The following is a 71,112-nucleotide window of genomic DNA, read 5'->3' as shown; positions in this document are numbered from 1 at the left end:
GTGATGGGAGTTTCAAAGTTGATGACTTTGCTGGGTAGCAAATTGATGAAATATGTAGCAGTCAAGAAGGCTTCATCCCAGAATTTTAGTGGCATAGTTGAGTTTGCTAGTAGAGCTAGTCCTACTTCAACAACATGGTGGCGATGCTTCCTTTCAGCGGAGCCATTCTGTTGATGTGCATGAGGGCATGCAACATGATGTGACACACCAAGTTCTTGGAAAAATAGATTGAGTTTCCTGTATTCACCTCCCCAATCGGTTTGCATGGCGATGATTTTAGTGTTTAGTTTGCGCTCAACAAGATTTTGAAAGTTCTTGAAAACTTGAAATACTTCGGATCGTTTCTTGAGAAGGTAGATCCAGGTAAACTTGCTATAGTCGTCTATGAAACTAACATAATATGAATGTCTACCAACGGAGGTGGGGGCTGGCCCCCACACATCTGACAACACAAGTTGCAAAGGTGTAGTGGAAATAATGGAAGATATGGGATATGGCAACTGATGACTTTGAGCTTGTTGACATGGATCACAAACAGACTCAATACTAGACTCATGAGAGTATGGAAGCTTATTCTTGCTAAGAACAAATTTAACAATAACTGACGAAGGATGACCTAGTCTACTATGCCACTTTGATGAGGAAGGCTCGATAGCAACAAAGGCTTGTTTATATGATGGAGTCGATGAAGATATGAGCGGGTAGAGACCTCCTACGCATTTGCCCCTAAGAAGGATTCTCCTCGAATCCAAGTCCTTTACCAAAAAGAAATATGGATAAAATTCAATGAGAACACGATTATCAAGGGTAAATCTATGAACAGAAAGGAGACTCTTTGATGTTGTGGGCACATATAGAACCTTCTTGAGATGCAAGTTTTTCATGGGGGTTTTAACAATTGAACTACCAACATGAGTTATTTCCATACCAGAACCACTTGCAGTGTGCACTTGGTCATGTCCTCGATACTTGTCTCTGACCGTTAGCTTGTCAAGCTCTCCTGTAATGTGATTGGTGCCACCGGAGTCTGCATACCAGTTTGTATCGATGCCGTAGGAGTCGATGACGACGTTTGCATCCTTTTCTTCATACTCATCTTCCTCATAGTGATCCCAACACTCACGGGCGCCCCCGCGGTGATGCTTGAGGCATATTTGGAACTCGGGATAGTCCCGGTGCAGTGGGCGTTGCTGCTGCTGTTCTTGGGGACGGCCGCCTCTCCTGTTGCCGCCACTTGAAGAAGAGGAGGGCGAGCGCCTCCCTCGGCCGCGGCCTCTGTTGCCGCGCCCGCGCCCTCGGCCACGAGGCTGGCCACGCCCCCTATACACCATGTTGGTGGAGGTGTTGAAGCCAGCTTCTGAGCCGTCGCCTAGCATCTCCACCCGTTGATCGAAGGCGGCGATCTGGGCGAAGAGTTCGTCGACGGTGATGGAGGTTTTGACGGCGCCAATCGCCGCCATGACCTGATCATAGTCCCGATCAAGACCAGCGAGGACATAGTCCACCATCTCTGGATCAGGGACAGGCCGGCCTGCTGCAGCAAGTTCACCCCCCAGATTTTTCATCCAGGCGATGTAGGAGGTGCTCGACATGGTGCCCTTCTTGGTGGTGATGATGGCAATTCTCAAGTTCATGATTCGAGATTGAGACTGCGAAGCAAACATGGTGATGATAGCAGTCCATAAATCAAAGGTATTTTCTTTACTCACAACATGGGCGAGGATTTCCTTTGACAACGAGTTCAGAAGATGGCTGAGAACTTGCTGATCTTTGGATAGCCATGGCGCGTACAGAGGGTTAGGCACCATGACCGTCGTCTTGTCCGACTGCTGCTGCTCCACCATCTTCGGGGGCGCTGTGTTGGTTCCATCCAGGAGGCCGGTGACCTGCGCTCCTCGCAGGCCCGCATCACCTGAGCCTTCCAGAGGAGAAAGTTCCCCTTGGTAAGCTTCTCGGCCGGTGGCGCTCCGAGGTTGAGGGAGACGGGGGCCGAGGACGACATGGCGATCTGTTTTTCGTGATCGATGGAGCTTTGGCTAGATAGATGGGAAGAGGATGGCTCTGTATACCATGTCAGATGGAAGCATTCCTACTCTCCGTAGAGAGCCGCGTGCGTTTATATTGATCGATGGAAGGAAGAGCCCCTTGTCGTGGCTTACACGAAACACCCGATCGCTAGGATGCAGGTTTGTTACAGAAGATAGAGATAGGAGTTGTTACGGGAGAGAGAGAGAAGATAAACAGTTGAGATTACAATATATCTCTAAGTCTAACACATGCATGCGGTGAAGTGACGTAGTCTATGTTGTTATAGGGCGTGTGGGCGGGTTTCGCTCCCACTACACGTGTGGGCGTTAACATTGTCCATGTTCATTGATAACCATACACGTTATAAAATTAAACGGATTTGGACGCACCATCAGTTTACAAGTGTCTAATTATATTACAGCCCGAAATGTCTGCAGTTTGCAATCCCTAATGTTCATTGGTTTCTTCAGGTGCAGCTCTTTGTCACAAAGGCAAAGCGTATCCTATATCACGAAATGTAAGAGCAGGTCAGGTCAAGAGTATATGACGCAATAACACAGTACATCACGTTAAGTCGACAAGGACTAATTATACAGGGTGATTTCAAGCTTATAGCAAATACAGGATGATTTCAAGCTCATAATGAAGCAATAGTATGATATCCAATATCATTCCAAGGTTTTTCCAGGCTCAACAAAAAAATCAAGGTCCCAGAGACAAGAGGGCAACGCTCCATTATTTTGTAAGAGTACATTCATCGAGAGCAATGGCCAAAATAGATGGGATTCATCGAGAGCACTATCAGCAAACAAATGCACTTTGTTTTCAACTCGGCGTCTTCACTTCTCAGCTGTGCAGCTCCTAACCATGATCAGATGTGCTCTTTAAAACCTAAAACAATCATAGTCAACAGATAAATACCCTATACTGTTGCTTCGGTACACCCCCTCTAAACACATTGACGGCTGAGGTCTCTCTATACCGCTTCATAATAAATGGTAAAATGGTCTTTTAACCCGCGCCGATACACAGCGTGCGTACATATACACGGCGCCCTTTTTCCTTTCTAATTGAACTCAAGACCTATTGGTCTAAGGAAAACACACTAACCAACTAGGACAACTTATTGCTTGTGCCTATTTTCTTCTTTTCTTTGTTTTCTTCTACTTCCGTTCACGGCTGGGCTGACCCATTGTTGAACCAGTCCTTCTACCACTCTTTCTTTTTCGTTTTTTCTGTTTTCTTTTTTATTTTTCGAAAAATGCTCACATTTACTAAAAAAAATCAAAATTTCAAAAAAATGTTCGATTTTCAAATTTTGTTGATAAAGTACAAATATTTGCATTTAGAAAAATCGTACGTACGTGTCAAAAAGTTGTTTGTGTCTTTCAAAATTGCTCAGAATGTCATAACACGAACATATTTTAAAAAGAGCAAACAAGATTTTGAACAAACATTTTTTTAAACAGTATGAATTTTGAAATTTCAAGAAAAAATCGGAAAATAAGAACAAATTTAGAAACAAATTTATTTTGAATTTCTGCGAACATTTTTTGTATTTGTGTAGATTTTTTTTCAATACGGGACTATTTTCTAAATTCCAAATATATTTTAAAAGCACAAACATTATTTGAAAATGCGGAATTGTTGAGATTACAAAAACATGGCATGGCGCCTTCGAATGCTGGTACTAGGCCCTAGAAAAAGTTTGGTCATTTGAACAATGTCGAAAAGAGGTACTCTGAGACAGAACCTTCCGCCCAACCCGAACGCCCTACCCGAACTTTTATCCATTTAAATTTGTGAATATTTTCTAGGATTTACAAACTTTGTTTTTAAATGTATGAACTTTTTTACATATCCAGGAACTCTTTTCAACTTTTAAAAATGTCTTATAATAGCCCGCAATTATTTTTAAAATTCATAAACATTCTTTTTCAAAATTGATGAACTTTTCTTAAATCGGCAAATGCTTGGCTGGCCCAACAGGAACCCGACGAAAGCGGTGCCGTCGCCCAGTTGGGCAAGGCCTGAGTGTACTTTTTCTATTCTATTTTTCCGTTTTTTCGTTTTTTTACCTTTTTAGCTAATTCTTTTTCTTTTTCATCTTTATTATTCATTTTAAAATCTTTCTAAAATTTTGAATTATTTTTTGAATACAATAAACTGTTATTGTTTTCAAATATGTTTTACAAATTATTAAAATATTTTGAAATTTCAAAAAATGTTCCCACTTTTGAGTTTTTTAAAAATTAATAAATATTTGTGTTTTAAAAATACTTATAAATTTTAAAAAAGTACGTGGTTTGGAATTTGTGTACAACATCAATATTTGGTAATTATTAAGAATTTTGGAAAAAGTGTTCATGTTTATAAAACTTCTATACATAGTTCAAAATTCTAAAAAAATTAACAAAAGCGTAATTTGGATATAAGAAAATGTTCATGTTGATTGATAATGACATAAATTGCTTTGAGGGAGTGACACATTAACATAGTGCCTTGTGCTACCGGCCTGCCCGAACCACCACCTTTGAACGTAATGTGCTTCTGCCTTGCATGAAATGACACCAAATTTTGCAAGCATGTGGGAATGCTCATGGCAGGCTTCCATGTTGTGTCACGTTCGGACACCGAACGCATGTTGTGTCACGTTCGGCAGTGTTTTACGTGTTTTTAATCGGAAAAACCTTTGAAAATGCATAAAATGGCAGAACACAATGAAATTTATCGTGGATGCTTTGCATGGTGATGCTAGTGTGTGGAAAAAATTTGCGTCCATTTTATTGATGCAAAAAAAAGTGCATCCAGACTTGCCCTACCGGGCAACCCGAACCACCACCTTTGAACATGGTGTGCTTCTTGCCATGTATGAAACGACATCAAATTTTGCCATCATGTGGGCATACTCATGGCAGGCCTCCATGCAAATTTTGAAGAAATTCGGACACCTAACACTTGCGTCACGTTTGGCTAGTGTTTTAGGGGTTTTCACTGGGAAATCCCTAGAGAATGCATAAAATTTCAGAAGTTAATGAATTTTATCATGGATGCTAGGCATGGTGATACTAGTGCGTGGAAAATTTTGGTACATTATATTGATGTAAGAATTTTTTTGAAAATGAAAAATAACAAAAAAGGAAAAAACAAAAACAAAAAGAATGAAAAAGAAACAAAACATGAACAATAAACCGTTTATGCATTTAATAGATGATCCAAAATTTATTTTCATTTGGTCCAATGCTGATTGATTTATTTTCATTTTTGTTTTTGTATTTAATAAATGCTTCAAAATTTTAAAAGTGTTCAGTTTTTTTATGTGAGCATGTTTCTGTTTAAATAAACATTTTTTTAAAAAAACAATAAACGAACACTTTTTCTATTTAATATATGTTCAAAAATTAATGATATTGATATGAGCATTTTTTCTATTCAAACAAATTTTTTTTTGACATATCTGTATAATTTTTTAAAATACGAATACTTGTACTTTATGAACAAAATTTTAAAAACGAAGATTTTTTTTGTAATTTTTAACAAAAAATTATAAAAGTGAGCATTTTTTGAAAAAAATAAAAATTAAAAAAGAAAAAAAAGAATAAAGAAGAAATAGTGATAAAAGGACCAGTTGAACAATGGGCTGGCCCAGCCGCGAACTGGAGTAGAAGAAAACAAAAAAAAGGAAGTTACAAGCATTAAGATGTCTTAGTTGGTTAGTGTTTATTCTCTTTAGAAAAAGAGGTCTTAAGTTCGATTCACGGGCGTCAATGCAAATTTTTGAAGTTTAATAAGAAGTAGCTACAGTTTGATGAAAGTGACCATACTGCCCTTATACGGTTTGTGGAGGGGGGGGGGGTCTACTGAAGCAGGCCGCAATACCCTATTCTTTCCAATAGAAAAAAACGGAGAATACGCATTTCAATTCACTTGGTGTCAACTACAAACATCTCATGTTCAATTCACTTAAGCACTATACATGATCAATTCGATAATTCCTGGCTGTATAGGAGTCTAGTCTACCAAGCAAGACCTCGATATTTTAATATGTTATTACTGGCACATAAAACTGGCATATGCTCCATTATTTTGTTAAGAGTACACACATTGAGAGCAGTGGAAAATAGTTATGTAGTATGTTCTAGGCACTATCGGCAAACAAATGCACTTCGTTTTTAACTCGGTGTCTTCACTTCTCAGTTGTAACAGCCATATATAGTTAACACTTAAAATATTCTTTCAATAAAGAGTGGATTTTATTGATTTATAATGTTGCATCAAGAGAATGCAATCACTATGAGCACACGTCTAGCCTATGCACGACTACGATGCACACAACTAACACCAGTGCGCACACACATATAAAGAAAATCACAACTCTTAAAACACCCATCTAAGCAAACTTAAGCATACAACAGCACCATCAACATAAACCACCACCGATAGCAGCACCCGAACTGTGAGAATAGTGCTTCAAAAATGATGCCTTTAGGAAGAAAACGACACACAAATATCGTCGTCGCCAAATCCACCCATGAAGGTTAGATCTTGGGTTTTCACTCGAAAGAAGAAATCCAAGGAAACTAAAAGAAATTCCTCCAACAAAGGTATGATGTATAACACCATGATTGCAAGGTTACAAAATATGCGGGTCACACCTAGAGTTTTCACTCCGGAGATCGAGACCTTGTGCTGAATAGCCCCACCAAACTTGAGTCATCCTATACTTTCACCCCCACTTTCAATGAAGAAGTCACTTTTGTAAGCTAGATCATCTCGCCTCAATAACCGTACACGTCCATAGTCCTGACATGGACATCACCACGCAACCGGACATACTGTGTATACGAGGAGCAAATCTGAGCATGTCACCATAGTTAATAGATAAATACCCCATCCTTTTCAATAAGAAAGAACACAGAATAACCATTTCAATTCACTTGGTGCAAACTACAAACATCTAATGTTCAATTCACTTAATAGCTATACATGATCAATTTTTGGTTTGAGCCTTGGACTAGTGGCAACTACAAACATCTTATGATTAATTTGCTTAATGCCAAGTCCTAGTTTAGGTATTCAGGAACTCCAGGTCAAAATTGATGCCTTACATATTAAATGGCTATTCAAGCAACTTACTAACGGTTGTGTTTGACAAACTCTACTGCGCAACAAGTATCTAGGCCAAAAACTGATATCCTAGGTATATTGAAAGCCTGGTGACTTGCATTATGGGTTGGTCTGATGGCGGTAAAGAAACATCTTTTTCGCTTCAAATCTTTCGTTGATAAAGGGCTACTCTGAGATACGTTTTCTGGGAGGACAAGTGGCTAGGAAACACTACTCTTCGGGAATAATATCCAACACGGTACCTCATAGTATGAGATAAGAATGATACTCTTGTGCACGTTCTCAGCTCTTCCGCGCCTAATGTATCATTTAGGAGGGATTTGATTGGCACGCGCCTTGTGTCATGGCAACATCTACAATCCCGTTTGGATTTGATTAGCTTGGCACAAGGGTGGGAAGTGTTTCGCTGCAATCTAGCTACATCTGGATCCTTCACATTTGACTCTATGTATCATACTCCCTCCTTCCATGTATATAGGGCTTAATGCGTCTTTCGAGGTAGCCTTTGACCAATAATATAATTATTAGTATATGAGGTGTATGATATAAAAATCACATCATTAGAAACTTCTTTCATGTATGAATTCGATGGTATGCTTTGTGTAACATGCATGTCATATATCATTGTGTTAACCCATGGTCAAAGATAATCTTGGAAAATGTATTAGGCCCTATATAAATGGAAGGAGGGAGTACAAGATTCCAGCGGAAAATAATTAACTGATACAGAAATCAAAGATGCCATTGAAAGGTAAGGTTTTCATGTTGTATTTTCAGAGAGGAGTTGTGCTAGGCAATCTCGCTAGACGCAACTGGCAAGGAAGAAAGAAGTTTAGCTTTTGAACTCATGTTGAGACAATCAAAGACCTCTTCTTTCAATGCAAGTTTGTGTGTTCTACATGGTCCGTCATCCAAATAGCGTACATTTTTTATCCACGACAAGAGTTACCAATATATATGGTCAGTGGCTTCACAGAATACCAAATACGATTAGTACGCTAATTTGTGTGAGAGTGTCTGCCTTACTATGGTCGTTTGTCTATGTAGAAATGATTGTGTTTTAATGGCAAAATCTCTTCTCCGATGTAGGTTATCTATTGTTGTACGCACTGACTTGCATGTGGTCTATGCTGCAACGAAAGGAGTACCAATTGATGTTCAGGGCGGTGTGTATGCGGTTGGAGCGGGTGGCCAGGGAGGTTTTTACCCAACATGAGTGGCAGCATAATCTTTGGATCGGTCCACTTGTTCGTCGACATAGATATAGTTTTGGTCTCATATACCTTTATTGTTGCCATTTTCATTTTTCTACACTTTGTCAAACGGTTCTATTTTTGGTTGTGTGCATCTTAGACGGTTCTATTCGGGGTTGTGTGCATCTTAGCTATACAAAGACTAGGTGTCACTAATACATCTCCAATGTATCTATAATTTTTGATTATTTCATGTTGTTATATTATCATTCTTGAATGTTTTACATTCATTTTATAGCAACTTTATCTCATTTTTTGGGACTAATGTATTGACATAGTGCCAACTGCCAGTTGTTGTTTTTTCCTTATTTTTTACTTCACAGAATATGAAAGAACATGCGGTGCCCCCATGTTTGGTTTTGGTAATTGATGACAATCTCTATGGACTAATGGTTGTCTTGAGTTATATTTGAAGGATTTTTCTATAGGCTTTTCTTGAAGTCTATGTGTTGATTTCAAGGAGTTTATGAGTTGACCAAGGTGCTATTAAGGAATTATCCAAAGATTGGTCATGTGAGTGTTGAGCTTATTGCAAGCATGTCTTGAAGAAGAAGATTGTGTGATCATTCATATTTACCTTCAAGACATCATCCAAATGAAGAGAGTTGGAAAGATTCAAGGTTGATCAAGACTAAGTCAAGAGTGGATCAAGTGATCCCATGGTATGGTAAGCTTTGTCCATTGCACTTTGTTTACTAACCCATGGTCTATGTGAGAGTTCTATGTGGGGTTAGGTACGTGTCCATGGGCTTGCGTCCAGAGGAAGATATCATACAACCCATGGAAAGGATGACATCAAGTGCTGAACGTCATCAAGATTGTCGTGTGCAAGTTCAAGTGGAGCATCACGAAGAGATCAAGTGCTTGATTCTTTTCATCCATTATGGTGTCAATGGACTTGTGAAGATGTGTCGAAGAGTGGCTCACCCATAATGGACTATGGGGGGGCAATCATCTAGTCTTCATCGAGCCAACGCAATTAAGAAAGGTGGTCCATCTTGAGGGAGTCAAGATCGTCATCATCTAGCTCAAGTGGACCATGTGCAAGGCAAAGGTTTGCCCTTGATAGGTTTTCTATTTTACCGGTCTCGTGGTGGTAGTAGGGAGACCGGGTTATATGATCGTTTGTCGTACTATCAAGGGGGGCTCTCAAGTTGGTAGCTTAATCGTATCGTTAGTAGAGAGCTCAAACCCTTGCATCCTTGCATCATGTTTCTTGGTTCTTGTTTGATTCTCTTTGTGAGTCTTAGAGCTTATGGTCATCTTGATGACAAGCTTGACTTCATCGAAAACGGAGTTCACATGCATCTTCTATGATGTTTTCGGTGTTGGAGGTTTTACCGGTCTTATCCAAGGAAGGGTTCTCACCATTTTCCTTTGGGCCTTTTCTCATTTGCTTCTTATTGGTATTTCTTTCCATATTGTGTTAGCCCTTGTTGCTAGCTTTCCAACAAACTTGGTTTCGTTGAATTCGGAGTCCATTTGCAAAAGTTGTGGTTGTTTTGGTAAAGGCTGCAGCGGTACTACCGCGACTAGAGCGGATGTAATTTTTTACTACCGCTCCAGAGCAGTACTACCGCGGCTCCTGAGCGGTAGTACCACTTCAGAGCAGTACTACCGCGGCTCCTAAGCGGTAGTACCGCTCCGGACCAAAATCTCGTGTTTTGCTCAGCGGAAGTAGGCACATAAGTAATTTTTTTTTAGTACCGCTACCATTTGCGGTAGTACCGTGAGGTCCAGCGGTAGTACCGTGAGGACGAGCGGTACTACCGCTCCGACGGTTCTTCTGGCCTTTTTGCCTCCTCGCTGTTGTGTTTCGAAGGGGTACTACCGCCCTAGCGGTAGTACCGCTCCTTGGAGCGGTAGTACCGCTCTGTGCGGGCTGTGAGCATAACGGTTGGATTCGGGAGCTCCTATAAAAGGGGGTCTTCTTCCCCATTCAACCTTATCCTTTGAGCTCGTGTTCTTCCCCCATTGTTGACCTTTTTCGAGCTTGCTAACTCTCAGTCCCTCCATGGATTCTTGCTAGTTTTTGAGGGAAAAGAGAGAGGAGATCTAGATCCACATTTCCACCAATCACTTTCTCCTCTATGTGAGGGGAACCCCTTGGATCTAGTTCTTAGAGTTCTTTGTGTTCTTCTTCTTGTTCTTCCTCTCATTTTCCTCCCTAGCATTAGTTGCTTCGGTGGGATTTGAGAGAGAAGGACTTGGGCACTTCGTGTGCCCTTGCCATTGCATTTGGTGCATCGGTTTGAGTTCTCCACGGTGATACGTGGAAGTTCCAAGTTGAGAAGCTTATTACTCTTGGGTGCTTGGTGCCCTTGAGCTTGTTCCTCTTGGGTGCTTGGGGCCCTAGACGGTTGGTGGTGTTCGGAGCTCAATCATTGTGGTGTAAAGCTCCAGGCAAGCGTCGGGGTCTCCAATTAGGTTGTGGAGATCGCCCCGAGCAATTTGACGGGTACCGGTGACCGCCCCCAAGGGTTGCCATCTGTACGGGTTCGGTGACCGCCCTCAAGGGTCCCTTAGTGGAATCACGGCATCTTGCATTGTGCGAGGGCGTGAGGAGATTACGGTGGCCCTAGTGGCTTCTTGGGGAGCATTGTGCCTCCACACCGCTCCAAACGGAGATTAGCATCCGCAAGGGTGTGAACTTTGGGATACATCGTCGTCTCCGCGTGCCTCGTCGTCTCCGCGTGCCTCGGTTATCTCTTACCCGAGCCCTTTACTTATGCACTTTACTTTGTGATAGCCATATTGTTTCTTGTCATATATCTTGCTATCACTTAGTTGTTTATCTTGCTTAGCATAAGTTGTTGGTGCACATAGGTGAGCCTAGTTGTTGTAGGTTTTGTGCTTGACAAATTAACCGCTGGGTTTATTCCGCATTTGTTCAAGCCTAAACCATAATTATTTTAAAAGCACCTATTCACCCCCCCCCCTCTAGGCGACATCCACGATCTTTCAATTGGTATCAGAGCCTCGTCTCTCTTTGTTGGGCTTAACCGCCTAGAGAGTAAAGATGTCGACTAGGGGTTTAGGATTCTCTGACACTCTTAGTTTCGATGGCACAAATTTTGATGTTTGGGTAATTCGCATGCTTAATCTATTTAGGGTCATGGACCCAAATTTAGAGCGAATTGTAGATATGGGTTTTTCTCCTCCAAAGGATCCCCAAAGATTATCTTTAGAGGATGAGAAAAACTCTTATCTCAATGCTCAAGCTTCTAATGTGCTTTTTGATGCTTTGAGCAATGTAGTTATATTTCAACTCATGTCGTTCTGAGATGCTCATGAGTTGTGGACGAAGCTTCAAGATAAATATGGTGTGTCCAAGATTTGTGGGGATGATTGTTCTCCCTCCACCTCCGGTCGTATAGTCTTCTCAATTTCTTCTACTTCACCTACATGTGGTTTGCCACAAGGTAATGATATGGTGAGTAGTGTTGGTCATTGCAATGATGATAGTATGCTTACTGTGGATGATCCTTCATCACTATATTATTGCAATGCTCCTTCTTTGGGATTTAACACTTCGAGCACTCCAAATGTTTCACATGCTTGTGTTGATAGTCCTTGCATATCATGTAGAAATTGCTTGACTAAACCTCATGATGATATGCTTGCTATGTCTTGTTGCCATGATAAAAATGCATCTATTTCCTCGAATTGTTGTGCTAACAATGTAGAGGAAACCCAACACTCCATGGAACAAGATGTGGTGTTTAATGGTGCCTCAAGGGATCCTACACCATCATCTATTGCTTTTTGCCTTATGGCTAAGGCGTCAAAGGTATCTCCTACTTTGTACCCCAATATGTCTCTTGATGATGATGTTGATGCTAATGATGACGAGGATAATGATGAAGAGAATGATAATGTTGCCTCCTTAAAATCTAAGGGGGAAATGATTTTTAAAGCTCTTCATAAAAATAGAATTGCTCGTTCCAACTTCATGGAAATAACATCCATTGCCATTGATGGCAAGAAATACATTGAGGAGTTGGAATCTCATCTAGAGGAGCATGAGGTCACCATTGAGAAAATGGAAGCTCATGGGCGTGATTACGCAAATGAGATCGCGGAGCTATCTCAAGCTCTTGAACATGAACAAACCACGTCCGAATCTCTTGAGGAGACTTTTTCTCTAGAATTATCTAGAGTGAGGGAATCTCATGATAGAACTCTTGAGGTGGCCAATGATTTCAAAACTAAAAATGCTAAGCTTGAAATTGCTCATGCTAGACTCCTTGAGGACTTTGAGAACCTCGAAAATGGCTCAAGGGTCATCAAGGGTGAGCTCATCAAACTCACCGAGTCTCATGCTCAACTTGAAGCTTCTTATTTAAAAGAGCTTGCTAAGTTGCCCCCTCCTATTATCGTTAATGATGATGCTGGTGCTACTAACTCTATTACTTGTGAAGCATCCATTTTGAAGGAGAATGTTGAGCTACGAGCTCAACTTGAGTTGCTATCTAGCAATTATGGGAAATTGGAAGAAAGCCATGAAAAGCTCTCAAGCTCTCATGACGATCTTCTAGTATCCCATAATGTGCTAAAGATAGCTCATGAGGCCATGATTGCTAAGGTAACATCTAGTGAGCCTCATGTTGATACTAGCACCACTTCTAGTCAAAATACTATATTGCCATGTGATAGTCCTTGTAATTCATCTACTCGCAATGTTGGTACATCTTGTGATGAATTGCTTTCCTTGTCTTGTTGCTCTAACAATGAAGCTTATACTTCCTCTAGTACTTGTGTTGTGACTAACCATGTAGAGGAAATAAAAGAGCTCAAGGCCCAAGTCACTTCTTTGAAGAAAGACTTGGAAAAGAGTCATGAAGGGAAATCCACACTAAACAATTTCTTGAGTGTGCAAAAATCCCCCAATGACAAAGGTGGACTTGGATTCAACTCCAATAAGAAGAAGAAGAAGTCCAAGAGCAACAAGAAGAAGGGCCAAAAACAAGTCAAGAATTCGGCCAAGATTATTTGCTTCAAGTGCAAAATTAAAGGGCATCATGTTAGATATTGCCCATTGAAGAAGAATGCCATTGGTAACAAGCAACAAGGGAAGAGGCCACAAGTTCAATCTCATGCTCAACCTCAAGTTGAAGAAAGGCCACTTCCCAAGAAGACTCAAGTTAATGCCTCTCTTGTTGAGAAATCAAGTGAGAAGAAAATGAAGAGTAGACGTTGCTACTTATGTCGTGAGAAAGGTCACCTCGCTTCTTCATGCACTAGTGGTAACTTATCCAACCCAATTATTATTGATGATATCTATTCTCTTGGGAAGGATAAGGTTGGCAATGTGTTTGCCAAGTTTGTTGGTACTCAAAGTGGTGTCAAGAAAAGAACCATTTGGGTTGCCAAGCCTATTGTGACTAACCTCTTAGGACCCAACTTGGTTGGGGACCAACAAGCTCAAACTTGATCAATAGGTGTTGATGGAGGTCATTGGAGACTTGGCTACATTATGAAGAATTAAGGGGACTTCATCATTCCTTTTGTCTCAAGCCAAGTCAATTGGATTATCAAGTTTCTATCTTATATCCAATGTCCCTCCTTGCGGTAACTTGTACTTTAATTGGTTACATTGAAAGTTACTTGCCCCTATGCATGTTTTGGTTTTGTTCCTTCCATGTGTTTGTATATGTTGTGCTTCCAACTTGCTTATCTTGAGCAATCAAGTATGTGTGTGTTGGTTTGCACATCATGTATGTGTGTGTCATGCATTGAGCCTTTTGTATCTTGTCTATTTCTTAGTTGACTCTTATGAGAGATTAATGGAATATCCCATTATGGGGGAGTGATGTGCTTTGTACACCTCACAATCCTATAAATGTGTGTACATGAGGAATACCATCTAGTATTGATATTACAAGATTATCTAGTCGCTATGTGGTATGTCTTCTCATGAGAAATTCAAATTCTTAATAGTCCATTAATTATCTCTTGTTGGATCCTTTTAATTGCCTCTTGTCTATCTTTAATTGGTATCACATTATGGGGGAGTAATATGCTATGTGTGTATTACTAGCCTAGAAAATGTGTACATTTGAGATATTGTCACCTAGAATTGATATTGTAAATTATCTTGTTCCTAGGTGGCATGATAGCTCTACAAGTTGCAATTTGCTTGTGTTTGGTGTGAAGATGATGTCGGATATCCTTGCTATCTACCACCGGGAATTATTTCCAAATACTTCTTGTCTTTTGACAAATTGGTACTCACTTATGTGTGGTAGAATTTATTGATCATCTTTACATTGGCTTTTATTTTTATTTTTCCTTCTCTCTTGCCAAGGTTTGTGTCAACTCCCGTTGTCTTCCCTACCACTTGTGGATCTTGTTTATTTCTCGTTCTTGTCTAGTGCTTTCTAGATATAGTGAAAGTGGTGATCCCACCTTGTGCATTTTGTATTCAAATGCAAATCCTATATAATGCACAACTCGTGGGGGAGCTATCCTATTTTTCTTTAGAACACTCTTCTTGCGATCCTTATCAAGTGTGTGTTGGTGGAAGGCAAGCCGTTTTCATTTTGGTACTTTGTGCCATCATGAAACTTTGTTGAGAGCTTGGTTTGTTTGGAACCATTCTCTCTTTTGGGAGTTTGATATCTTTTATTTTGAGTGTATCAATGGATATCTCATTCCTTGATGTATATTTTATGGATATCCTCCAAGTGATGTTTATTCATTTGGTATCCTTTTCACTTGGCATTTCTTTGTCTTTTGGTTTCGGGTTTTGAAGTCTTGAGCATGCATGTTTTCTTCATGTATTTCTTTTGGCATGCTTTCTTTCTTTGACTCAATATATGGGAGAAACTCCACCTAATCTCAATTTGGATGAGATGTGCATGATATATGGGAGAAACTCCATCATGATTTTGTCTACCTAGAACCTTATACACTTGAGAGAAATTACATCTCTAGTTGACATCCTTTCTTTCACGTCCACCTTGTCTTTCTTATGTCATTTCTTTGGTGGCTCCGTGAAAGCTTTTGCCTTGAGTGCGTGTCCTCTATCATTGCATCTTGATGCACTCTTGTGTGGTGAAGATTATTTTCCTCTTGCTTATCTGTACGAGGTTTTTGCCATCTGAATTGGTACCCCTCGTCTTGATGAGCCTCTCCTCGTCCATCTTCACCACGGGTTGTCACAAGCATAGGCTCTCTATTTTCTTATTAGTAAGCTTGTGAACCCATTTGCTAGTTGTGTGTGAGAATGAAAGGCTTTGCACCGTGTATCTCATTCATTCGAGACTACGTTGATGCTTATGCTCATCCGTATATTAGTCTTCTCATGTGCTTTGCCATGACTCACACACATCATTTTGGTTGAGCCTATTCTTAAGTTGCCTCTTTTACAATGTTGCTCAACCATGTGCTTGTTGCAAGAGCTAGGCTTAGTCTCCTATATGCTCACTTGCACCTGTTGTTAGTTTCTATTGACTTTGGGGGAGCTATGATCCTATTTTGTGCACTTTGTATCCTAATACAAAAATTCTTGATGTGCACACATCATGGGGAGCTTCTCTAGTTTCTTTAGAACACTCCTCTGCTCATATCATAATATCTTTATTCATGTGGCACGTAGGTTCATTGGTCTAGTTGGTTCAATTGGTATCTTTTGATAGCTTGCTTCAATTGGTATCTTTTGATTGCTTGATTGCTTGTTTCTCTCTTTGTTATGTCTTTGTGGCATATCATTCTTTTGCAATCTTGGTGCCTCAATATAGTTGCTCTTCCTCCAAGTATTACCTTTGGATATGTGTATGGCATTCCACTCTCTTGTTGAGAAATACACAACTTTTGGAGGAACACCTTTTATATTGGTCTTCTTAGCTTTTCGCCCATTTTGGCAATCGATGCCAACGGGGAGAAGTTTCAGAGAGTTTTGTGGAGAAGTTTAGAGAGTTATCTCCTCTTGCTTTGGTTTTGTTTCTTAGCATTTGCATCTTATACGCATGCACTATTGGTTGTTGCATTGCATAGTGAAGCATAATTCCTTATATAAACTCTCTTGAAAGTGATTGTCATCAATTACCAAAATGGGTGAGATTGAAAGAACATGTGGTGCCCCCATGTTTGGTTTTGGTAATTGATGACAATCTCTATGGACTAATGGTTGTCTTGAGTTATATTTGAAGGATTTGTCTATAGGCTTTTCTTGAAGTCCATGTGTTGGTTTCAAGGAGTTTATGACTTGACCAAGGTGCTATTAAGGAATTATCCAAAGATTGGTCATGTGAGTGTTGAGCTTATTGCAAGCATGTCTTGAAGAAGAAGATTGTGTGGTCATTCATATTTACCTTCAAGACATCATCCAAATGAAGAGAGTTGGAAAGATTCAAGGTTGATCAAGACTAAGTCAAGAGTGGATCAAGTGATCCCATGGTATGGTAAGCTTTGTCCATTGCACTTTGTGTACTAACCCATGGTCTATGTGAGAGTTCTATGTGGGGTTAGGTACGTGTCCATGGGCTTGCGTCCAGAGGAAGATATCATACAACCCATGGAAAGGATGACATCAAGTGGTGATCGTCATCAAGATTTCCGTGTGCAAGTTCAAGTGGAGCATCACGAAGAGATCAAGTGCTTGATTCTTTCCATCCATTATGGTGTCAATGGACTTGTGAAGATGTGCCGAAGAGTGGCTCACCCATAGTGGACTATGGGGGAGAAATCATCTAGTCTTCATCGAGCCAACGCAATCAAGAAAGTGTTGGGGAACGTAGTAATTTCAAAAAAATTCCTACGCACACGCAAGATCATGGTGATGGCATAGCAACGAGAGGGGAGAGTGTTGTCCACGTACCACGAAGGTAGATGTAGAGGTAGCGTGCCGACTGCGATCACATCGACTTTGGAACCATTTCCCACGTGCATCGTCACCTCATCCTTGGCCAGTGCTCGCTTATTCTGTAGTCCCTATTTCGAGTTGCAAATGTTAGCAACAGAACCAGTATCAAATACCCAGGTGCTACTGCGAGCTCTAGTAAGGTACACATCAATAACATGTATATCACATATACCTTTGTTCACCTTGCCATCCTTCTTATCCGCCAAATACTTGGGGCAGTTCCGCTTCCAGTGTCCAGTCTGCTTGCAGTAGAAGCACTCAGTTTCAGGCTTAGGTCCAGACTTGGGTTTCTTCTCTTGAGCAGCAACTTGCTTGTTGTTCTTCTTGAAGTTCCCCTTCTTCTTCCCTTTGCCCTTTTTCTTGAAACTAGTGGTCTTGTTAACCATCAACACTTGATGCTCCTTCTTGATTTCTACTTCCGCAGCTTTTAGCATTGCGAAGAGCTCGGGAATTGTCTTGTTCATCCCTTGCATATTATAGTTCATCACGAAGCTCTTGTATCTTGGTGGCAGTGATTGGAGAATTCTGTCAATGACACTATCATCAGGAAGATTAACTACCAGTTGAATCAAGTGATTATTATACCCAGACATTTTGAGTATGTGTTCACTGACAGAACTATTCTCCTCCATCTTGTAGCTATAGAACTTATTGGAGACTTCATATCTCTCAATCCGGGCATTTGCTTGAAATATTAACTTCAACTCCTGGAACATCTCATATGCTCCATGACGTTCAAAACGTCGTTGAAGACCCGGTTCTAAGCCGTAAAGCATGGCTGAAGCATAGGGAACATCTTTTATTTTCTCTCTATCTTCTGCTGTGGTCGGGCATTGAGTTTGACTCAACTTCACACCTTGTAGTACGGGCAAGAACCCTTTCTTTGCCTGATCCATTTTGAACTTTTTCAAAATTTTATCAAGGTATGTGCTTTGTGAAAGTCCTATTAAGCGTCTTGATCTATCTCTATAGATCTTGATGCCCAATATGTAAGCAGCTTCACCGAGGTCTTTCATTGAAAAACTTTTATTCAAGTATCCCTTTATGCTATCCAGAAATTCTATATCATTTCCAATTAATAATATGTCATCTACATATAATATCAGAAATGCTATAGAGCTCCCACTCACTTTCTTGTAAATACAGGCTTCTCCAAAAGTCTGTATAAAACCATATGCTTTGATCACACTATCAACGCGTTTATTCCAACTCCGAGATGCTTGCACCAGTCCATAAATGGAACGCTGGAGCTTGCACACTTTGTTAGCACCTTTTGGATCAACAAAACCTTCTGGCTGCATCATATACAACTCTTCTTCCAGAAATCCATTCAAGAATGCAGTTTTGACATCCATTTGCCAAATTTCATAATTATGAAATGCAGCAATCGCTAAGATGATTCGGACAGACTTAAGCGTCGCTACAGGTGAGAAAGTCTCATCGTAGTCAACCCCTTGAACTTGTCGAAAACCTTTTGCAACAAGTCGAGCTTTATAGACAATTACATTACCATCAGCGTCAGTCTTCTTCTTAAAGATCCATTTATTCTCAATGGCTTGCCGATCATCGGGCAAGTCAACCAAAGTCCATACTTTGTTTTCATACATGGATCCCATCTCAGATTTCATGGCTTCTAGCCATTTTGCGGAATCTGGGCTCATCATCGCTTCCTCATAGTTCGTAGGTTCGTCATGGTCAAGTAACATGACTTCCAGAATTGGATTACCGTACCACTCTGGTGCGGATCTTATTCTGGTAGACCTACGAGGTTCAGTAGAAACTTGATATGAAGTTTCATGATCAATATCATTAGCTTCCTCGCTAATTGGTGTAGTTGTCACAGGAACCGGTTCTTGTGATGAACTACTTTCCAATAAGGGAGTAGATACAGTTATCTCATCAAGTTCTACTTTCCTCCCACTCACTTCTTTCGAGAGAAACTCCTTCTCTAGAAAGGATCCATTCTTAGCAACGAATGTCTTGCCTTCGGATCTGTGATAGAAGGTATACCCAACTGTCTCTTTCGGGTATCCTATGAAGACACATTTCTCCGATTTAGGTTCGAGCTTATCTGGTTGAAGTTTCTTCACATAAGCATCGCAGCCCCAAACTTTAAGAAACGACAACTTTGGTTTCTTACCAAACCACAATTCATAAGGCGTCGTCTCAATTCATAATGCGGCCGTCTGTAAAACGTCGTTGAAGACCCGGTTCTAAGCCGTAAAGCATGGCATCAGCTTTGCTCTGCCAGACGTTCTTAACGTCGTCAGTTGCATCAGCAGCAGGCCTGGCACCCAGCGGTGCTTCCAGGATGTAATTCTTCTGTGCAGCAATGAGGATAATCCTCAAGTTACGGACCCAGTCCGTGTAATTGCTACCATCATCTTTCAACTTTGCTTTCTCAAGGAACGCATTAAAATTCAACGGAACAACAACACGAGCCATCTATCTACAATCAAACATAGACAAGCAAAATACTATCAGGTACTAAGTTCATGATAAATTTAAGTTCAATTAATCATATTACTTAAGAACTCCCACTTAGATAGACATCTCTCTAGTCATCTAAGTGATCACGTGATCCAAATCAACTAAACCATAACCGATCATCACGTGAGATGGAGTAGTTTTCAATGGTGAACATCATTATGTTGATCATATCTACTATATGATTCACGCTCGACCTTTCGGTCTCCATGTTCCGAGGCCATATCTGCATATGCTAGGCTCGTCAAGTTTAACCTGAGTATTCTGCGTGTGCAAAAACTGGCTTGCACCCGTTGTAGATGGACGTAGAGCTTATCACACCCGATCATCACGTGGTGTCTGGGCACGACGAACTTTGGCAACGGTGCATACTCAGGGAGAACACTTCTTGATAATTTAAGTGAGAGATCATCTTAAAATGCTACCGTCAATCAAAGCAAGATAAGATGCATAAAGGATAAACATCACATGCAATCAATATAAGTGATATGATATGGCCATCATCATCTTGTGCTTGTGATCTCCATCTCCGAAGCACCGTCATGATTACCATCGTCACCGGTGCGACACCTTGATCTTCATCGTAGCATCGTTGTCATTTACGCCATCTATTGCTTCTACGACTATCGCTACCGCTTAGTGATAAAGTAAAGCAATTACAGGGCGTTTGCATTTCATACAATAAAGCGACAATCATATGGCTCCTGCCAGTTGCCGATAACTTCGGTTACAAAACATGATCATCTCATACAATACAATATAGCATCACGTCTTGACCATATCACATCACAACATGCCCTGCAAAAACAAGTTAGACGTCCTCTACTTTGTTGTTGCAAATTTTACGTGGCTGCTACGGGCTGAGCAAGAACCGTTCTTACCTACGCATCAAAACCACAACGATAGTTCGTCAAGTTAGTGTTGTTTTAACCTTCGCAAGGACCGGGCGTAGCCACACTCGATTCAACTAAAGTGAGAGAGACAGACACCCGCCAGCCACCTTTAAGCACGAGTGCTCGTAACGGTGAAACCAGTCTCGCGTAAGCGTACGCGTAATGTCGGTCCGGGCCGTTTCATCTCACAATACCGCCGAACCAAAGTATGACATGCTGGTAAGCAGTATGACTTGTATCGCCCACAACTCACTTGTGTTCTACTCGTGCATATGACATCTACGCATAAAACCTGGCTCGGATGCCACTGTTGGGGAACGTAGTAATTTCAAAAAAATTCCTACGCACACGCAAGATCATGGTGATGGCATAGCAACGAGAGGGGAGAGTGTTGTCCACGTACCCTCGTAGACCGTAAGCGGAAGTGTTAGCACAACGCGGTTGATGTAGTCGTACGCACGATCCGACCGATCCAAGCACCGAACGTACGGCACCTCCGAGTTCAGCACACGTTCAGCTCGATGACGATCACCGGGCTCCGATCCAGCAAAGCTTTGGGGATGAGTTCCATCAGCACGACGGCGTGGTGATGATGATGATGTTCTACCGGCGCAGGACTTCGCCTAAACTCCGTGACGATATGACCGAGGTGGAATATGGTGGAAGGGGGCACCGCACACGGCTAAGGAACGATCCGTAGATCAACTTGTGTGTCTATGGGGTGCCCCCCGCCCCCGTATATAAAGGAGCCAGGGGGGAGGAGGCGGCCGGCCAAGGAGGGCGCGCCAAGGGGGGAGTCCTACTCCCACCGGGAGTAGGACTCCCTTCTTTCCTAGTTGGAATAGGAGAAGGGGGGAAAGAGGAGGAAGAGGGGAAGGAAAGGGGGGCGCCGCCCCCCTTCCCTTGTCCTATTCGGACTAGGAAGGGGATGGGCGCGCGGCCCCCTCCTGCCTCCTTCTCTCTTCTCCCTCGAGGCCCATGTAGGCCCAATAACCCCCCGGGGGGTTCCGGTAACCTCCCGGTGCTCCGGTAAAATGCCGATTTCACCCGGAACAATTTCGATGTCCAAATATAGGCTTCCAATATATCAATTTTTATGTCTCGACCATTTTGAGACTCCTCGTTACGTCCGTGATCACATCCGGGACTCCGAACAACCTACGGTACATCAAAACTTATAAACTCATAATAAAACTGTCATCGTAACGTTAAGCGTGCGGACCCTACGGGTTCGAGAACTATGTAGACATGACCTAGAACTATTCTCGGTCAATAACCAGTAGCGGAACCTGGATGCCCATATTGGTTCCTATATATTCTACGAAGATCTTTATCGGTCAAACCACATAACAACATGCGTTGTTCCCTTTGTCATCGGTATGTTACTTGCCCGAGATTTGATCGTCGGTATCCAATACCTAGTTCAATCTCGTTACCGGCAAGTCTCTTTACTCGTTACGTAATGCATCATCCCGCAACTAACTCATTAGTCACATTGCTTGCAAGGCTTATAGTGATGTGCATTACCGAGAGGGCCCAGAGATACCTCTCCGACAATCGGAGTGACAAAACCTAAACTCGAAATACGCCAACCCAACATGTACCTTTGGAGACACCTGTAGTACTCCTTTATAATCACCCAGTTACATTGTGACGTTTGGTAGCACCCAAAGTGTTCCTCCGGTAAACGGGAGTTGCATAATCTCATAGTTACAGGAACATGTATAAGTCATGAAGAAAGCAATAGCAACATACTAAACGATCAAGTGCTAGGCTAACGGAATGGGTCATGTCAATCACATCATTCTCCTAATGATGTGATCTCGTTAATCAAATGACAACACATATCTATGGTTAGGAAACATAACCATCTTTGATTAATGAGCTAGTCAAGTAGAGGCATACTAGTGACTATATGTTTGTCTATGTATTCACACATGTATCATGTTTCCGGTTAATACAATTCTAGCATGAATAATAAACATTTATCATGATATGAGGAAATAAATGATAACTTTATTATTGCCTCTAGGGCATATTTCCTTCAGAAAGGTGGTCCATCTTGAGGGAGTCAAGATCGTCATCATCTAGCTCAAGTGGACCATGTGCAAGGCAAAGGTTTGCCCTTGATAGGTTTTCTATTTTACCGGTCTCGTGGTGGTAGTAGGGAGACCGGGTTATATGATCGTTTGTCGTACTATCAAGGGGGGCTCTCAAGTTGGTAGCTTGATCGTATCGTTAGTAGAGAGCTCAAACCCTTGCATCCTTGCATCATGTTTCTTGGTTCTTGTTTGGTTCTCTTTGTGAGTCTTAGAGCTTATGGTCATCTTGATGACAAGCTTGAGTTCATCGAAAACGGAGTTCACATGCGTCTTCTATGATGTTTTCGGTGTTGGAGGTTTTACCGGTCTTATCCAAGGAAGGGTTCTCACCATTTTCCTTTGGGCCTTTTCTCATTTGCTTCTTATTGGTATTTCTTTCAAGATTGTGTTAACCCTTGTCGCTAGCTTTCCAACAAACTTGGTTTCGTTGAATTCGGAGTCCGTTTGCAAAAGTTGTGGTTGTTTTGGTAAAGGCTGCAGCGGTACTACCGCGACTAGAGCGGATGTAATTTTTTACTACCGCTCCAGAGCAGTACTACCGCGGCTCCTGAGCGGTAGTACCGCTTCAGAGCAGTACTACCGCGGCTCCTAAGCGGTAGTACCGCTCCGGACCAAAATCTCGTGTTTTGCTCAGCGGAAGTAGGCACAGAAGTATTTTTTTAGTATCGCTCGCAAGCAGTAGTACCGCTACCATTTGCGGTAGTACCATGAGGTCCAGCGGTAGTACCGTGAGGACGAGCGGTACTAACGCTCCGATGGTTCTTCTGGCCTTTTTGCCTCCTCGCTGTTGTGTTTCGAAGGGGTACTACCGCCCTAGCGGTAGTACCGCTCCTTGGAGCGGTAGTACCGCTCTGTGCGGGCTGTGAGCATAACGGTTGGATTTGGGAGCTCCTATAAAAGGGGGTCTTCTTCCCCATTCAACCTTATCCTTTGAGCTCGTGTTCTTCCCCCAGTGTTGACCTTTTTCGAGCTTGCTAACTCTCAATCCCTCCATGGATTCTTGCTAGTTTTTGAGGGAAAAGAGAGAGGAGATCTAGATCCACATTTCCACCAATCACTTTCTCCTCTATGTGAGGGGAACCCCTTGGATCTAGTTCTTGGAGTTCTTGATGTTCTCCTTCTTGTTCTTCCTCTCATTTTCCTCCCTAGCATTAGTTGCTTCGGTGGGATTTGAGAGAGAAGGACTTGGGCACTTCGTGTGCCCTTGCCATTGCATTTGGTGCATCGGTTTGAGTTCTCCATGGTGATACATGGAAGTTCCAAGTTGAGAAGATTATTACTCTTGGGTGCTTGGTGCCCTTGAGCTTTTTCCTCTTGGGTGCTTGGGTGCCCTAGACGGTTGGTGGTGTTCGGAGCTCAATCATTGTGGTGTAAAGCTCCGGGCAAGCGTCGGGGTCTCCAATTAGGTTGTGGAGATCGCCCCGAGCAATTTGACGGGTACCGGTGACCGCCCCCAAGGGTAGCCATTTGTACGGGTTCGATGACCGCCATCAAGGGTCCCTTAGTGGAATCACGGCATCTTGCATTGTGCGAGGGCGTGAGGAGATTACGGTGGCCCTAGTGGCTTCTTGGGGAGCATTGTGCCTCCACACCGCTCCAAACGGAGATTAGCATCCGCAAGGGTGTGAACTTTGGGATACATCGTCGTCTCCGCGTGCCTCGTCGTCTCCGCGTGCCTCGGTTATCTCTTACCCGAGCCCTTTACTTATGCACTTTACTTTGTGATAGCCATATTGTTTCTTGTCATATGTCTTGCTATCACTTAGTTGTTTATCTTGCTTAGCATAAGTTGTTGGTGCACATAGGTGAGCCTAATTGTTGTAGGTTTTGTGCTTGACAAATTAATCGCTAGGTTTATTCCGCATTTGTTCAAGCCTAAACCGTAATTATTTTAAAAGCGCCTATTCACCACCCCCCCCCCCCCACTCTAGGCGACATCGACGATCTTTCAAAATATCCATATCGAATGGAGTCCAAATGCAGCGAAATTTTTGGAGATTTTTTTTTCAACCAGAAGACAACTTGGGAACCAAGGAAGTCGATGAGGGAAGGCCCGTGGGGCCCACCACCCACCAGGGCGCGCCAGAGGCCCCAGGCGCGCCCTGGTGGGTGGTGGGGCCCACCGAGCTTCGTTGCACTGCCTCTCAGCTCTATAAATACCCAAATATCCAGAAACCTTAGGGGAGCCGACGAAACACAATTCCAGCTGTCGCAAGTTCCAGAACCACGAAATCCAATCCAGAGCCCTATTCCGACACCTTGCCGGAGGGAAACACGATCACGGAGGGGTTCATCATCCTCGTTGGTGCTCCTTAGATGATGCGTGAGTAGTTCACCATAGACCTACGGGTCCGTATGCAGTACCTAGATGGCTTCTTCTCTCTTTTTGAGTCTCAATACAATGTTCTTCTCGATTTTCTTGAAGATCTATTTGATGTAATGACTTTTTATGGTGCGTTTGTTGGGATCCGATGAATTGCGAGTTTATGATCAGATATATCTATGAATATTATTTGAGTCTTCTTTGATCTCCTATATGCATGATTGTTATAGCCTCGTATTTCTTCTCTGAATCTTTGGTTTAGTTAGGCCAACTAGATTGATTTTTCTTGCAATGAAAAGAGGTGATTTATGATGGGTTTGATCTTGTAGTGTCCTCACCCAGTCATAGAAGGGGTAGCGAGGCACGCATGTATCATTGCTATTAAGAATAAAAAGATGGGGTCTATTCCTACATAAATAGATCTTGTCTACATCATGTCATCGTTCTTATTGCATTACTCCGTTTCTTCATGAATTTAGTACACTAGATGCATGTCGGATAGCGGTCGATGTGTGGAGTAATAGTAGTAGATGCAGAATCGTTTTGGTCTACTAATCTTAGACGTGATGCCTATATACACAATCGTTGCCTTGGATATCATCATAATTATTTGCTCTTCTATCAATTGCCCAACAGTAATTTATTAACCCACCGTATGTTACTTTCTTGAGAGAAGCCACTAGTGAAATCTACGGCCCCCGGGTATTATCTTTTATCATATTGTTTTCAAATCTATATTTCCAAAAACCCAAAAATACATTGATGCACGTTTTATTTACTTATTTTATTCCGTGTTTTTGCAAGATCTATTTATCCAAATTACCACAATTTTATCTATCTTTTTACCGTAGAGGGATTGACAACCCTTCTTTCGCGTTGGGTTGCAAGTATTGGTCCTTTGTGTGCAGGTATCGTTTACATAGTGTTTCTTCATTCTCCTACTGGATTGATAACCTTGGTTTCATAACTAAGGGAAATACTTACCGTAGTTGTGCTTCATCATCCCTTCCTCTTTGGAAAAATACCGACGCATATCTAAGCCACGCTAGTCACTCATTACGATTTGTTTCCATATGATGCTACATTTTAAGATAATAAAAGCACCTTTTATCAAAAAATGCCAAGTCCTGGTTTTTTTTGTATTTTTACACATGCCGCTCTAGCAACATCGGGCATGCGAGAGTCCATGAAGAGCGAACACAGGTATTTCCAACATGCAATGGAAAAACAATTGGGTGTCTTGTCTTTGTAAGGGCATCTCCAAAGCGAACTGTCAAACCGCATGTGACCGTTCAGACTGCGCGGTCCGAACGTGTTTAGCCATCCAATGCGGTCAAGTATCGGTCCGCCAAGTAGTCCGTACGCACTTTTTTCCTCAAACCCGAGACAAATTGGGGGTGGGGTGGGGCGGTTTGCGGGATTTCGAACAATATATATGTAGGAATCTGACACCCCTGGTCCACCCAAAACCCCATCCCTCCATCCTCCTATTTTCTCTCCTTCCATTTTTCTCTCTTGCCTTCGCCGCTACTCCACCACCCCGGCTGCCCTGCCACACGCATGCCAAAACTCGATGAGTATTTTACCTCCAACGATACACCCAGGCTCCACGCCGCTTCTCCTCCGCCGCCGTTCCACACCTCTCCTCTCATGTACCATCCGCTCCTACGATACTCACCATGCTCAACAACTGTTCGGTTGAATGCTGATGCTAAATATTTGTGTCCCTTCTTCCTTGAAGCAATGGATTCAGATATGGAATACATATACGAGCATTGTGTTGAGTTGTCTGATGGCTTGTCCGACGAGGAGGACTACACAGATGAGACCGCGATGATGTAGGCCGTCCTTGCAGACGCGGAGCGTGCGGAAGAGGATGTTCTCAATTTCAAGGGATCGATCAAGTGTCATAGGGTGCTCAACTGCAACAGGGCACACAACCATTTGACGTTGCTGGACGACTACTTTACCCCCCATGCCCTCTTCACTGACAATTTTTCCGACGCTTTTGGGTGCGCAAAAATGTATTCGATCGTCTCTACCATGGTGTTGGGTCCTTTGATGACTACTTCATCTTGAAGAAGGATGTCATGGGAAGGATTGTGTTCTCTTGATACGAGAAGTGCATGGCCGCACTGCGGATGCTTGCACACAAGATGGCCGTTGATTCATGGAACGAGTACCTACGAATGTTTGAGAGAATATGCAGAGATACCATGGTCAACTTTGCAACTGTTGTGGTTGAGATGTTTGGACCTCAGTACCTAAGAGAACCAACCGTCGCAGACACCGACAGGATATTGGCAATCTCGGAAGCAAGAAGGTGGCTAGGTTTGATAGGATCTCTTGACTGCATGTACTGGAAATAGAAGAACTTCCCAATAGCTTTACAAGGACAATATCAGGGTCATGTTAAGAAGCCCACCATCATTCTTAAAGCAGTTGCATGATAGGATCTTTGGATTTGTTGGCATGCTTTCTTTGGCATGCCCAGGTCTCACTATGACATCAATATGTTGCAGTGATCACCATTGTTTGCTAGTCTGACCGAAGGAAAAGCTCATCCCTACCACTATACTGTCAATGGGCATGAGTACGACATGGGCTACTATCTGGTTGACGGCATCTATCCTCCGTGGGCTACCTATGTCGACAACATCTCTAACCCAATTGACTAGCAAAAGTCTCACTTTGCCCAAAAATAAGAAGCAGGTATAAAGGATGTTGAGAGGGCATTTGAAGTTATGTGGGCACGTTTTGCAGTTATTCGTGGACCTGCTAAACAATGGGATCTGGAGACCTTTTAGGAGGTGATGACATGTTGTATGATCATGCACAACACGGTTATGGAGGATGAGGGTGAGGATGTTGCCGTGGGTCTTGAATTTGACAACATGGGTAATCATATCGAACTTCCAGACTAGAATCCGGGCACATTTCAAGAGTTTGTTCAATACATCAACAAATTCGGCATCGAGTAACTCATGAGCAAGTGAAGGAAGATCTGAATGAGCATCTGTGGGCGGTTAAAGGAGAGAATAATATTTGAGTGTAATATTTGAACTTTTTACAATTAGAACTATTGCTGCATTTAAACATTCGAACTATTCTAAACTATGTATGCAGCTATTTGAGTGTGCGGACTTTAGAAGAAATGAGACCAGATGTATACGGATAGCTTTGGATGGCCGGTTTCCACATAGTACGTGCCCGAGGATGAATGCGATGTGTGTTTTGCGGGTTAGCGTTGGAGATGCTCTAAACAGCCCAATGAAAAATATCCGGAGGCACAGATGATCACGTCCATGCACATGGATTTATATCCTCTATTTGTTTACTTCCATGAGCCTTGAGCAGAGTGAAGATCTTACCCAGCTGTGAGCACAGAGCACAAGGGGCTCGCGTGATGCACAAGGTGTACGTCCGTCCTCGGTTATACTACAACGTGAAGCGTTGCCCATGCCTTCATTTATTGCTTGCCGGATACACAAGCCTGACTCAGCACCGATTCTCTGGCTTGGCGTGCGCTCTAAGAGACGGAGGTGTCACGTATCCTAACTTATCTGCTCTCGGAGACGGAGGCATCCTCACGCAGTGGCGGAGCTAGGATTGGACCAAGCCCCGGGCCAAAAAAAATTCGCCGCGAGGGAAAATCTTAACACCCATAAGGCTTTTAGTTACCTTATTAAAAGATACCCCATACAAAATATGGCTCGGTTGCATTAAAAATTTATTATTTAAAATTAATGCTTAAAAATACAATGAAATAGATAAAAACTTCAAAGAACGGTACATGATAAAAAAGAGTACCGAATCAATGGTTTGCTTCATCAGTGCCTCACATAACCTCATCAAAAGCGGAAGAAGAGTCAACACCTTCAAGGCATTGAAAGCAAAATATCATAAGAGAAGTCATAAACTTTCAATTGGTTTTCTAAGATAGGATCAGCTTCAATATCACCTTTATGGAATTGACCAAGGGCACGAGCAGGAATACCATGATTGTTTCTCTCTCCAGTTGACATTGCAGGTGGGTTGCTTGAAGTCTAATGCGGTGGCCTCATTTCTACAGTTGTTTCTGTTTCTGGTGTTGATTCAGTTTCCTCGGCCACTTGATTCCCTCCATCTGAAATGATAGGTGTAGACAGCCCCGTTGCGAACACCGGCGAAAAAAATGTCTTCATCTTCTTTGTCTACAATATATAAAATGAAATTGACAATTACATCAATTTGGGTTCAACAATATCATACATATATGACTGGATACAAAAGAACATCATATAAATTTCAGTTTAGAGCAGTTTGTACACTGATACAACTTATGCGAATAGAACATGGTACAAGTAGAAAGCATCACAGAAAATTAGAAGCTATACCGCAACCGACAATGAAGCAGCGCCACGCAGGAGAACAACGAACAGGAAGGCAAAGACGGGCAGAAAGTGGGTGGGCCGGGGGCGGAGCCACGACGAATGGCGGCGCGGGCGCTGGTGTCCCTGCTGCTCCTTGAGATCGATCGTGGCGTCCTCGTGCGTGCGACTCGGCGGGCGTCGGCGGCCGCGCGATCGTTTGGTCTCCTGTGCCTCGTGCGTGCTGGATCGTGGGGTGTGTTGTTGCCGTACGTGCGTGAGCAGTCCATCAAGCCTTTGGGCCTTCTTCTTTTTCACTGGGCTACGCCCCGGGCCTGCCAAAAATTCTATATAACTATAGCCTATTAATTTTTCCACGCCCCGGGCCTGGGCCCTGGGTGCCCGGGGCCCAGCTCCGCCCCTGTCCTCACGTATCTGCTAGCTAATGTCAGGGTTAAAACTGAGCTAGCTAATGTGTGCATGGTTCTTTTTTTTTAAAGACCCAACACTTTATGGCATTTCATTGATTTAGCAGAAGAGTGCGGAATACATAGTTCGATCAAGTGATCTTTTGAGACAACTACCGCGGTGCCCAGAAACCTAGTCCCGACTGTTCACCAACTATGCTAATTTCTTGCGTCAATCGCCCCAAAGGGTACTCAAAACATTTGGGCCCAGCCAAATTCAATAGTTCCATGTTGTGTCTGATTTTGCAAGCACTTCGGCCATCGAAGCGATCTTGTGCCTGAAAGTGCATGAGTTTCTCTCTTGCCAAATTTCCCATGTTATAAGGATTAATAGGGACCTAAGAGCCCTCCTTTCTTGCCCGGCAATTGCTTGCTGTGAGATTACTTTGAGAATTTCTGGGGTGGTTCTTGCACTGTGCCGATTCTCATGGTTTAGGGCTCCACATCCTCTCCCTTTTTTGACAGCATTCCGAACCTGCATGGTGACCGGACAACTCCAGAAGAGATGAGTCGATGTTTCTAGGCTTTGGAAGCAAAACAAGCAGAAGTATCCGGTTTCCCATCCGCGCCGCTGCACCCTGTCATTGCAACAATCAATCTTGCAGTAGAAGCTAGAGTGTGAATTGCAAAAAACCACCACATTTGAAGTTCACTTCCGCAATCGCCACCACATTACTTGCGCGTCCCAAAAATCTACCTGTTTTCTTACAAATTTTCTCAATAAACACTAATGAACGATTCGGCGATTTAACCCAATTTTTGACAGAAAGGGCCCGCATGTAAGCGCTGACATGGCATAAAAGGGTCAACACCGTTTGTTGACCACTAAGTTAGACATTGGGCCCACCAATCATCAGCTGAACATACAAAGGGTCCCTGAAAAATGTCATAAAGCACCCTAGAAACAAAATCAGATTACAATTGGATCCCTAGGAGGGTTGCCGTGAGCACGTCACCGCCGGAGGGGAGATGAGCAATGGTGGAGGGGCTCGGAAAGCCAACTCCGGCGACCACATCCGCCGCCACGGGCGAGGAGAGCGGCGGTAGGACATGCAACTCTCCGGTCGGCGCACCAGGGCAGGTTCCTGGTGGCGGCGACCCGGGGTGTGGTGGCCGCAACATGCGTGGTAGCTCCTCGGCGGGCACCTCGGCCTCGATCAGGAATCGCAACATCGCCGCACAAGCTCAAGCACGCCCCCACCCCCATGGTCGGACGCTCCAATAGCACCGGACCAGCGTGCGCGAAGCCGGATATCGGCGGCGACGAGCTCGTGGGCGTGAACTGGAGACTGGCAGCGAGTTCTGGGGCGTGAGCTAGAGATCGGCTCGCCGCACGACATAGAGGAAGAGGACGGAGCTCGCCGGGGCAGGGGGAGGGGCCGCATCACGAGATCCGATGTGGGGCTGCGCGGGGCGGTGGATCTCGCCGACGCTGGGAGGGAGAAGAGGTGGTGGATGGTGGAGGGGGCGGAGCATGGCAAGAGAGGGGCTAGGCGGCGCCGACCATCAAGTGTAGTACGCGGTGATGACTTCAGAGAGATGGGGATCATGGGGAGGGAGGGGATCCTGACGAACAGTCGACGCTGTTTTCTTTAACTTTTAGTGCCACATCAGCACTTACAAGTGGGCCCTACTGGTCAGAAATTAGATTAAATCGTCCAAATCGGTCATTAGTGTTTATTGAGAAAATTTGTAAGGAAACTGGTAGATTTTTGGGACGCGCAAGTAATGTGGTGGCGATTGCGAAAGTGAACTTCAAATGTGGTGGTATTTTGCAATTCACTCGAAGCTAGAAGAACATCTTAAGTCTCTCCGGCGACCTGGGTTTCCTAATGACTGCCCGGAATTCCGAGGCTGGCGCATCCTGGAACTGCATAAGGTAGGCAAACTCAAATTACATGTATTAAGATAAAATTTAATACATGTCTTGCAACCTAGCTTTCCTTTGCGTTACTGGGATCATTAATACAGCACATGCATGCAAGAAAGCTGAGTGGAGGTCAGTGTCATTATGACTACATGCATGCAATTATATAAACAAATTGCTAGTACGAGAAAACATTATTAATCTTTGCCTCCTTTACTGTTAGTGGTCTTGTATAAATGTAAAATGTATATTCTATAGTGGCCTTGTATAAGTAAATGGAGGGGGTACGTACCAACATTAATACACATAAGATTAGGTGTTCGAATAACCAAATCTATGAGCAGAGGAGTGTGCCAGTAAAAGCATAGAGCATATTGTATATGTAAATTGATGGATGCTAGTTGATATACAATTGTCAAGTACAGAGTACTATGTCAAATTGGGCCAGGAAGTATGTTTTTTATTGATTTATGCTTAAACGCTAAATGTGGCATAGCACGCTATAGCTACGCTATATCATTTCAAAGCTTTTGGCCGAGCCGCCGCTAAGAGGCTTAGGGCCATATTTAAATCTTCGTTTGGCACTCAATATGTTTATTTATTTTTACAAAGGTCATGCCTGTTTTTTCTTGTCAAATATCATGTTCTCAAATGTTTTTAGGTACTAACTAATAATTAATGTAATAGCAAGGAAGTCAAATATCGATCAATAATTTCCAAAATATTTAGAGCACATAGCACAAGGGGCTCGCGTGATGCACAAGGCGTACTTGCGTGAACTTTGAGCAGAGTGAAGATCTCACCCTGATTGTGAGCACAGAGCACAAGGGGCTCGCGTGATGCACGAGGTGTACGTCCTCGGTTAGTTATACTACACACATCACAACGTGAAGCGTTACCCTGCCTTCATTTATTACTGCCACCGTATCTGAGATCCGGTGATACACGAGCCTGAGTCAGCACCGATTCTCCGGCTCGGCGGTGGACAATATCATATATATGATCCCATTGTCCGATGATTTCTAGCGTGCGCTCTAAGATAGAGTGATTCCTTTCCGTGTGCATGCTACGGTGTTCGTGATGCACATGGCTGAGATCCCAACATGCACAAGACACGTGGCATGTTTCCATCCATCTAGTGCTGACATGCATGCCGCCATTGCCCTAGCATCCATCTAGTGTCATTGCCCTAGCTAGCTCCCATGATCTATAAATACCACTCCCAACCTTCGAGTTCTCACACACAGCGACCTACTATCTCATAAGCCTATAGCACTGGTTGAGCCAGAGCTAGCCACACCCAACTCCGCCATGGCGAACCCCTCCAATTTCCAGATCACTCCCCGCGCCGCGATCATGGAGAGCAATGAGCTCAACTTCCGCAGCCTGTACCTGTTCCACACTTCCCTCGGCGCAAATCAGACCCAGTCCACGGTAATAGACCCGAATGCCACTACCGGTTTGGGTCAGACGGCTGTTAACAACTGGGCGATATGTGATAGCCCTAGCCCCGGTGCCACCGTCGTTGCACGCGCACAGGGCCTGCATATCTATGCCGGTAACTGGCAGAATACTTTCAGCATAACCTTTGAGGTTGAAAGGTACGTACGCATATAAATATAAATGCAAGGTTATATATCTTTGCCTAGAAATGCATCTTCATGTGGATTAGTTAAGCTACATTTGATTCTATTATTAGGTGGTATTGCATATTTCAGTGCATGATACAGTTGCCAACCATCTGTGGACATGATACAGGTTTAAGGGGGTCAACGCTTCAGGTGATGGGGATATCTGTTGAGGAAGGTGAGTGGGCTATTGTTGGTGGGACAGGACAGTTCGCAATGGCAAACGGTGTCATATACAAAAAGTTCCATGAGCAGAGGAGCGATGGTAACATCATAGAACTCACTGTCCACGCGTTCTGTCCCGTGCTGAATGGCTCGCCGGTGAGATGAATATGCATAGAAATATTTACTTATTCATTTATTTTTAATTAGGAGATATTGCTATTTTTCTCCATAGAAATATTCATTGATTTTTGTTCACACCGATCCTTTTCATTTAAGCAAACATCACATGGTTATTATATCTTGTAGAGCCTTCTCACAAAGCTTGGACCATGGGGTGGAAGTGGAGGGTCGGATAAAGACATCGTTGAGGCACCAAGGCGTCTAGAGAGCATCACAGTTAGCAGCGGCTTGATTGTTGATTCAATCAAATTTTCTTATGTTGACCAAGCTGGCCAGAAGCACACAGGTGGACCCTGGGGAGGATCCGGAGGAAATCAAAACACGGTTCGATCTCTGAATTGACTTTTATGTGATTTTCTCAATTCCATATGTAAGCAACTCAACACTTCTTTTTTCTTTTGCTATGCAGATCGTACTCGGGGCTTCTGAGTTTGTGAAGGAAGTCTCTGGGACACACGGCATTTTTGACAAAGACCAACACCACATAATAACGTCACTGAAATTCATCACCAATGTGAAGGCTTATGGGCCTTTCGGAGAAGCAAAGGGAACCCCTTTCACCATACCTGCGGAAAAGAATAGCAGCATAGTGGGCTTTTTCGGGCGTAGTGGGATATATCTCGATGCGCTTGGTGTCTACGTGTCCAACTCTAGCTAAGCAATAGCGGCTAATGTTCTTATTTTCGGCGTTTGTTTCTCAATTCAAATAAGAAGATGAGATTGTTGTCCTTTCTCATCCAGAAGATCCTATGTAGCCACCCGGACTTTTAGGTCCCTTTGTTGTGATGAATAAAAATATCAGTTTTTCTTATATATGTGTGATGTGTTTTCTGTATGTGTCTTGCTTGGGATGCATGTGACGTGATAACTATAAGAATTGAGTGAAATAAGAAGTGCATGCGTGCGTGCGTGCGTGCGTGGCGCGTTCATATCCTCAAAATTATATGCTAGTTCTTGTGGTTGCTCCATATGGACACGAACATCCGAACAAAGGAAAGACCACATACATGGCCTATTAGTGCTTGGACTCCTAATCTCCTATTAGACTACTACTTGAATGCACGACATGGCATATTAGCCACACACAACTACTAACCCACATACCAACTAATACATGTAAATTAACTAAACAGACAACAATCAAGATTATGCTAACAATGGGAACCAACAAACGAGTTTCAATAGAAAGAATCTTCTTGGTGAGTCCGTAGCTAGTAGGAGCATTTCTAGCTCTTCCCAAGAAGATTCATCTCCCCAAAACGGAACTTCTATGAGTTAACACCACCGAGTCCTTCCCATTAAAATTCTAGCCCCATTAAATATGATAAGTTTACCCATAAACCGAATCCATCCTACTCAAATTTGAGGAGCTCTTGAAACCCTCTCGGGACAGTAGTAGTTTATGTAAGTTATTATCAGCAAATTACATAGTAGTTTCATATTAATTTCATGTACAGAAGATTGTGTGCGCTTGGAAGAGGAGGGCAGGGCAAACTTTATCATTGCCACTGCAAACAACATGAGCATGTCAATGCTAGCGGCAACAACAACCATCAATCGTTGTGGCTCTAGGCGACACAGGTTCTACCATTCTAGTGGCAACAATATCCCGTAAATAGGGAACTAACCGGTAAATTTCTATTTTAATCATATTTTGGAATTTCTATAAAAATGTAATAATATTACAAAAGGCTTGCTCTTGTACTGTACCAGATCCGACAAGGGAGCCTCCAACACCGTGAAACATAATCTCCAACCTAAATCTTCCAAGGAAGGTGTGCGTGTTTCTTTGGAGCTCTCCACATGAAAGTAATCGAGGTAAATACAATTTGACCTCTCTGCAGCCGATTGGATGAAGATGGAGGGCATGCTTTCCTTCCCCAATTGTAAATATGTGACTTGTGTTTTCATCTTGTAGAGGTCGGGGTCAACCCCCTTTTTGAAGAAAGAAAAATATATCTCGTCAGTTGTGCAAAAATCATGCAGATAACTTTGTCGATTTAGAGTTTACGCTATGATGTTTGTTCTGCAACTTTCACTCTAATGTGGAACATATGGGATGCCCGGGTTATTGTTTAATGTAGGAGAAACAATGCAGCTGACCATGTCACTTGTCATTGCCATTGTATCTTGGATGCGCTAACTGAAGGAGTTATGTGATGTCCCGTCAAAGAAGTCTGAAGCTCCAAAATCTATATTGAGGGGTGACAGTTCAATCCACAATTGATGCTTGGACAAATGATTATCGAGACGGATCCTACTATCCATGGGAATGCTTTAACATTTAGTGCTCATAATCTTGCTCGGCATGGTGTGCTTTTGACTGGTTCTCTTGACTTCAAAGTTGTTGCCTCTTGTAATCGAGCATGTAATGTTGTTTCACATGGAGACTGTATGGCCAATAGTTTGTATCACCTACGGTGCAATGGTGTTCAGAGAATCAGTTGGACCAAAAATTGTCTACATCATGGAGTTTCAGCTGGTGCAAAACCATTTCCATCGACAAGATATGGGACATGACATTTCATGATGGCTTGTGCAACACAACTCGAGACAGCTGGCAGATGAGGCATGCATGCCTCTCGTTTGTGTTGTCTCGCTTGTTGTGCCGCCGCTTCTTCGGGATGGATTGTGCAAAAGCCGGTTGTCCAGAGACGCGCATGTTTGCACTTGAGGGCTTGCTCGCGGAGGACGGTGATGAAGCCGACCATTACTCCACAACATTTGGTATCATGGAGGTGGAGTTGGGTTTCCTCTACGACTTCTTCTTCACAAAGTATGCAACTCTCTTTTGGGGCATTTTCATTGCCTATGTCTTCTAATTTCCACATGAGCCGCGACATGTGTGTGTATGTTCATGGTTATCTGATTTTCCTTGTGTTTTTGCATGTTTTCCTTGGCATTGTATGTTGGTTCTGAAATGAACCACAGTGTGCGTGTGCATGCGTGTGTGTGCACATGCCATGTTAAACATTTTTTCAGTTTCCTACTTTCCTTGCAATTCGCCATTTGGGCTTTCACATCGGTCTCCACATGTGTGTGACATGTTTATGGTTTTTCCAGGGTTTTCCCTGGCATGTGTCATTCAGTTTTCAGATTACGTGTGTGTGCCATGTTCATACACACAACGAGGTTGTAGCGCTTGACTCTGAGTCCGTTGGATGGCACTAACATATTGCATTGTGGTGCTTCTCACACCCAACGCGGCGCAACACCAAAGCATCACTCCCCTTTGTTTGCCTGTGTCAAGAGAATTTGCATGCAAGCATGTCGCTCTCCAAGTCGTTGTCATATCTACGAGCAGTGAGAGGTCATCATGTTGTCCTGCCTCGCCGGAGATCCCCCAGAAGCATGTTGAGATTACTGATGGTAGGATACCAGCTGCAAGCTTACACCACCAGAGTTAAAAAGGGCGATGGAATGTCTACCTCCTGCGCTCTAACATCTGGGACATGGTGGACACGAGCGAAAAGAACCACGACGACCATAGGGCATTTAGAGGCAAAGCATGCAAGCCATGTTGTTAAAGATGCTCACTGTGAAGAGGGTCGTAGAGGAGGCATGGGACATGGTGAAGACGGTGTGCATCAACACCGCTTATTTTCGCAGGGATAGGGCGAAAACGCTCTAAAAGGGTCTGAGATCAGGTTCAAGCGCAGCGAGAGCACGATGAGAGCGCCATCATCATCTTGAGCAACATCAGTATCAAGACAGTCGGCCATCATAGCAAGTGAGGGCAACACCGACGCCTAGCCCCTGCTCACATAGGAGGACTAGCATGAACAGCAGATGCGGTACGACAGTTCCGTTGGTAAGGCAAGATCTGCCAGTCCACTAGCACACCCTCGTCCTTACAACAACAGTTGGTTAAACAAACAGCTAGCCAAATCTATTTGAAGTACAAACTGTTTTTGAGCCAATCCACACGAAACCAGTTTCAAATATCAATATGAAAGGCTCAAGGGAAAGCTTGATGCATAACAAAGGAAGAGCCGCAGAAAAACCCACGGGGCATAAAACTTTCAGCATCAAATGAACATGCTCCAAAACATGAAGGAATCACATTATATAATTATTAAACAGGTCTGGATGCACCGTCAGTTTACAGGTATCTAATTATTACAGCCCAAAATGTCTGTGATCCTTAATGTTCATTGGTTTCCTCGGGGGCGGCTCTTTGTCACAAAGGCAAAGCGTACCCTATATCACGGAATTGAAGAGCAGGTCAGGTCAAGAATAGATGACGCAATAACACATTACATCACGTTAAGTCGACAAGGACTAATTATGCAGGGTGATTTCAAGCTTATAGCAAATACAGGATGATTTCAAGCTCATAATGAAGCAATAATGTGATATCCAATATCATTCCAGGCTCAACAAAAAATCAAGGTCCCGGAGAAAAGGGGGCAAAGCTCCATTATTTTGTTAAGAGTACATTCATCAAGAGCAATGGCCAAAATAGCTGGGATACATGTTCTAAGCACTATCAGCAAACAAATGCACTTTGTTTTTAACTCGGTGGCTTCACTTCTCAGCTGTGCAGCTCCTAACCATGATCAGATGCGCTTTTTAAAACCTAAAACAACCATAGTCAACAGATAAATACCCCATCTTTTCCAATAAGAAAAAACGGAAAATAAGCATTTCAATTCACTTGGTGCCAACTACAAACATCTCATGTTCAATTCACTTACTAACTGTACTTGATCAATTCGATATTTCCTCGCTGTGTAGGAGTATAGTCTACCAAGCAAGATGTCAATATTCAATATGTTATTACTGGCACACAAACTAACATTTTGATATGCATTACTGGTTGTATAAAAGGACCCTGGTCTGCCAAGCAAGACCACAATATTCAATATATGACACACAGAAAACAGTATGCATTATTATGTTAAGAGTACATTCATCGAGAGGAGTGGCAAAATAGATGGGACACATGTCTAAGAAATATCAGCAAACAAATGCACTTTCTTTTTAACTCGGTGTCTTCACTTCTCAGCTGCAGAGCTCCTAACCATGATCAGACGCGCTTTTTAAAACCTATAACAACCATAGTCAATAGATAAATACCCCATCCTTTTCAAAAGGAAACAACGGAGAATAACCACTTCAATTTACTTAGCAGCATTAATTGATCAATTTGATATTTCCTGGTTGTATAAAAGGAGTCTGGTCTACCAAGCAAGACCTCAATATTAAATATGTATTACTGACACACAAAACTAGCAGCATTTTATATGCATTACTGACTGTGACACCAAAAGAGAAACGACTGTCCAAAGATAAACAAGTGATATGCATTACTGAGAACTACATTTGGGGGCATAAAACTTGAAAATACTGTCCTTGCTGCCAAATGCTGCCGAGCCAGGATGACATATTTGTTTGACTTACCTGATGGAGCTCAGGAAGATCAAAATTACTACTCTACCATGAAAAATTTCTTAGGGGCTGTTTGGTTCTAGGCCTAGCAATGCCACACTTTGCCATACAATATTGTCAAACTTGCCTAAGGCTAGTTCTTCAAAATGAGAGCCATAAGTTGACAAGCCTAAGGGAATATTGCCACACTTTTTGAGTGTATGTGATGTGGAACCCTAGTGTGGCTTGCCTAAGGTGTGGCCTGAACCAAACACCCATCTAAGTTGGTCAAACTTACCTAACCTTAGGTGTGACAACCTTGGGCAAACTTGGTCTCAAACCAAACAGCCCCTTGGTGTAAACATGCTATATAGCTCGTCAACCTCAGTATATGACATCAATATTCTACAGAACACTCACTAAAAGAAGCGGCAGTGAGCCCCTACATTAGCAATTGCCCCAGGAGATGAAGCAGGTCGTTTCAAAGGAATAAAGTTTATTTTCTGGTAACTAGGTCTCTCCAATAGTGGATACATAGGCTACCGTTTTCCTGCCATGTCACCCGGAATCCTAGTTGGGGGAGTGATTGGGTGAAGTACAAGGAAGAGCATGGTGAGGAACTGTTAGGAGGGGATTTGCGGTAGGAAAATTAAAATTAACTATGCGAACGAGGACACACACAAATGGTTGCAGATGTTACTTTTGGTGTTGTCTCTAGGTGAAGTGATACAAAATGGATATTCTTAGGTAACCTTCCGGATATCACAACAACCAAAAACTACGCGCTCAAATCCAAAAATGTAAGGCGCCCATGGATCAGTTCCAAGAAATGTGACAAAATCGTCAAGTAAAAAAGATATGAAATAAAAAGGTATCTAGACCCATGAAAATCAAGGATCTGACGCTACCGCAATTCGAAAAACTGTGCTGATGAATTTCATTCTCCGTAGCTACACATCGATCCTTGACTGATCAGATTTATGAATACTCTGTCACCGACAGATAAAGTCAAGCAAAGATAACACATGGTCCTACTTACTATAAAACTAACCATACACAGAATTAGTTGAGTACAGTGGATACAAGTGGACAAATCATCCTAACTGACCACAAACAAAACGTTGTTTAGTCGCTTGGCGCTAAAACGATAGATGTTACATACTAACTGCCTTCGTAGAAAAGAGCGATAGCAACAACCAGCAGGTATTAACGAAAAGCTAGCCTCAAGGTGTTCTAGGATCTTATCCTTGTAGTGCAAGGGATCATTATATCACTCACAGGTATAAAGGTTTATAAACTAGGCGATTTAGTCTCAGACTAATAATGAGCAATACTTCTCACCGCCATAAATTCAACTATTATGCATGTTGATCACTGAATCTCTCCACAGTAACAGGATTCACTCTCTTGTGTGTAGGTTCGCATGTCGATAATAGCCATATTCATAACCGCACCGACAGCTATTCCCCATCGCAACACAATACCACTCACCGCTCAACATTTGTACTCGGTTGTAAGTGTCGAACTCCAGGATTACAGGGTTGCTTTTAGTGGATACATAAATTAATCTGAGACTGACGCATCCAGCTAATTTAAATGTGGGAAACCAGAAAAACAAACTGAAAAGGGGGGTAAGGCACCGCGCGGATTTGGTACCTTGGGAGAGGGAGCACCAGCAGGTGGAGTCGACGGCGATGCAGGACTTGAGGCGCGCCGACGCGACCGCGGTGTGCAGGGGCAGCAGCGTCTCCAGCCCCGCCACGGCCGACCTGCAGGGAACCTCGATGTCACACGCACAGAACCACGCCCATCGATCCGCTCATCTACTGACTACTGGACAGCAGCATACCTGCGGAGGAGGCGGGCGGCCCGTGCGGGGGAGGAAGACGGCAGGGAGGAGCCGAGGCCACGGCCGGCGAGGGGCGCCGGGCGGAGCGCCGCTCTCGCGGCGGTGGCGGCGGCGCGGGCTAAGGATGCCATTTCTTTTCTTCTCATTCGGAGCGTGCGGCGGCGTCGAGGGCGTTAAACCCTAGCGGAACCTTGAAAGCCCACCCTTTGCCTCGGCCCATCTCTGGAGTCAACTTTTGATGTACTAGCCATTATTGGCCCAAAAACTGCTTGAGCACGACTTGTCAGGATCTACCACCACTCACCCCTAAAAACAACACCATTTGCTCTTTTTTTTCAAAAAAAACAAAATAGTTTTTCCTGCATACTTTTCACATTACTGTAAATATTAAAATATGTATCTGGCTTATCCAAAATTTCTAAAAAAAAAAATCCAGTTTGCGAGAAGGTGATGCTTGAGATGGTTTGTCGACAAATGGTGGGCAACGGCACGCATCATTACATGCATTGAGATTTGAGAGGAATTAGGTTAAAAAATAGATCCTTTTGCAGGAGTACATTCTTCAGGTTTTTCTAATGCCTTGATGATCTCGAGTTCAGCGCCTAGCTCTTCGTGGAGGACTAAATCCTTTCTCTTCTACTCCCTCCGTTCCCAAATAATTGTCTTTCTAGCCATCTCAAATGGACTACAACATACGGATGTATGTAGACATGTTTTAGAGTGTAGATTCACTCATTTTGCTCCGTATGTAGTCACTTGTTGAAATCTCTAGAAAGACAATTATTTAGGAACAGAGGGAGTAGAATGCTTGTGTCCCTTCCTCAAATATCATTCTCATATTGAGGACTTGCAATGCGTCAACTGAAGTGTTGTAGTAGTACAACTCTTTATCCACGTAGGCACAACACGCGTGCCAGAGCGTTGAGCCGTTGATTCGTCGGGCTAAACCTTTGCTCCGTGGATTCACTTGAGAGTAATTTTGCCATGAATGTTACTGAATCAAGAGGTGACCAAACATGAGCTGTTGTGCACGGTGCGTGGCCAGCCAGCGGCACCGGCACGGGAGGGCCGGAGGGGCGTCAGATCCGAGTTTGATCGCAGGATCCGAGCTTTGTAACATGGCTCCCGTCGCAGCCCTTTCGAGTGCAAAACCTCCTTGTTGCCGAGCGACCATGGGCCATGGCGAGAGGAGGGCGGCGGCGGGATGGACCGTCCCTGCAGCAACCATAACCATCCATCCCCGCAGAAACCGCAACGCATATCGTCGCAGCGGGAAGAAACCCAAAAAAGACAAAAAAAAATTGTTAAATGTTATGTACGGCCAGCCCAGCACGCAAACTCCTTCTGCACTTTAATGCTATGCAACTCTAAAGAATCCATCATCTGTTGTGCACGTCAAGATGCATGGGGTTGTGACCAGTTTTTCCTCATTTTCTGTTATACAGTATGTAAACATCACCAAACACAGCTAGTGATCCCCTTAAATACAACCTTTTATTTCATCTTTATTAGATTAAATCATCCAAATCTCGTAAACCATAAGTTTCTATTTGAGTTCTTTTACATGTTTGAACTCCTGGCATCAAAACCTTTTAAACTAGATAATACCCCGCGCGTTGCTGCGCAATAGGTTGCAATATATACTAATGTGATTTGATTTTATTGAAGATGGATATTTGTATTAAGAATATGATAACTAAATCTGAATATACATATGTGTTATCATATTATTGTAATAAGTATCATTTTTTCATGCATAGTACATATGATTTATAATTGGCAAAATATATAATGAGTAAATCATATTATTCATGCTTAATTATTGGGTTCTAAACTAATTTTTTTTACATTGGTTGCCCTTGGCAGTCCTGAAAGAAATTGAATTAAGGAACACACTTTGGGGAAAAAATGGAAACCAAATGGACGCTTCATATGCTGGTAAGATCAGAGGCATGATGGTGAGCCAAATGTGCTTTTGGGTAATTGGAAGGAAACTTTTAAACACAAATTATATGGCGTTACCCCATAGAGTTAGAAAAGCAATATGTACTACTCAAAAATGGCTTGATAATCTGATGTGATCATCTTCCTTATTTTTATCTTATGCGTGCCTGTTAAGATTAACTTATTTGTATAAGACGTCCTACCATTTCCTGTCAAAATAATTCGATCTTTCATCCATCTCTGGACAGATTTACAGAAGGTGTTGTAAAAAATAATAAGCAAATCATGTAGCACAAATTTATGGTAAAGTTGCAAGATAATAGGAGGATTAGTAGTGGAGAAATCCGGAATAGCCTGCTATGATTCCCTAAAAAAGGAATATCCTGCCACGTGGTATAGATGCCATGAGGGGGAGGACATAATAACCAAAACATGTAGGATAACCTCATGCTAAAGTAGCAAGATAATAGGAGGATTAGGAATGAAGGAATCAAAAATAAACTGCTACATTTTACACACAAAAAAACAACAACGAATAGCATGCTACATGGTACAGATGCCATGAGGGGGAGGACCTGCAGGCAATGGAGAATCCATATTTCGCTGAGCACTATAATCAGTATGAGAAGAAATAGAGGTGCATGAAGGATAACCGCACGGCAATATTAATTTAGGAGACATAATCATGGATTGACACCATTGGTTATTTACCTGCTCAAGGGCAAGGTCTTTGCTGCAGTCAAAGGGTAGATAAAAGCAGGGGATTTGTCCATGATGTGCAACAGGAAAGAGATACAGGGTGGAGGCGCTGGAGATGACACCAAACTTCGATCGAGCGAAGGTCATGGGGACTGCAGCAGGCGACATGCAGCCGGTCGACGATGGAGGTCTTCGAATTCAACGCCTTGAGCAAATACAACAGCAGTAACTTGTAGGTGCTTGGTACCTGAGAACAGAATGGCTCGGGTAGGGAGATTGGGAGAGGAAGAGGATGGGGCCCTAGGTCACCGGTCGCTCCGCCCGGATACATGATGAGAGGCAGGTGATCTAATTGGAGCTGAGCCTGCGGTCACCACAACGCAATGCCCCAATGGGGGCTTTTAATCCTTGATTTGTAATTATTACAGCCTACAATTTGCAGGAAGTTGGATGGCATGAGGGAGTTTAAGGGGAATAATGCCGTTGATTAAGGGAGATGAATCGGATGGTATGGTGGAACTTTATAAGGTAAGAACTGTGCGCTGGTTAAACATTAATTAATGACATGCGAGAATGCATAAAGTGGGTGAAGTTCTTTACTACCGCAGGAAACAAAACGCAAGAAGGGGCTGGGCTTCGATCTGTTTGCATGTAAATGGAAACTGAAGGCATGACATGGCATGTATGGATGTTTAGAGTTGCTGATATGGTCTGATGCTGATGTGGACAACTTGCATGTTTAGATAAATATGGTAGTGGGGATGAACTTCTTAAGTATATAGGATAAGACCAATAATGGACACATTTCAAATACGTTCTAATTTCAATGTTTCACATTTCATATGTGAAACAAACTTATTTCACTATAAAAATTTGCAAAAAAAAACTATTTCACTAGAAACCTATTTAACCCAAATATGAAACTGAAATGTCAGCTTTGCGAAACTGATTATTTTGAAATGTATAACAGTTTATTTCAAAAATTGGAAATGTTATTTGGAAAATATGCAATTGAAATAGATGTGGTTTTTGTGAAACAGACTAGTGAAATATAAAATATAGATTCTGAATTGTGAAATAGTAATAATCACACAAAGTGAAGTTATAATGTATCATTGTGAAACTAATTATTTCAAAATAGTGGAATATGTTAATGCAAAAAATGTGTAAATGAAATATATGTTATTTTTTTAAACAAGACAGTGGAAGTGAAATGCAGGTTCAAAATTATGAAAGAGTTATACAGAAAGTGAAATTCTAATGTATCATTGTGGAACTGATTATTTGGACATGTGTAATAGTTTATTTCAAAAAGAGTGAAAAATATGTGTTTTGAAAAATGTTCAATTCAAATAGATGTTTTTTTAAACAAGCCGGTGGAAAGTGAAATGTAAGTTTTGAATTGTGAAATAGTAGTTATACAAAGTGAAATTGTCATGTACCATTACGAAACTGATTATTTGGACATGTGTAATAGTTTATTTCAAAATAGTGGAATGTGTGTTCTAAAAAATATGCAACTGAAATAGATGTTTATTGTGCACCAAGTCAGTGAAAAGTGAAATGTAGGTTCTAAATTATGAAACGGTGACAACATAAAGTGAAATTGTAATGTAACATTGTGAAACTGATTATTTCAAAATGTGAAACATATGTTCAAATTTAAATGTGGTTAAAAACATATCCAAGACTGATCTCATTTTAAAGATTTGGGCACAAGAATTTCAAATATGAAAATATTTCAAAGACGAATATATAGTTGAAAAGATATTGATATAAATTAGCCAAGCTGAAAAAGATGTTGAATTTATTGTGTGGAAGAAAAGAGAGAGTGGTTCTGCCACATTATTGTCGTGCATGCATGTGAAGTACAATGTTGGTGCCAGATATGAGAGAGAGAGAGAGGAGAGAGAGAGAGAGAGAGAGAGAGAGAGAGAGAGAGAGAGAGAGAGCAACACGAAGATGGGAAATTTAAGTGGAATATGCAATACAAAAATACTTAGCGCACAAAGTGCTAGATTGGAACTCCCCAATTAGAAACCCAGCCCAGTACCACCCGAGCAATGTCTGTCCGGGCTTGGGCCGGGTCCACCTGAGCAATGTTTGCCCCGGCTTGGGCCAACAACCCTTGTCACTCACGAATCGCACAGTAGGCAGGGTCATCTTTGTTCCCCCTGGTCATAGGAGAAGCGTAGTTTCTTATTTGGCACGCAGGTCGCCCGAGAGCGACCCAGGGCGCACCCCCTCTAGCGAGCTCGATCAGCGTTTGGGACGGCCCATTTTAGGTGTATTCCTCATCGGTTTTGGGAACGTTAACCGGTTTTTTCGGGTTTTTTCTTTGTTTTTTTGTTATGTTTTTTGTTTCTTTTTCTTTTTTCTTTTATGTTTCTTGTTCTTTTTTCCTTTTTATTTTATGTTTCTTGTTCTTTTTTCCTTTTTGTTTCCTTTTCTTTTACTATTTCCTTTTTCTTTATCATGAACATCTTTCAAATCTCTGAACATTTTTTTTTGGAATCTTGAACATCTGTTTTGAAATCATGAGCATATTTTCAAATTCTTTAAGATTTGTTTTCAAATAATAAACATTTTTTCAAATTCCTACACATTGTTTACTAATTCACGAACATTTTTTAAATTGTGAATATTCTTTTGAATTCATGAACATTTTTACAAATTCGTGAACATTTTGTTTGAAGTTGCAAACATTTTTTGAACTCAGAAACAATTTTTGCATCGGCGAACGTTTTCTGAATTTTGGGTATACTTTTTGAAAATCATGAACACTTTTTTGTTTGATGAACGTTTTTTTTTCAAATGCATGAACAATTTTCTGAGTTCATGAATAGTTTTTGAATTGGTGAATAGTTTTGAACCGATGAAGTTTTTTTTTTGAAATTCACAAACATTTAAAAAAAATCTGAACACTAGTTCGCGTTTTTATTGAAATTGATGAACAACATGAACATTTAAAAAAAGTTGATGAACATCACAAACAATAATTTACAAAGATGTTGACGTAAAAAACGTTCATGTCATCATTATTAAAAAATGTTCACATTGTCTTGAAGAATTATTTAAATGGTGTGTTAAAAATGTTCACCGTCAACTTATAATGCGTTCATCCTGTCTTGAACTTTTTTGTTTTGTGAATTTAACTCATGCTTGTCATGTATGAAAACATGTTTACCGCGCATTAGAATGCTCCACACATACTTAGAAAATGTTAGAAATGGTTTCATCACGTAATTCTGAAAATGCATGTCTTATGTTTAACAGGAGTTACCCGTGTACTTTACAAGATGTTCACGGAGAAAACAGGGAGAAATAAAGGAAACCCGAGCTCATTTGCCGAGTTCTCTTTGACATTGTTCTGTCCGCCTCCAAAAGCGCCATGTCTTCTCAACGCCCGGGCATCCATCCAATGATTTGTATTTTTGATAGCGTCGAACTTGAGCGAGTACCCACACAATCTCGATTTGATACAGCAACACGCACGCACCCTACTCACTTTTGCTTTCTGGTTTGGGCATTCATTCCTGGGCCGGGCCATACGCGGGCGGTAGAGGCGTGCGTACAAGCGAGATATAGCTTCCCGTTTCTTCTGAGGTCCATTGTACGAGTACTATGTAGCTGTAGGTAGAAGCTTCGGGACACCAAGGCGAACCGCCTCCCTCGCCGCGCACCAACGGAGCCGCAAGAACCTTCGGGAACCCCCGCGAACGCGCGCCCAAGCTCCCGCCTCTCCCCGCGAGCTCGCGCCCGCAATCCGTGGAAGGCGCCACAACACCTGCGAAGGCCCCGATCGATCCCCTCTCCGGGGTATAAATCCACCCGCTCGCCACCTGTTCGTCAATCTGTCTGTTTGTTCCCAAATCTCTTCTCTCAGCGCGACAACCAAGCACCGCAGCGAGCGAATCCGAATCGGCGGCATTGCACGCAGCGAGGAACCCACCCACCGACCCATCCAATCCATCTCCCCCCAACCCAATCTTCCGGCGAAAGAGAGGCCATGGCGACGGACGTGCAGATGGGCGGCGGCGCGGCGGAGGCGGAGACCTTCGCGTTCCAGGCGGAGATCAACCAGCTGCTCTCGCTCATCATCAACACCTTCTACTCCAACAAGGAGATCTTCCTCCGCGAGCTCATCTCCAACTCCTCAGATGTATGTACTCCTCTCTTCCTTGCTTGCTCCTCTGTTTCTTCCTTGCTCTGTTTCCTCTCTGGCTTGTTTGCTCGTTCGTCGTCAGAGTCAGAGCAATCTGTCTGTTTGCTTGATTTGCTCACACGCGAATGCTGCTATGCTTGCTTGCAGGCGCTTGACAAGATCCGGTTCGAGAGCCTCACCGACAAGAGCAAGCTGGACGCGCAGCCGGAGCTCTTCATCCGCCTCGTCCCCGACAAGGCCACCAAGACGCTCTCCATCATCGACAGCGGCGTCGGCATGACAAAGTCAGGTATGCCTCTCCTCCCTCCTCTTTCCCTCCCAATCAATCGATCATGGACGCTAGCTGAATTCTTGGTTGCTGAATTTCTAACGATAACTAATTCAGAGATTCAGACTGAAACTTCAGTTGCCTCTGAACTCTGACGATGTCTAACGGGAACTAAATTGATTGTTTGCTGTGGCGGGCGGCAGACCTTGTGAACAACCTGGGCACCATCGCGCGCTCCGGCACCAAGGAGTTCATGGAGGCGCTTCAGGCGGGCGCGGACGTGAGCATGATCGGCCAGTTCGGGGTCGGCTTCTACTCGGCCTACCTCGTCGCCGAGAAAGTGGTGGTCACCACCAAGCACAACGACGACGAGCAGTATGTGTGGGAGTCGCAGGCGGGAGGCTCCTTCACCGTCACCCTCGACACGGAGGGCGAGCGGCTCGGCCGCGGCACCAAGATCACGCTCTTCCTCAAGGACGACCAGCTCGAGTACCTGGAGGAGCGCCGCCTCAAGGACCTCGTCAAGAAGCACTCGGAGTTCATCAGCTACCCCATCTACCTCTGGACCGAGAAGACCACCGAGAAGGAGATCAGCGACGACGAAGACGATGATTCTGCAGAAAAGAAGGAGGGCGAGGTCGAGGAGGTCGACGACGACTCCGAGAACAAGGACAAGAAGAAGACGAAGAAGGTGAAGGAGGTGAGCCACGAGTGGGCGCAGATCAACAAGCAGAAGCCCATCTGGCTGCGCAAGCCGGAGGAGATCAGCAAGGAGGAGTACGCGTCCTTCTACAAGAGCATCACCAACGACTGGGAGGATCACCTCGCCGTGAAGCACTTCTCGGTGGAGGGGCAGCTGGAGTTCAAGGCGGTGCTCTTCGTGCCCCGCCGCGCGCCCTTCGACCTCTTCGACACCCGCAAGAAGATGAACAACATCAAGCTCTACGTGCGCCGCGTCTTCATCATGGACAACTGCGAGGAGCTCATCCCGGAGTGGCTGGGCTTCGTCAAGGGCGTCGTCGACTCGGACGACCTCCCCCTCAACATCTCCCGCGAGACGCTGCAGCAGAACAAGATCCTCAAGGTCATCCGCAAGAACCTCGTCAAGAAGTGCATCGAGCTCTTCTTCGAGATCGCAGAGAACAAGGAGGACTACGCAAAGTTCTACGAGGCCTTCTCCAAGAACCTCAAGCTGGGCGTGCATGAGGACTCGCAGAACCGCGCCAAGCTCGCCGACCTGCTCCGCTACCACTCGACAAAGAGCGGCGACGAGCTCACCAGCCTCAAGGACTACGTCACCCGGATGAAGGAGGGGCAGAAGGACATCTACTACATCACCGGCGAGAGCCGCAAGGCCGTGGAGAACTCGCCCTTCCTGGAGCGCCTCAAGAGGCGCGGCTACGAGGTGCTCTTCATGGTGGACGCCATCGACGAGTACGCCGTGGGGCAGCTCAAGGAGTACGACGGCAAGAAGCTGGTGTCCGCCACCAAGGAGGGCCTCAAGCTCGACGAAGAAACCGAAGAAGAAAAGAAGCGCAGGGAGGAGAAGAAGGCGGCGTTCGAGGGCCTCTGCAAGACCATCAAGGACATCCTCGGCGACAAGGTGGAGAAGGTCGTTGTATCCGACCGCATCGTGGACTCGCCGTGCTGCCTGGTGACCGGCGAGTACGGGTGGACGGCCAACATGGAGCGGATCATGAAGGCGCAGGCCCTGCGGGACAGCAGCATGGGCGCCTACATGTCGAGCAAGAAGACGATGGAGATCAACCCGGAGAACGGCATCATGGAGGAGCTCCGCAAGCGCGCCGACGCCGACAGGAACGACAAGTCCGTCAAGGACCTGGTGATGCTGCTGTTCGAGACGGCGCTGCTCACCTCCGGGTTCAGCCTGGACGACCCCAACACCTTCGCCGCCAGGATCCACCGCATGCTCAAGCTCGGGCTCAACATCGACGATTCCGCCGATGGCGCGGAGGAGGAGGACGCCGACATGGCGGCGCTGGAGGAGGAGGGTGCCGAGGAGAGCAAGATGGAGGAGGTGGACTGAATCTCTTGAAGAATCTCATTTCATTCCAACCAGGAGGAGAAGAAGATGAGCAGTGTCGTGTGCGTCCATGGGTGAGTGAGTTCTAGTGGTTGTTGGTCGCTGCGTGTCCAGTCGAAGTTAGTCTGGTAGTGTCGGTGTCGTTCTTGTTTGACTCTTGGGTCAAATATATCAGTGTCACTATGTGTCTTCTGGCGATGTATGATATGAGATGTGAGAAGTGAGGGAGTTTGTTCCCTGTCGGGTCCAACTCTGAAGAGAAAAAAGAAGAGTTGAGTCTGAAACTTGACTTGTCTGTCTTCTTGCTTTGAACTGAATGAATTCAGAGACGAGCCTGAAACTCTTCTTCTGCCTGCCTCTGATCAAATTCATTGTTACTGTGAGATTGCTTGGCCATGATCAAATTCAAGAGTCTCTGAAGTAAAAGTCATTTGCCGGCCAAGCCGATGATGATGGTCTGGACTTGTCCATGGCAGAGTCGGTTTGTTCCCTGTCTGCTCGAATTCTGGAGAAAAAAGAGAGTCTGAAACATTTGTGTTCTTCTGTGATACTAAAACGTGCTTTGTTGAGTTGCTCTGTGAGATTACAAGATGGATCAAACTTCTTTCTGAATCCGATGCATTTGTTCACTCATCTCCGCACATTTCAAAACGTCTAATAATTCTTAACCTGCCAGTGCCACCCTTCATCAAACTTGCAGTGTTCTGTATGTTTGCCTGAACTGACGAACTGTCCTCAGAGAAATTTGAGAGAACTGAGTTTTTCTTTTTTAGATCTAGAGCAGTACAAACCAGAACATTCACATGACATTAGAATTTTTTAAATTTGGGTTCATCTTTTGAAAATCACGAGCACTCTTTGTTTTTCGAATTCATGAACAATTTTTGGATCTGCAAACATTTTTTGAACCAGTGAAGTTTTTTTAAAATTTGGGAACAATTTTTGAAATTCGTGTACATCCTTTCTGCTTTTTGAATTTTTTTTTTCTAAATTTTCATGAACACTAATTCGTGTTTTTAAATTTTCATGAACACTAATTCGTGTTTTTTGTTGAAATTGATGAACGTCACGAACATTTTGAGATGTACCAACATTTTTTTAAATCATGAATATTTTTAAAATCTGTGAGCATTTCATGATTTCTTAAAAAATTATCTTATTTCATTCTTTTATTTGAAAATATTAATTTTATTTTATTGAACAACGTGGAGACCGAGACATACGAAGCAGAGAAAAAGAAACATGCGGACGACCGAGAAAAAAACAACAACGCGGAATTGGGCCAGGCCATCTAACATTGCCAGACTCCCCACGCACGTTGGCCCGTGCCTTTGGTCGCCAAAAGGCCGGGCTCCATGGAGCTCGTTCTGCAAAAGAAAAATCAAAATATATTTAAAGTTTTAAAAATGTTATTATTTTCACAAATGCATATGCACGTATTCTTCAATTATGTATAAATTTGATTATTTGCATGCCACACAAAAAAGACAAATATCTAAACCAAATACAACAAAGAAAAAGCCAATTTTTATCTGTGCATTTGTCTTTTTTATGTATATATGTTCATGAAATTTTATACATGTATACTACAAATATATGTCTACATGAAACCCTTTAATCAGATTTCTTTGAGATGTGAAAAAGGTATTTTCGCTGAAAAAATAACGAGCTCAATGGAGCTTGGCCTCTACACACACTTTGCGGTCCAGGTAGACGCTTCGGGACACCGCTAGCCACTAGGCCAGGCCAAGGCGAACCACCTCGCCGGCCGCGAACAGAACAGGCGGTGAGACGGACCAGATGGTCCCGCCGTTCTTTACCTGATAGCCTATGTAGCCATTTACTGAGAAGGGTTTGTGTCTGAAACATTTGTGTTCTTCTGTGATGTTTTGGAGCTGAAACTGCCCTTTGATAAAATTTGAGTCAGACATAAGTAAGTTGGTCGAAAGAAAGTTCTTGTATTCGTGCGTGAATCCAATTTGCATCTATCTATCTATCTATCTATCTATCTATCTATCTATCTGTTAGATGTTGTGTCTTTTCAGGTTGGCAGTAGTAAGTTTCTGCAGAAAGAAATGGCAGTAGGAGCTGTTTCTTCAGGGATGCTCTGAAGAAGAGGTGAAATTAGTTTGAAACACTGTTCTTGTGTGATAGTGTGTACAATTCTGACGGAACAAGAGAGAAGGAAACTCTTTTTTTGTTCTTGTGATGTCGTGGAACTGAATCTGCCTCTGATCATGATATTCAGACAATTGTCAAGGCTGAACCTTTTCTGTTCTTTTGTCATGTCCTGCCTTTGATCATCAAATTCAGTGTCTCTGAAGTCTGCCTCCAAGTGCATTTTCCGTCCATCTGTTGTAGTGATGATGTTGTGTTGTGTTGTGTCATGTCAGGATGACTAAGTTTAAGAAGTTCAATTCTGCAGGAAGAAAAAAGGCGGCGAGGTTAATGCAAGGTCCGTTCAGACAACAACTTAGCATATTCCAACCCTGCTTGCTAGAATATGTCACTTGGTGAGCATTGTCAGTCTCTGGTACTACTTGCTTAACCTCTGCTCGATCAAATTCCTAGTTACTGCAAACAAGGTCAACTTCTGACACCACCCTTAATTAAGCAGCTTTTTTTTTTTGCGAATCCTCCACTAAGCAACATAGCTCCTTAATAAACTCTGCACACATGCTAGGTGAACACCTCTCGATGGCATAGCTTGAAGAACGATCTTATATTATTAGATGGAGGGAGTATATTCGATATTCATCATGGCACGTCTCAAGCCAGCAATACCATGCAGTCTTTGAAGCTTAGCATCGCTCACCGAACAAGTTTATAAAATAAATAAATAGATATAGCAGATACTAAATAAAAACAAAAACGACAATTCTATACAAGATAGCAACAAATCCTAATAAAACTTGCCGTCCTCATCCGATTTCCCTGGCTCCGCCGCTGTCTACTGCTCCTGGATCGACGAAGAGGAGAGCTTGGAGATGAAGAGGTGGTGGTGTGTGGTCCAGCAGGGCACATTGCAGCTAGATGCTGATGATTTGTGCTCCCTCCTAAAGAAATATAAGAGTGTTGGAGTAATAGTTAGCCTGACTTCAATAATCCACACAAAAAATCGAGTTGGACTGAATTAACATAAGATGCACACAACGCGAATCTATCTGCCCCTTGGTTCGCGAAGGAATACGTTCCTCTCTGCACGCATGATCACCTCTCCTCCTACCTGCACGCAGCAAACGAGCAGCAAATTCCGTAAACAAATCTTGGTAAAGTACTTCCCAAGATTGTTTATTTATGTGTGATCACATCCACACATGCATAGATCGAGGACCCATAATAGTCGTACTATCTCACTGTGCCGCGAGCCCAATGTTGAACGACAATTGGTTGTAGCAGTCGAGGTTATTCCCGTAGCCGATGCCAAAGATGTCGCAATAGCGCTTGTAGAACCCGATCCGATCGGCCACCTTGTCGTTCTGCCCCTTGCCGCATTCGATCCCGCCGTTGATGACGTTGGTGATGACACCATACCCGGGCACCCGTCCGGCCGCGCTATCCCTGGCCGTCGGAGTCCACAGCCCCGTGATCACGTCATGGCACGACGGCTTGTTGGACTGCGTCGTCATCCAGAACCATATCGCCGTCTTGAACGCCACCGTCGGGTCCGTGGCCACCAGGTCCGGATTGTTCAGCAGGTCCACCCCGATCGCACGGCCCGCTGGTCCGTAGTTGTAGTTGCTGGATCAATCCAGCATGAAACAAAATCAGGCCAACAAAGACACTACATTTTTCAAAATTTTTTAACCAAATGCAAACAATTTCATATGAAAATATACTTTATCATTGATCTAATTACGGTTACGGTACTATCACAGATGTTGGTAATTTTTCGTGAACATGTGGTTAAAGCTCAGAAAATTTTGAGTTTTGTGGCTGCTTACTGGGTGAGCTGGATGGGGCCGCGGCCATAGTACTGCTTGCCGGGTGCGCACGGCCAGTCGGCGCTCTGGTCGCAGTAGCTCGGTGGCGAGCCCCGCTCCTGCTTGAAGCAGTAGCCCCATGAGAAGGGGCCGTCGGGCGCGGTGGGCCACCCGCCGGTGGTCTCGTGAGAGGTCTGGCCGAAGAAGGCGGCCACCTCCCGCTTCCGCGTGTCCAGGTCTCCGGTGGTGCCGAAGGCCGGGAACGCGCCGGCGGCGGCCAAGAAGGCGTCGTACGTGTAGAACCCGCGGGCCAGGCACGCCGCGTCGTTGCGATGGAGCAGGAACCGCTCGAAGAGGTCCCTGGACACGATGGAGGCCACCCCGCCGCCGCCGCCGCCGCAGCCAGTGCACTGGCTCTGGCAGCGGGGGCCGCAGTAGTCGGAGGTGGTGCCGCAGAACCCGAACTGGCTGCAGCACAGGCAGTCGGCGCACCTGGCGCCGCCGGCTTGCGAGCCGCACTGCTCGGCCGTGGCCGGCGCGACCGCGGCCGCCGCCAGGACGACGGCCAGGATGGCCGTCGCACACCGCGCTCTCAGCGTGGACATGGTTGGATGAATGAGCCGAGGCGCCGAGTGCCGCCGTTTTATGGAACAATTTAAGCCTGCACTAGTCTTGGCCGTTGAATTCTGGAGCGCGGCGGCTGGCCAGAAGAAGCTTCGCCTGTCATGCATCCTCTTCATGATTGCACATGGGGAGTGCCCATGCACGCCTCTTGCGAAGAATTTTCGTCGTCCCTATCCTCTTCATCACTGCACTGCACATGACCATGTCCACCCTCATAACTTGTTGAAATGGACTACATATTGATCCATCTGCCACGTTTGGTTGATAATAAATTAGTTAAGGCTTGATGAAGACTCGGACGGGGTTGGTGTAGCTACAAAGACAAGACAACAAGATTATCCTGTTACTAGAAAACAATTTGTCTTTGATGAATTTGGAACTTAAACTGTGCAAGCATTCTTGGGGCTTTGCTGGTTCTCGGTCTGTGTGATTGTGAATTACAGAAATCCCAGTCGACCGATTATAACCTATAATCAAACTTAGCATGCATATTGGCAAAATTGCATGCGTGCGACCTCTCTAGCTATGCAACTTACAATCAAATTTAGTCGGCGGTAGAAAAAGCAGGGATTATCATTCATCACCTATAATCAAACTCTCTTCTGAGGTATGCGTGCGACCTCTCTAGCTATGCAACTTACACAGACCCATAGCATGCATATTGGCAAAATTGTGCTGGCTGCTGCCCATCATCGATCGTTACTTGAAGCGATAGCAAAGCAGCCAGGATAGGTGGTTGTCGCAAACCAGATCGATTCCCCTCACGTGCGTTTGTTGTCTGGACGGCTTGTATTTTACAAAAACCAAAAAGAAATGGGAAAAGTCTAAAAAAAACCTTGTCTTTGTACTCCTAGTCTGAAAAGAACCCTGTCCTTCAATTCCCTGAAATTAGCACCCTGTGTTATCTGATCCCAGCTTATCCCGGCCCTTCTTGCGTTTGTTTTCAGCGGCATTGCATATGTGGCAGAGAGAGAGAGAGAGAGGGGGGGGGGGGGGGGGGGGGGGGGGGGAATAGCCACCAGCTGGACACTATGGGCCCAATCCACTCCCGCTCTTAAACCTCAGCACGAAACTGCTCCCTCCCTCCCTTGGCTCGCCCTCAACGCCTCCCCTTCCTCTAGGCGGCAATGGCGATCGACGGTTGATCTCGGGGACAGCAAGAAGATCGCAGCGGCTGGGGAAAACGCCGGTAATCCCCTGCCCTCTCTTCCCTGTATTCTTGTAATCGTATCAGACGCTGAAGATTTGCTCTGTTTTTAGGGTTTTCAGGTAGGAATGGTTCAGGTTTCTAGGGCATTTTTTTGTGAGAAAAAGATGGATTTGATCTTGCATCTAGTTCAGATCACTTGTAGGAGCTATTTTTTTATTTCAAACTGATTTGCTCTGTTTAGGGTTCAGTTTGTGTTTTTGTTTTTGTTTTTGCAGAATACATAGATTTATTCCTGCATTTAGTTCCAATGAGTTGTATGAGCTGTTGATTTTTGCCAAATTTGTGTGGTGATGCAGGGGTTTTTGTGCTGCCTTCATGGATCCAAGCGATATATTGAATGTGCGGTTTCATGTCGGTGGACAATTTGTTCGTATTGGTCCTAATTTGGACTATGTTGGGGGAGATGAGGCAATGTCAGTGATAGAGAGAGACAAACTGTCTTTGTCAGAGAAGCTATTAGAAGGGATGAAAGAGGAACACACCAAGGTCTTTGACTATCAGCTAGAACTTCTCAAGAGCAATCCTGGTAGTACCATACTTGTTGGTTTGGACCCTACATATATGGACCAAAACATCTTTCAAAGGTTCTATGTGTGTTTCAGTGCTATGAAAAAAGGTTTTAAAGCATGTAGAAGGGTTATTGGGCTTGATGGTTGTTTCTTCAAAGGGGCGTGTCAAGGTGAACTACTTTGTGCAATTGGAAGAGATGCTAACAACCAAATATACCCAGTAGCTTGGGCAATAGTGGAGCAAGAAACAACTCAAAGCTGGGAGTAGTTTATTGGCCTTCTGATCAAGGACTTGGATATAAATGATCAAGGAGATTGCTGGGTGTTCATTTCAGATCAACAAAAGGTATAAATTATCAAGTTTACTATGGTCATGTTGTTAATTATCATCTTTGTAGCATGTTTTATTTGATAGGTTTCGTCGCCTCGACGACAGATGCATAACCTAGTCCACTAGTACTGATTATCCCATTTAATTATTTGATAGGGTTTGGTCAGTAGCATGCAAGATTATCTACCAAAGGCACAACATAGAATGTGTGCTAGACACATCTATGCTAATTGGAGAAAGAAATACAGAGAGCATGCTCTACAAAAGAAGTTTTGGGCAATTGCAAAGGCTGCAAACAGAGAAGACTTCATGTACAGAAAAGCTAAGTTAGCTCAGGACACACCTGAAGGAGCAAGGGATATAATGAGAACAGAGCCTAAGCATTGGGCCAGAGCTTTTTTCCCTATTGGATCTCTTTGTGACTCGGTGGACAATAACTTATGTGAATCTTTTAACAATGCAATCATTGAGGCCAGATTCTATCCTGTCATCTCTATGTTGGAAAAGGTTAGGCACAAAGTTACACAAAGAGTTCAAGAAAATAGGACAAAATCTGAGAAGTGGAATTCTAGTCCAATTTGCCCAAACATCTTCAAAAAGCTAAAGGTGAATATCAAATTGACACAATTTTGTGATGTTCTCTGGAATGTAAAAGAAGGCTTTGAGGTAAAACATGTCAGTGGTAGAGGGAGGAGCTACACTGTCAATTTGGATAAGAGGACATGCTCTTGTGGTTACTTGCAGCTGGCAGGGCTACCTTGCTGTCATGCTATCGGTGCCATATACAAGAGTGGTAGAACTATAGAAGAATTCATTCACAAGTGTTATTCAGTTCAACAGTTCAAGAAAATATATGAGCACTGCTTGGAGCCAGTTGAAGGTCAGGAAAGGTGGCCTGTTTCTGAGAAACCAAGACCACAAGCTCCAGGTTATGTGAGCATGCCAGGTAGACCCAGGAAAAATGACAGGAGGAGGGAGGAGGGAGAAGCACCAAAAGGCAGAAAGTTGTCAAAGCATGGCATTCAGATTACCTGTAGCTTGTGTGGCCACAAAGGACACAATAAGACAGGTTGCAACAAAAATCCTGAAAAGGGGAAGAAAAAGAATGCATTCCTAAAGAAATCTGGGAGGAAAATCAAAGCCTCTGAAGTACATACCTGTGCATGCATTCCATTATTTGTAATGAATTTTCATTTTAGTAATTACTCCTGCATTGCTTCACATACTTATGCACTTTCATTTCTTTCACCAGCAAGCTAAAACTGATGCTCAGATCAGAGCAAGCCACATGGCTCAAAGCAAAGGAAAAGAACAAGCCCAAGCAGGAATAAGTGGAGGGAAGAGGAAGGCTACCAAAAAACAGAATGCGCAAGCCAAGAAAAAATCAAAGAACTGATCATGTGCAAGCCAAGAAAAAATAAATCAAAGAAGTGATCTAGTGCTTTTTAGATCATATTAGTATGTTAAAAGACATCTCATGATGCAAATGTTATAACTACTATTGAGCTGATGGTTATGTACTGCTGGTTTAAATTGTTATGTCTCTGTTATGTCAAACTGATGGTTGTGATTTTGATCTAAATAGTCCAGCTGCTTTCTGTTTGCTATTTGACTGCTTTATGTGCCAAATTGGTCTGAAATGCCATTGCAAACTCTCTGCTTTTTAAGTGACAGTAGTATTGTTAAATCTCCTGTCATCTCTATCTTGGAAAGAAACAGAGGAGTGATACATGGCAGAGCTCTCAAATGCAAATTTATATCTTGTGTAGCTTGTCAACTTGCACATGAATAGAAAGAACAAATATCACATAGGCAGTAAAATCAGTACCATAGAATTCACTTATCCGACCATTACATCATTTTCCATTACATTCATCCTCTAGTCTAGCTACTAATGTAGCATAAATCCTGCAAATAAACTTGCCACTAGCATGATCATGACACAGAACACACTATTACATACTGCATTTCTCTCCTAACTATTGCATCTTGCCCTCAATGCTTGAATTTCTGCATTTTTCGCCCGCAGTTCTTGTCTCAGTGCCTCCTCTGCTCCATTTCTCTGCCCCTTTTTCACCCATGGCTGAAGACCATCTGAACCTACAGATTCTAGCCTCCTCATTGCACCCCCAAGATCAACTAGTACTTGTCGAAGAAACTGGGAGTAGGGATCGTCATGTCACTCAAAACAATCCACATCCATCTCTCTGATTCAACAGTTCATAGCATCAATTTAGAAACGAAGGGAACCAAAAAATTGCAAGCTTACAAATCCATATACATAGCAGTAGTATCTTCTTCCAGGCTTATAGTCACTCCAAGAAATCCAACACGAAGCCTTCTTCTTACAGCATGGAGCCGTCTCTGCTACACGCACTGCCGCCGCCGCCGCCGCCTTGATGGTGCCCTCCGCCCGCGGCCTCCGCCTGAGTACGACGCGCGGGAGGACGGGACGGCGACAACGTTGGCTGCTGTGCCCACGCGGCTCCCCTACTCGCAGCGGCTCCCGTCTCCCGCTGACTGATGAACCCTGATTTTATTCCCGACCCAACTTCGTTCCTGTCGCTGCCACTTAAATGAAAATCGAGATGGGCCTGCAGTCAGTCCAGCGTAGCATCTGATTACCCCCTAATCTGTCCCACGTCAGCAATCCCTACGCACAAACAAGCTTTCAGCACTAAACAGCCGGGATAAGCTGGGATCAGATAACACAGGGTGCTAACTTCAGGGAATTGAAGTCAGACTGGGAGTACGAAGACAAGGTTTTTTTTAGACTTTTCCCAAAAGAAATACATTTATATCAAAACTATCCAATTCCTACTATATGGAACATGATCTTGAGGGTCAGTTCTTTAATATGGATTGTGTAGCTCGGTGGGTCGAGGAGGTTCTATTTAGTTTGCTTTCCTTAATATGGATTGTGGATTTTGATCTGTCGTGTGCTATTCCTGTATGGAATTGGTGGATCCTTGTGAAAATGCATACATATATCATTGCTCTTGGTTCTACTTGTCTCTTCGGTTTAGTTCTTTCATTCTTTGATCCTTAAACGTGAGTTGTTGTGATGAACACATCAACGGTCAAGATCTGTCCATACTCTTTCATAATAAAAGGTAGAATGGTCTATCTAGAAAATACAGGAGATCTATCACGTTTTGAGTCCATCTTGGGCCAGCCCATTAGTTAGTATGTACGGTAGCACTGATCGAAAATCCAAAAAAATAATGAGCCTATTAGGCATCGAACACAGGACCTCTCTAGGGGTTGTGAAATTGCTGATAGCCACCAGAACCATCATACGTACTTAGCTGATACTTATGGACCGCCGTACTTTATCACCAAGAATGGATGAATTGTAGGCGAACATTCTATCAAAAGCGTTTTTTATAGCTTAAAAAAACTAATGTGTTTTTCATCTTTTGGAATATTTTTTGAAAAAATGAATATTTTTAAAGATACGAAAAAAATTCATAATTTGAACTTATTTTGGAAAAGTGAATTTTCTTCAAATTTTTGATCCTCTTTTATGAAAAACACTTTGATTTTGTGAATATTTTTCACATTCTATGAACAGGTTTTCAGAATTGTCAACATTCTTCGGAAACTGCAGACATTTTTTCGAAAAGACAAATATTTATCAAATTTGTGAATATTTTGTTGTAAGCATGAACAATTTTTAAATTTCTGAACATTTAAAAATGCAAACAGTTCTAAAACACACAATAAACAAATTTGCAAATATTTTTTCTAATATACTAACATTTTCTGAAAACATTTCTTATTTTCTAGGGCCAAAGCATTTTTTGGTTGAAATTATTTTCGTTTTTCTTCTCTTTTTGGTAATCCATTTTTCTACTTTTGAACTTTATTATTCTTTGTGAAACTTTTTCAAAAATTTGAATTTTTTTTGCATAAATAAAATGTTCTTTTTTTCAAATATTGTTTAAAATTCTAAAAACTATTCTGGAATTTCATAAAATGTTCCAATTTTCGATTTTTTTCACAAATTTAAGAAATGTATGCGTTTCGAAAAAGTTGATGATTTTTTTAAAAAAGTACGTGGTTTGCAATATTTGTTCAAACTTTTCATCAGTTTTTCGTAGTTTGTTAACAATTTTGGGAAAAAGTGCTCAAGTTAGTAAAATTTTCATACACACTTTGAAATTCCAAAACTATTGACAAATTTCAAGAAATTGTTAGGAAAAAATAAAATGTTTATGTTGAGTGATAATGACGGGAATTATAAATACACTCATCTAACTGATATATTTTAGGCTATGGATAAATGATCCCAGCTTCTTGTAAGAGTTTGACATGGACATATGAGGCATCCATGCCTGCTTTGAATGACTTCCGACACCGTATGCACGTTTTGACACATTTTGACATTAATCGGCTATTTTCACCGAGAAAACTGATTTTTTTTGCAAAACTTGGCAAAATGTCAAACAGTTTGGCATGGTGCCTTGAATTGGTCATACAAGACCATGAAAAAAATAGAGTTATTTAAGGAATGTCGAGAAATTAGGTGCTCCCAAACATATCCTTCTGGCCTATTCGAACACTCTCCATTGAACATGGTATTTCTTTGGAAATATCAGACATGCCCCCAACTTTTGGAAGCAAGTGGGCATGCCCATGTTAGGAATCTATGCCTGGTCTGAATGACTTCCGACATCGTACGCACGTTGCGACATGTTCTGTCATTAATTGTCATTTTTTCACCGAGAAAACTACAGGAAATGCAAAACTTGTCGAAAATGCAAACAACTTGTCATGATGCCTTGAATTGGTCATACAAGGCCCTTGAAAAAAAATTGGAGTAATTTCAAGGATGTCAAGAAATAACATGCTCTCAGACGGAGCCTTCTGGCCCCAGAACACACTTCGTTCAACATGGTCTATTTTTGTACATCCTTGGAATGATCCCATCTTTTTCCACTAGGTGGGCATGCCCCTCATAGGCATCCATGCCAGGTTTGAACAATTTCCTACACAGTATGCAAGTTGCGACACATCCAGCCTTTTTTCTGCATTTTCTTATCGAGAAAAGTCTAGAAAAAATACAAAACTTGTCGGAAACCAAAACAACTTGTCATGGTTCCTTGAATTTGTCATACGAGGCCATGAAAAAAATTTAGGGCCATTTCAAAGATGTTGAAAAACAACGTGCTCTCTGACATACCCTTCTGGCCAACCTAAACACCCTCCGTTGAACATGGTGTTTTCGTGGACATCCTTGAAATTACCATAACTTTTGCCATTAGGTGGACATGCCCGTGGTAGGCATCCATGTCGGGTTTGAACTACTTCCGACACCGTATGCAAGTTGCGACACATCTAGCTATTTATCGACCTTTTTGATAGAGAAAACTTTAGAAATGCAAAACTTGTCAAAAACCCAAGCAACTTGGATTGGTGTCTTGAATTGGTCATACAAACCCACTGAAAAAAATATTGGGGGCATGGATTCCTACCATGGGCATGCCACCTGCTGGCAAATGTTGGGGTCATTTCAAGAATGTCCAAAAGAACACCATGTTCAACGTAGCGTGTCCGAGTAGTCATCCACGCCAGGTTTGAAGGAAAAATGTATTTTAATCATATTTTATGTAGATACTTAAAACTGTCATTTTAGGTTTCTAACATAACTAACAAATACAAAATCATAGAATTGAAAACAAAAAATATTTGTTTATGCATTTAATAAATATTTGAACATAAAAAATTTAAAATCATAATTAAAATAGTTACTTAAAACGGTTATTCCAGTATTTAAATTTTTTGAATAGGTTTCAAAAAATAATAAAGTTTAAAAAGGAGGAAAGACAAATTTTAAAAAAAGATAGAAAAAACGTAAAAAATAGAAAGGCAAAAAGAAAATCTTAGGCCTTTCCCAACTAAGCGACGACATCGGTCCTATTGGGCGACTATTGGAATTTGTTCAGAATTTAAATCTCATTTTCAAAAAATTGTTCACAAACTGGAAAAATGTTTAGGCAAATTTAGAACACTTTTTTGATATCATTTATTTAGTCTCATTTCTGAAAAATGCTTTAGAATTTAATTTTTTTCCATGCTCTCAGAAAATGTCTGTTTTCACAAATTGTTTGTGCTTTTCAAAAAATTATTCGCATTTTGACATTCTGAAAAAAATAAAGTCACAATTTTTTTGAAATTACTTTACAATTTCTGAAAATGCTAATATTTTTAAATTTATGAACAAAATTTGGAAATAACAAACCTTTTCAAATTTTGAACAACATTTTGAAAGCGCGGGCATTTTTTTGAAAAAGAAAGAAGAAACATAACAGGAAAAGGAAAATAAATAAATAAATAAAAAGAAACCATGGAAAAAAGACCAGTTCACAATTTTTTCTAAAATCTTTTTAAAATTCCCAGCCCATCCATTACTTAATGTGTCTAGCTTTAGATCGCTCACGAAATTTATCCTATCGCAGTGGTTCTGGACGCGCTTAATGTTTTAAGTGATCGTGGGTTCGATTCCCAGCTCGTGCGATCCTTGTTCGCTATTTTTGACCGCATGCCATCCCAAATCAGCCGGCCCAAGTAAGCTGCCCTGCGTATACGTTTCTACAAAAGTAGATACAGATTGTGAAAAGTCTATACTACCCTTTATACATATTGCAAGGGGGTTGTACCGAAGCGGGACTCGTTGCAGTTTAGCTGGGAGATTAGCAGGCCACCAGTAGATTTATTTTTACATGATTATTCTCTTGCCTGCATCCAGTGCTCTTGCATGTACTCACATGTTGATATCTTGTGCTTGAATTGTTTTGAGTTTCAGAAAACAGTGAGACTGGAATGTTAGAAAATATAGAATTTAGAAGCCCGTAACAACTTAAGGAGGGCCTACAAAGACACTTGTGCACATTGTTTTGCTTCAAAAGATGTTGTGTCGTCGCCCTAAAGATTTTCCACCTTACGTACCTAATAAGCTTTTGTTTTGCTTCTTTGCAGGCCATTTGTAGCGGCTTTGTGGTCTTTCTAGAATAGTTGGCGAAAATGAAGATCAAAATCTGAGCTGAAGGAAGCATGTGTCGGAATTGATCTCAGTGTAACAAACTATTTTGTAAATACTAGAAAATTTACACGGGAAACATTTTTGTGATAAACTTTGGACATTTTTCAAATACATTTTGTAAATTTTGTGAAAAATCACATGTTTTCAACAGATTTTTGAATACACAATAACATTTTTCCAAATACAAGTTGTACATTTTCTTAGGACAATAAACATTTATTTAAACGACGTGATGCCACTTGTCTTCTATAACGAGTGGTGAAAAAATACTAGAAAACCAGCGAGCTTGCAAGGAGTCAAACTCAAGGCGTGCAACTGGCAACTCGCCTTGCCATGTATATAAGAACACACATCAGCGTTCGTATATGAAAACATTAAAAAAAGTTGATTTTTCAAAGCAATATTGAAATGGAGAATATTTTTTTAACTCAAATAATTTATGAAATTCCAAATTTTGTCTTGAATTTCAAAACTTTTGAAAAACTTTTAGAATTCCAACTTCTTTTGACAAATTTGATTAGTTCTTGAAATCACAAACAGTTACAAAATGCAAACGGAATTTGAAAATTCTAAACATATTTTTAAAACACCAAACATTTTAAAATTTGGGTCCAAAAATAGAAAACATTATTTTTAAATTCTGAACGAAGTTTTAATGCGCGAACATTTTTTAGAATTCCGATTTTTTTAATATATATGAACAAAAATTGAAAAGACAAACATTTTTTGAAAATTTGTACATATATATATATATATAACAATATTTTTTTCTAAATTTTCCTTGTTTTCATAAATGCGATGAATTTGAAAAAATATAAAAAATTTAATAAATGAAAAAATAAACACGAACATTTTTAAAAAAATTGAACAAAGTTTTATAAACACGAACATTTAAAAAAACCGGCTACTTCCCTGTGGAATAGTGGGCCGGCCCAGATTCACGCCGCGCCCCCCTCCGTCAGCCGCAGCCAACAATCCCCGGTTGCTAGAAAAACAATCCCGGGCTCGTCCTGCTACGTTAACAATCCCTGTTTGGGAACGCCCTCAAGATTCAAAATTGACCAGGATCAGAGAGTTTGACGTGCTGATTTTAGGAATTAAAAGTTCAGTGTTTGAGTTAGCTTTTGTATACAAGTTCAATGTTTGTTTTGAACGCACGACCACCACTATAAGGAAGCATGCCTACCATCGGAAGGAAGCACGCCTACCATTGGAAGGAAGCACGACCATCATTGCATCATCGACAGAAAGCATGGACACCGATCGAAGGAATCACAACCACCATAAGGAGACATGCCATCAGCCCATCACTAGATCATATGCCTACATGACTAGACTAGATCTGATTTTTTTTATTTATATGGAAGCAAATTGGGATTGTTTCAGATGCCTATTCTAGTATCTTTGGAAGCAAAATTCCAATTTGTTTAAGCCAACAGAACTGTTTTTTTTTGCGGGGTAAAAGAGAGTTTTATTATAAAGTCACAGTGTTACAATCGAGAGGCCAAATGTCCTCAATACATGGTGGAACCGAATGAACCCACACAGCCGTGGTTCTCTCGGTGCGGCTATAGTTTGCCAACCGATCTGCAACACTATTCTGACTCCGATGTAATTTCTGAGTTGAAAATTCCCTTTCCTTCAACAAGTCTTTAATCTCCAGTACCAGATGTCCATATGCTGATTTGGTGAGCTCATCGTTTGCCAATACTGACAGAGCAGTCGCCGAGTCCGACTGCACCACCACCAAAAGAACTGTGTGTTGAATAGCCAAGGCCATACCCTGCATGATAGCATGGATCTCCACCTCCAATGCATCATTACAATAAAACATGTAACGATACGCCGCTAGTAACACCGTACCTGATCCATCTCTCAACACAATTCCGGTTGCTGCTGAACCATCTTCCTAACGGAAGGACCCATCAACAGAGAGCGCGACGGTCCCCGTCTTAGGAGCCGGCCATGGTGGCGCTGGTTGCTTGATATTAGTGACGGTCTTCTGCTCCGAGACCGGCATTTTACCTTTTATTATTTCTTCTGTGGTAGAGCGACTCGCGAGCCGAATGGATTTGTAGTAACTATCCAGGTACTCCACAGTTGCCGCCGTAGCTGGCACCTCCTTGCCATGAGCACAGTCATTCCGCAACTGCCATATCCTCCAGAGTAGCATGATCACCATGTCGCGCACCTGATCTGAACATTGCATGAGCAGACTCAGGAGCCACTCCTTGCCCGTATTGATCAGAACGGTATCCGACGGGAGAGGCCATCTTTCCCGCATGTGCGTCCATAGGGTACGCGCATGATCGCATGTGATTAAGGCATCGAACTCATTCTCCTCCTCCACACCACATAACGGGCAAGTAGACCGCTTTGAAACATGTCTGTACTGACAAAAATTGATCTTTGTTGCACTGACAAAAATGGAAGTCTGAGCTGGAAGAACCAAAAAACTTAACGCTTAATTGCACACACAAATATCTATTGTCTCATACTACTCTTCTTACATAGATGAAATCGCATATCGATTGAGAAACAAAGGTCACTTCCAAATTTACTTATATCTCCATGATAAATTGTTGATCCCCTAATTCCTTATGCCGACATCAGTTACAGTTCATGGTTCAGTATGTTATTCGAATACTATTTAGAGGAATCAACTCTAGCAAAGTTCTAAGAACACACAAATTAACAAAAAAATGGAGTGAAAGAAACAATCCGTCCTTGTCGATAAAAAGGGTGTGGATGGCAGCAGCGATGGTGACGACCTCATGTTTAGCCAACCAAAAAATGAAATGCAGTCTCAAGCATATTTAGAAAGTGGATCAAATAAAAGTATGTGTGTACTTCAGAGATATTACCTTGAGAAAGTTGTGGTATGGACGGGAAGTTGATGGTGGCACGATCTGGATGTAGAGCAGTAGGAAGATGAGTTGTGGGTCGATCACCTTGTGGTAGCAGAACTCATGGTCAGACTGGGCCTCAACAAATATTTTTTGATATGTTCTTGGTTTTAGTTGCAGTAGAACTAGTATTATGGAATCTTGGGAGGCCTTTTGAGATTTTCGTAAATGATTGCGTGAGCGCCTGGTATGTGCTTTCCTTTGCTGCAAGATCTCAGGGAGAAGCATAGGGGGAGTTGTAAGAGGTGCCTAGTTATGTCCTTACCGATGATATCAATGTGATTGATCACTTCTTGTCATTGGCCCGATCCGCTCACACGCGCGCGCGCACACACACACACAAGCCGCTCACGTTGTACTTGTTTACTCCAATGTGGCCTCCGGAGAAACAAGGAACGGAATGTTGTGTACATTGGCATGAAATACAATGCAATTGTGACATGAGTTTGAATGTGTATTTGTGATGCATCATGTGTTGACCTGTGATTGATGAAAATCAATTGGTGTCAATTTTAATCTGCAGGGTTCTCTCTAAACATAAATTGTATCAGCCTAACATATGCGGTTTTAGCGTAAACCGATGGTAATACTTAAGTATTCAATTTTGTGAGAAGAACTGACCGGAATTCTTAAGTCTTCCAGTCAATTCATACGTGAAAACCGGCTGCGGTCAGATTTCCTTTTTGTTAGTTATTATGTATCTGGCTTCAATAGTATGCGTATTAGCTATAGTTGACTCGAGTCGGTAGATGAAACCACCATGTAGAGATCACCGTTGAAGTCGTTTCCTGTACCTCGTCCTTGCGGCTAGGTAGCTGGGAGATGGTTGAGATGCAAATGTCTTTCATCATCATATCGCTAGGTAGATGGAAGAGGTGCTTAAATATCTTTCATCATCATATGGCTAGGTAGATCGAAGAGGTGCTTAAATATCTTCCGTTGTTATGGCTAGGTAGATGGAAGACGTGTGCTTAAATTTCTTTCGCCCTTGCGGTTAGGTAGCTGGGAGATGGTTCAGATGTTGATCGTGGCTGCACATGTATTCCAATTTAGCCTTTAGTTGATGTGCTTTTGATCAGTTTCTTTTGCTCTCTCCGACGGTTTAATAATACTAGCGCTCCAGTAACTCAAATTTTCAAGGGTCAAGAAAATATAGAGGATTACAATGTTTTATGAGTGAATTCCGGTTTTTACCCCCTATTTTAACATTTTTACGCTAATTACCCATTTAGCGGGATTTCATCTGTTTTACCCCATTTAGCAAACATATTTCCATAATTTACCATGTTTAAAATTTGTGAGCTTTCTGGCCGATGGGTCCCAATTATAAGGTCCAGCTGGCATGCCACATAGACGGATTTTTTCCTGATGATTTTTCTGCATGCCTAAAGGCATCGCCTAGCTTCTCCCGACCGACCAAGCTCGATATGATCGCACCAGAGCAGCTCGCCGGATAGCCAAGTCACCCAGGTTGGGCCACATCACATTGGCCTCCATTATTCATGGCACACATCACTCGCATTCCAATTGCACACATGATCCTGCCCTGGTCTGACCCAAAACCACCGCCTCATTCGTTAGGAGGGGATAGCACGACGTAGGTGACAACGGCCGGCAAGACTTCAAGCCGTAGCCGCTGGCGGTAGTCGGAGCAAGCGGCAACCAATACGCTTGTCCCGTCCCATGCATGCTAATCCTCTGTTTGTGACCCCTGGTGGTTAGGTTTTTTGTGGCTAGATTTTTTCTTAGTCCGGGATGCATATTAGATAGGTTTAGACTACTCGTTCCCGTTCGAAGAAGTATTGTGATGAGGTGACTGTACTTGATCAGTGTAGCATGTTCCCATTGAATATATTATAGGAGGGGCTGTTGCTGATATAAAATCGTGTATTTTTTCTTCAGTATTATGATATACGACCTTAAGTATAAATGATTCTGTGGATCAGATTAAAAGTGGTGTAAATATACTGCTTCACCACCTCTGATGCACGTACATATCTACATACCTAGCGAAGAATGAACTAGGTAAATCATGTTTTAGAAGTTCCCTTTTTCGTAGTAGCAAATATGTTGACTGGTAGAGAGTTAGTATGTGTTTCCCGAGCTGCTCCAGTGCGGTCATATCGAGCCTGGCCAGTCGGGAGAAGCTAGGGCGACCTGGTTTGGTATATAGAAAACCATCGGAAAAAAACCCAGCGATTTGGCATTCTAGTTGGACCTTACAATTGGGACCCATATGTCAGAATGCTCACAAAATTTTAAACAAGGTAAACTGTGGCAACACTTATGCTAAATGGGGTAAAACAGATGAAATCCCGCTAAATGGGGTAATTAGTGTCAAAAAAATGTCAAAATAGAGGATAAAAACCGGAATTCACTCACATTTTATTGGGGCACGGTCCTTCTGTTTGACATGAAGTTCCTTCTCTCCTACTCAGCGAGCTGGCTGGACAGGATAGATTTGCAATGTCACATTGGTCCACCAATGACAGGTACATAGCAACCAGCAAGTACTTATTTCTTTTTCCGTACCATGCCTCTCACATGGGTTGAGTTGGACACACATTCATGACAGTCTACATGCGCCTCCACAGATTCAGGTCCCATCCCGTGGATGCATCGATTTTTCTTCGTTGGTTAGGTCTCACACTAACGTTCACCCGCAAAAAAAAGGTCTCACACTAACTTAGAAAGAAACATCTTTATAGTGCACGCTTGGACAGCTCGCGATGTCAAATTTTGTGAATCACGTGAGATTTGTGGTCTTGTTGATCGGTGTCTATGTAATTTCATCTTTGCTGTTTTGGAGTCTCCTTCGATGTACCTTTGCCAGAAAAGGATTCCAATCTTGACAAAGAATGGCACAAAGATTGATAATCTTTTGTTTTCATAAATTGATGAATACCAAAGTTACAAGCCAATCGTTGAGTGGGGACACCCTAACATATGAACCCACTTTAAAAAAAATGCATTTTAACTGCAATTTACAATGTCAAAAACTCCGATACAAAATTTCACGCATACATCTTCGAAACATATGTTCATGACACAAAGTTTTATGAAAACTTTTCTTTTTTATTTTGCCTCCATGAAAAAGACAAATTCAGTGCTTCTAAATAACATGCCACGCCACTTTTTTTTGTCTTTTTTGCATAGGCCAAAGAAGAAGTTTTTTTTGCATGAAACTTCCTGTGCGCACATAAAATGTGAAGATGTATGCGTGAAACATTTTTCAGAATATTTTGGCATTAAGAAATGAGTTTTTTGTAGTGGGTACATATGTCCTGGTTTCATACATGTACTTTCCATCAATCGGTGCATATATTACTTTCATCTTTGTTGTTTCAGAGTCTCCTTAGACGTACCCTTGCCGGAAAAGGATGCCGGTATGGCCCAAAGATTGATAATCTTTTGTTTTCATAAATTCATGAATACCAAGTTACAGACCAGTCTTGATGGTCTTGATAATTGCAAAGGAAGCTATGGAGGCTTTCAAGACTGATGAATAAATGGTTGGATTTCATGGTGATGCTGTCGAGGGGGAAAATGTTTGATGGCTTTCCTCCCTTCTTGTTGGCGACACAAAATGTTTTTGTATATTATCACCGAGACATCGCCGAATCGTTCTCACATGGAAATGGACATGCATGTGAAAGAGTGATAGAATCTAGGGCCCTTTTCCAGGTAGCAATACACCTATCCTGATAACAAGATCCACCGGATGTGCCTAGCACCTGGGCCCACAGAATACCGATGACCAAAATCTGTTATTTCTTTTAGATGGCATTGCTTTGCACATATGTGAATAAAGAGAGTGTATCTCATATTAATCCCGATAATTGATAAATATGCACGCATAAAAATTAACAATCATCTATAATGAAACAAACACATAAATGTAACATAAAACTCATTATAATAGGTTATGTTTAGACGTGTCAACTTGTCGAATGCTTTTGGTAACGTAAAGGCATCATGGAGAAAAAATGTCGAATTAGAATCTAACACATGTCGATGAAAGAAACAAACTTGAGATAACCATATATAAAGTAATTAAAATGGAGCAAAACTACGAAACAATAGGGAAAAGTTGGAAAATAATACAAAATTAGAAAAAAGGGAAGATTTATAAATAGAAATGAATAAAAGAGACACCACTAGGAGATAGAAATACTAAAATCAAATAAAATAACTTGGAACACAAATATATCATGGATAACAAATACTCCCTCCGTTCAGAAATAACTGATGTGATTTTAGTTCAAATTAAATTTGAACTAAAACAACATCATTTATGTCCGAACGGAGGTAGTAAATCCCTAGAGATATAGAAATGAGCCATTTACTGTCGATTCTAGAAATAAAGAAAACAATATATTTATCACTATTCATGAATATTTGGACATAGGACAACGTCCAAACAATACATCTTAATAAATTTTAAAATATGTATTTCTTCCCTAAATATTTTTTTCATTATCTAATGGTAC

At 42.5% G+C, this 71,112-nt stretch overlaps 3 protein-coding genes and 1 pseudogene across 10 annotated transcripts; 2 read left to right on the top strand and 2 right to left on the bottom strand.

Moving 5' to 3' along the window:
- Window positions 1-33,015: 33,015 nt before the first annotated feature.
- LOC123040098 (mannose/glucose-specific lectin-like) lies at window positions 33,016-34,540 on the top strand (annotated as a pseudogene).
- Window positions 34,541-37,713: 3,173 nt separating this feature from the next.
- On the bottom strand, window positions 37,714-41,170 carry LOC123043228 (protein NONRESPONDING TO OXYLIPINS 2, mitochondrial). Of its 5 annotated transcripts, none has more exons than XM_044465611.1 (4): window positions 40,955-41,163; window positions 40,762-40,874; window positions 38,716-38,784; window positions 37,714-37,935 (listed from the first exon to the last, which is right to left on the bottom strand). In XM_044465611.1, exons 1-3 carry the CDS (start codon window positions 41,098-41,100, stop codon window positions 38,765-38,767), a joined length of 279 nt encoding a protein of 92 aa, XP_044321546.1. In that variant the 5' UTR covers window positions 41,101-41,163; the 3' UTR covers window positions 37,714-37,935; window positions 38,716-38,764. The 5 variants fall into 5 exon arrangements, with proteins under 5 accessions (XP_044321546.1, XP_044321543.1, XP_044321547.1 ...); XM_044465612.1 differs by lacking the exon at window positions 37,714-37,935 and adding an exon at window positions 38,062-38,314; XM_044465608.1 differs by lacking the exon at window positions 38,716-38,784 and having other exon boundaries at window positions 40,955-41,170.
- Window positions 41,171-47,221: 6,051 nt separating this feature from the next.
- On the top strand, window positions 47,222-50,358 carry LOC100682482 (heat shock protein 83). The gene is made up of 3 exons (XM_044465603.1): window positions 47,222-47,759; window positions 47,910-48,051; window positions 48,234-50,358. Exons 1-3 carry the CDS (start codon window positions 47,607-47,609, stop codon window positions 50,075-50,077), a joined length of 2,139 nt encoding a protein of 712 aa, XP_044321538.1. The 5' UTR covers window positions 47,222-47,606; the 3' UTR covers window positions 50,078-50,358.
- Window positions 50,359-52,163: 1,805 nt separating this feature from the next.
- LOC123043226 (basic endochitinase A) lies at window positions 52,164-54,775 on the bottom strand. 4 transcript variants are annotated; one of them, XR_006419100.1, is made up of 5 exons: window positions 54,019-54,775; window positions 53,424-53,815; window positions 53,226-53,300; window positions 52,991-53,130; window positions 52,164-52,493 (listed from the first exon to the last, which is right to left on the bottom strand). XR_006419100.1 is itself a non-coding variant. In XM_044465606.1 (3 exons), the coding sequence occupies exons 1-2, from the start codon at window positions 54,735-54,737 to the stop codon at window positions 53,428-53,430; spliced, it is 1,107 nt and encodes a 368-aa protein (XP_044321541.1). In that variant the 5' UTR covers window positions 54,738-54,774; the 3' UTR covers window positions 52,164-53,300; window positions 53,424-53,427. The 4 variants fall into 4 exon arrangements, 2 of the variants coding, with proteins under 2 accessions (XP_044321541.1, XP_044321540.1); XR_006419099.1 differs by having other exon boundaries at window positions 52,164-53,130; XM_044465606.1 differs by having other exon boundaries at window positions 52,164-53,300; window positions 54,019-54,774.
- Window positions 54,776-71,112: the final 16,337 nt, after the last annotated feature.

This window comes from Triticum aestivum, chromosome 2B, assembly GCF_018294505.1.
Source record: "Triticum aestivum cultivar Chinese Spring chromosome 2B, IWGSC CS RefSeq v2.1, whole genome shotgun sequence".
Lineage (NCBI taxonomy): Eukaryota > Viridiplantae > Streptophyta > Magnoliopsida > Poales > Poaceae > Triticum > Triticum aestivum.
Note: the sequence above shows the minus strand (reverse complement) of the source record. Positions and strands in the feature narration are given on the sequence as shown.

What these genes read in the sequence shown, in the direction of transcription:
- LOC123043228 (XM_044465608.1), bottom strand. Translation starts at nt 41,100, where the DNA reads ATGAGAAGAAAAGAAATGGCATCCTTAGCCCGCGCCGCCGCCACCGCC. An exon ending in GCCGCCCGCCTCCTCCGCAG is followed by an intron (nt 40,875 to 40,954) that starts GTATGCTGCTGT and finishes GGTTCCCTGCAG; the next exon opens with GTCGGCCGTGGCGGGGCTGG. An exon ending in CTGGTGCTCCCTCTCCCAAG is followed by an intron (nt 37,936 to 40,761) that starts GTACCAAATCCG and finishes TCCGTGATATAG; the next exon opens with GGTACGCTTTGCCTTTGTGA.
- LOC100682482 (XM_044465603.1), top strand. Translation starts at nt 47,607, where the DNA reads ATGGCGACGGACGTGCAGATGGGCGGCGGCGCGGCGGAGGCGGAGACC. An exon ending in TCATCTCCAACTCCTCAGAT is followed by an intron (nt 47,760 to 47,909) that starts GTATGTACTCCT and finishes GCTTGCTTGCAG; the next exon opens with GCGCTTGACAAGATCCGGTT. An exon ending in CGTCGGCATGACAAAGTCAG is followed by an intron (nt 48,052 to 48,233) that starts GTATGCCTCTCC and finishes GGCGGGCGGCAG; the next exon opens with ACCTTGTGAACAACCTGGGC.
- LOC123043226 (XM_044465605.1), bottom strand. Translation starts at nt 54,737, where the DNA reads ATGAAGAGGATGCATGACAGGCGAAGCTTCTTCTGGCCAGCCGCCGCG. An exon ending in GGCCCCATCCAGCTCACCCA is followed by an intron (nt 53,816 to 54,018) that starts GTAAGCAGCCAC and finishes GGATTGATCCAG; the next exon opens with CAACTACAACTACGGACCAG.